Here is a 60,652-nt window from a genome sequence, read left to right as displayed (position 1 = left end):
TCAAATAAGTCTAAAATTGCGATTAACGATGTGTCCAATATAGTGGACGTCATATTTCCAATACAAGTCATGTGGTTTATTCATCTTTTATTATGATTTATCTTGGTTATCTTATCTTGAAATTCAGTTCATTTTTGGTGTATTTATGTTAGTTTTAAAAATCTGTCAATTTTTGTGCAGATTAGATGTAGTTCATGTTAGTAAAAAAAATCATTTTATCATATTTTTAGAACACAAGCGCAGGAAAGAATAGGGAAGACTATAGAATGGTCCAGGAAATGCCCTTGATATTTTGAAAGCTTAGATGGAAGCTTTACAGTTGCGAGCGCTATTTGCTTTCTTATTTCGGCCTAAATAATAGGTCTATAGAACGTTGAAGTGTGTGAAAGTATAGTTAAATGCTTTTCAAAGCATAAAATGAAATAACTGTTCATGGATTTATGATAAAATTCAATTTGATTCATTCTTCCATTAAGTTTATTCTGTTTATGTTGAGTGTTTAAGCGCATGTAGTCCATTGTAGTGGACATGTCTGTAACTTTCTGAAAGAATCATATTTTTTAAAAAAAAGTGAATATTTGTTTTTTTCATGCTCTAAGAAGAGTAAAAACACATTTAAAAAAAATTGACTCAGGCTTTCATAATTCATGCATCAGAGGGTTAAGTATGGTTACACTGTGTTTAAGGTATGATTACAAGTTTAGGTTTTGGGGCTTTGGTGTAAGCATACATTTTTAGTCTAAGCGGTTCCCAAACTTTTTTTCCCGTGGACCACCTTCTACAGTAGGCTACATCCTGACTCGGCTCGCGTACCCCCACCATCCGACACATAAAAAAGTAACATTCTTATGACACATTCCAGGCATCATGTTTAATTAGCCACCCTACATGATAAATGTATGATAAACATGAACTGGTCTATGAGCTCTCACAGTGTGGAGAACAACATTAGACTGGTTAGATAGCATCCCACAGTAAACCACACACTGTGGCTTTAAGCAGTCGGTCTCCCAAATAACGTGAAGCCTAGGCCTATATGCCTCATCATACTTTCGTTTTCTTCGCGCAGTCTTTTCTGTCTCGTCCTTTCTTTTATCACCCTGCGCTTCACCTCCACCCTCATCTTTCTGCCCCCCCATCGTTACCTCCTTCTCTGTTTCTCTCGCTTCTCCTCTTCAATCGCTTTAATTAGGCCTTTTGGACAGTGTCCCTGTTTTCCATGTTTGCGTAGCCTTATACCTATCCTACACTTCCACGAAAGTAACGCCAGATACTGGCTGCCCAAAGGAAATCACGTGCATGTGGGTAGCCTATTTATTAATGAAAACATGGCCTAGCCTACTATAGAGTTTACAAATTATTTCCTTTAATTTCACGTTTCCATATCAGTATAACCCAATTCGAAAGTATTAGTTATTTATGAATTAATTAGATTATTAATTAATTAATCATTTTTAGACATTGCCCTTTTCATCTCGTGTACCCGCTAGTGGCAGCTCGCGTAGCCTACCACTACAGTTTGGGAATCCCTAAGCAATGAGCAAAAACTGTATTCACTTCCCCTCCTTTACAGCAGGGCGGTGCTAGTGAGCCATGAGGCCAGCAATGCTGTCCACAGAGTTGCTGTTACGCTAACAGCAGAACTGTGGAAGGTCTTGTCATGGACGTAGGTGATGATGGAGCGAGCTCCCTCATAGGCCTCCTCACAGGTGGGCTGAATCTGGTTCTCTGGGAGTTCAAAGGCGTGCTCACCCTTATCCCTCAGCTCGAAGGCGAAGGAGTAGGGGATACCGATGAAGCGAGCCCAGTCCATGGACAAGCCTCCGGTTGGGTCTGGGGAAAATCCAGATTCCATCACAAGGCATTTGTTTCACATAATTCTTCCTAGATCAGTCTCCCTGCATGCCTAATATTGTGTGTGTGAGTGTATGTACATCACACATATTTACAGTTTTTGCTGATTGCACACATACATACATACATACATACATACATACATACATACACACACATACTGGTACATACACACATACATACCCAAACACATAGACACACATGTACACACACACACACACACACACACACGTACACACACACACATGTGTGCATAGGCTACATAGAGTAATGAGGCATAAATCCTCATAATGATTGACATAACCCTTTAGCACAATGCATTTTAAACTTCTTTTAAAGGGACACCAGGCAAGCCTGATGCTTTTTCTCTACGAAGCTCCCCCTAGCGTCTGTACGTGTCGATACGTGTCGATACGTGTCGATACGTGTGCGAGCCCTCGCTCGGTCTGAAGTTTTTTTCCTTTTCTTTGCATCTACAGTCAAGGATTTTCGCTGCTTCTTCGCCGCCTTTGCCATATTACACGTTTGCAACACTCACTAGTGTTTCATTAGCCTGCCTCTGTGCTGGGGATGCAGGATGTAAACTCATCCTGTTTCTCGCAATGTCTGAGACTTTGTAAGACTGAAGGTCGGCGGGTCAGATACACCGAACTTGCAAGCGGGATATTCTTCCTACAGGCAGTAGGGGCGGGCAAGAGAGTCTTCATTCGCCCTGTAATGACTCATTTAACCATATACCGACTTACGAAGATGATTAATTAACACGAAAACATTGCCTGGTGTCCCTTTAACTCATAATGTCATTATTGATGCCATTACCGCATTATTCAGGGATAAAAGAAGCCGTATGCCACTCCAAGTTATAAGGGCTACATCATGACACTTTATACTGCACTTTGTAGCCCATACTGAGTTTACTGTAAGTGTAGTGTTAGAATACACTGTAGTAATTATACTCCACGGAGACCAAAAGTTATTGTCATCCTATTTATCACACTGATAATTAACGCTGGGTAACTGAGATTGTGATTGGTGGATGAATACATACATATTGTTTCTGTGACGGAACCCACTGTGTAGTTCATTCCATGGACTGACTTTATGGCTTTGGCTGCAGTGTTCACCAGCTCTGTCTGAGGAACACAGATGACAAAAGAAATGTAGACGCTACAGAGCTTCCAGTCAGTGGTCTCTGAGTTTCCACATCACTCTTATCTTACCAGCTCATCGTAGTTGGGGACCTTGATGTTGGGATGGCCGTAAGGGAAGAGGATCATCTGGCTAAACGAGTGGATGGTCAGGAAGCAAAGGATGTCTTTACTCCTTGCCCCCACAAAGTTCACCACAGCCCTGGTCTCATTCTCTGAATTGGCCTTGGGACCAGGGTAGATGATGGAGCAAGAGTCTGTAGACACACCAATGGCTGCGAACCCAACATCAGAGTCTCACATGTATTCCATAGAAGTTTCCAATTCTCACAAGAAGGTAATATCAATTCCATGCCTCCTTTTGAACACAGTAAAAATGATAAATATATATCTATATTTTTAGAACTGATCAGCTGTGCAATAGCCTGCTGTATGTGTAGAATGATACTCACTCCCCCACAGGAAATCATAGTTACGGTTGAGGTCTGTGCCAATACAACTGCCCGTGCCTGGTGATCTGTTTTTCCTCCACTGCCGAGTCTGGAGCAGTGGTCATTTATAAAGCCAAGGGAAATAAACATATAGTCAGGGATTATGTGATAGTTTTAGTATCCATCCTACTGTATCTAGTCTTCTATCTATCCCTCATTATCCATACCAGGACCTGTTCAAAAGTAGGTTTACATGAAAATATCAAAACAAGCTTGTCATCTTACAGTACTATCACCTTCTCTACCACTTCCCTCATACCATCTTTATATAATTTTTTTTTATTGGAAACCAAAATGTAAATGTTGGATTTCAACATGTTGTAGTTGTGATTGCTGAGACTCACCGTATTGTCTTTCCAAGTGTATGTGTAGCCATCCACATTCAGCACAGGGGTGATGTAGAAATCTAGGTTCTTGAGCATCTCCTCCACCTTGGCGTCAGTTTTGTAAGTGCGGAGTATCTGTGTTGGAGACAGAGAGTAAAGTAAGTCAGCGCATTTAAATATAAGGGATCTAAAAGAGCTGTAACAAGGCATTGAGTGCAATTAAACACCCCACCTCTTTGACAAAGTATTGGCAGAAAGCCGGAGAGATCCATTCTCTGGCGTGGATACCACAGTCCATCCAGATGGCCTTTTTGTTTTCAGTGGAATTCAGGCCAATCTATAGAAGTGATGAGATTTAAAGGAACATGTTACTCAATTTAATTTCCTAGATGGATTAAGTTTTAAAGAATCTGATACTTTAAAAAAACAAAAAACAATGTATCTTTGTAAAGCGGCAAAGTAGCAAAATAATTCCGTTTTAGCAGAAAGCATGACACTTTGCACAAAACATCAAATGGACAGGGTGTGCTGTGGTTAGGGTGACCACCAACCAGGTTACACTTGTATCTAAAAGTGAGGAATGTTCCATATTTCCGAATTGTTGCTTGATTGAGCCGCTTGACTTCCTGCCAGAGCGATAGTCAACAGGAAACCATTTACCGGCAGTTTATTTAAACAGAAATTATAGTCCTTGAGCCAGAGGGGTTGGTCTGTACAGAAGTACTTGCTTTTAAAAATACTTATTCAGAAGGAAGTATTTTTCCTTTTTAATGTAAAATTGATTTGGACATTAAAGCAACGGTTCAGAGTAATTTCACCCTATAGAGTCCTTTGCACCATGATCTCGAGCCAACCCCCCAGAAGGGGACACAATGAAAATAAATGAACACTCCCCTCAATGTCAACACTTATTTATTTGCATTGATGTGTGACTATACGTAGAGTTGATGAACTCCAGTGATATGCAACTTCCTTGCTGCAGACATTGCAGAGGACTTTATTTTCAACACTTTATTTTTTTATCAACACCATCAGGCAGTAAATGTTCCAATCAATAATAATAATAATAATAATAATAACTTCAATTTATATAGCGCCTTTCAAGATACCCAAGGTCGCTTTACAAGAGTGGGAGTAGGGGGGTAGGGGCAGGGTGGGGGTTTAGGGTGGGTAGGCAAGAGAGAGGAGGTGTGTTTTGAGGTGCTTTTGGAACTGTATCAGAGAAGTGGTGGAACGGATAGGAGGGGGCAGGGTGTTCCAAAGGGTAGGGGCAATTGCACAGAAAGCCCTGTCACCAAAGGTCTTGAGTCTGGTGCGGGGAGTGGAGAGTCCTTGCTGGTGGAGCGCAGGGACCGTGACTGGGTGTGCGGGTGGAGGAGGTCAGTGATGTACTTGGGTGCCAGTGAGTGAAGTGATTTGTAGGTGAGGAGGAGGATTTTGTAGCTGATGCGTTGTTTGATTGGCAGCCAGTGGAGTTTCTTGAGGATGGGGGTGATGTGCTGCCAGGGCTTGGTGTGGGTTAACACCCTGGCAGCTGAGTTCTGAACATACTGCAATCTGTTTAGGGCCTTGTTGGGCAGCCCAGACAGGACACCATTGCAGTAGTCCAGACGGGAGGTGGCAAATGCATGAATGAGAGTTTCGGTGACTGAGTCGGTGAGTGACGGCCGGAGTCTTGAAATGTTACGGAGGTGAAAGAAGGCAGATTTGGTGATGCTCTGGATGTGGAAACTGAATGAGAGTGTGGAGTCCAGAATGACGCCCAGGTTCCGCACTTTGGGAGATGGGGAGGTGGGACAACCGTCGATGACCAGGGTGAGGTCTCCAACCTTCCTGAGCAGTGGTGCTGGGGCCACCACCATGAGCTCTGTCTTGTTGGTGTTGAGTTTCAGAAGGTTGTTGGTCATCCAGGTTTTGATATCATGCAGACAGTTGTTGAGTTGTATTGGTGGGAGTTGTGAGGAAGGCTTGGTGCTGACATACAGTTGGGTGTCATCTGCATAACAGTGGAAACTGAGTCCATGGTTGCGGATGATCTGACCGAGGGGGAGCAGGTAGATGGTAAAGAGGAGGGGGCCAAGGACAGATCCCTGGGGGACACCATGGTTAACTGTTGCAGTGGTGGAGTAGGAGCCTTGCAGAGTGATATATTGTTTACGGTTGGAGAGGTAGGACTGGAACCAAGAGAGAGCAGTGTCGGTAAGGCCGATGAGCTCAGAGAGACGGGAGAGGAGGATGGAGTGGGAAATGGTATCGAAGGCAGCAGAGAGGTCAAGGAGGATGAGGATGGAAACAAGGCCGTTGTCTGCAGCAATCAGGAGGTCGTTTGTTATTTTGATGAGGGCGGTTTCGGTGCTATGATGGGGTCTGAAGCCCGACTGGAGAGGTTCAAAGAGCTCATGGTGGGACATGTGATGTTGTAGCTGGGCAGCCACTGCTCTTTCCAAGATCTTGCTCAGGAACGGAAGGTTGGAGATCGGACGGTAGTTGTTGGGGTCATCTGGGTCCAGGCCTGTCTTTTTGAGTGTTGGGGTCACGGCCGCCAACTTAAAGCTGGAGGGTACCACACCAGAGCCAAGTGAGGCGTTGATGATGTCAACCACCAGGGGGCAGACGGTGGGGAGACATGCCTTCACAAGGGTCATGGGTAGTGGATCCAGACTGCAGGATGACGTCCCGGCTTTGGTCACGAGGTCGAGGACTTGATCAGCATCAAGCAGGGAGAATGCGGAGAGGCGGCGCTGTGGTGGGCAGGCAGAAGGATGGTACATGTCCTGCCGAGGTAGTGTGGCTGGCGGGGAGGGTGTAGATGCCTGGAGCAGCTGGTGGATGGTGGCCACTTTCTGGTGGAAAAAGTCCAGGAACCTGGAGCAGAGGTCAGCGGCATCAGAGGGTTGCGGAGCGTCGGGAGGGTCAAGAAGGCGGTTGATGGTGGAGAAAAGCATTTTCTGATGCTTTTGTTGGCTGTTTATAAGTGTGGAGTAATGGAGTGTTTTTGCCTGGGTGAGAGCCTCTTTGTAGCACTTGATGTGGTCTCTGTAGGCTTCGAGGTGGACAGTGAGGCCGGATCTTTTGTGAAGCCTCTCAAGCCGGCACCCCATGGACTTAAGCCTCCGCAGCTCTGGGGTAAACCAGGGAGATGGGCGGGTGTAGGAGACCAGTTTGGTGGTGAGTGGAGCAACAGAGTCCAGGCTGAGGGCGAGGGCGCTGTTATAGTGTTCCACCAGGCCGTCAGCAGTGCGGTTAGAGGGGTGGATAGCCAGGTTGTCAGCTAGGGTGTTTGCCAGTGTAGGTATACACACACGCTTTGTGTTCCTGTATGTGATAGACCTTTTTGTAGGCTGCTTAGGGAGGGACACTGGGACAGAGAACAGGATGGCTTGGTGGTCGGAGACAGCCGGGTCCGTGCAGCAGAGATGGAAGGGGCTTAAGCCAACACAGCACACCAGGTCCAGGGTGTGCCCCTTGGCATGTGTAGGGCCCTGTACATGTTGTTTAATGTCAAAGCAGTCCAACAGTGAGAGGAAATCCACAGCGAAGGAACAGCTGCTGGAGTCTACATGGAGTCAATGATTCAGGCAGCACGTTTTCTTCTCTCTCCTTCATTTTACAGTCTAATTTTTGCTGATTAGAACGGCTCGGGGTCAAAGGTCATACGGAATCGATTAATCTGAACTAATTTTTTTAATCAGTTATTTTTTCTGAAATGAATTAATCAAAATTAATCAGTTATTTTGACAGCCCTACTTAAAAGGTTAAAATGCTACCAAGTATACATTTCTAAATAAGTCATCCATTTGGATTGTTTGTCTTTAAGTTATTGTCACTGATTCATAGTGGGCAATCTATTACACCAACTGGCTGGAAAGTGCAACAATTGTGGAGTCGGTACATCTCCAAACTCAAAAACAGTAGACTAACAGTCAATAAAAGTGGACTGTCAGAGCAGCACAAAATACTAAAAGCTAAAAGAGTGTCCTGTTCGCTCTTAAACTTTCCATCACATTTGGTGCCTCTGCCTAGCCACTTTGTAAATGGGCTAGAATTAGTTCTGTACTTTAAAGAACATTTCGAGCAATCGCATAGCCTACGTTCAATGTTGCAATATTATCAGGCCCTATGTGCAATTTGCTTTTGAGCAGGATCTTACAAGAACATTTCAAAATGAATGGAAAGACACAGTGATGATGAAATTTTGCACTCAGCTTTAGCCTAGGCTTATTGGCTATTGTAGCCTATACACCTATTCTATTAAACGCTGTGTGCTAGTCTATTAAACAGTAGAATATGACTGCTATGTTCTTGCACTATTTTCCCCCATGATCATATTGTTTCAGTTATCCAAAAGGCTCGAAGGATGCTCTTTATTATGGCAATTTTGGAAAAATAACTAATAAAAGTGAGGTGAGGTGCCCCCTTTTTGTCATGCCCCCCCCCACACACCGGTTGCTCGCTGGTGCCGACCCTGGTAGAGGTTTATATTGGGATGTCTAACATTAGGGGCATATCCAATCAGCATATCTAATCTGTTGACTGATTATGGAAGGAGTCTCTTGCTTTCAGATGTTTTTTCCAGGAAGTGTACAAGTGAAGGGATAGAAGAAAAAGGCTTTTAGAAAGAAAATACAAAAATACAGTATTTTATTTTGATACATTTTTTGGCTGCTGTATTTTGTAGCTTATTTTGATACATTTTTAAGGTGGGTATTTGGGGATATTTGGTTTATTTTATTTGGAAATACATTTTGATGCATTTGTGCCCATCCCTGCACCCACCCGGTAGTAGTGTCCCTGTGCAAAGTCATGCTTCTGCAAAACTGAATTATTCTGGTGAAAGCTCCTGCTGCACTATTTAACAACTTAACAGACATTTTCTCTCATGTACTTAGCATATACAGTCATATGGAACCTGTGAATACATGACAACTGTGATACAGTATGTTTAGCCTGGATTATATGACAGTATAAAAACAATATAGACTTATGGAACACTCCCTCTTAAGTTATTTTTACTCATGACTTTAAATTACATCATCACTTTTGGCTATATGTGGCCTTAAGCTTCGTCTCAAAGTGTTCTCTTTACTTGCCACTTGCTGTGGCCTTTTTTTTGCAGTTTCATTGTTACAGCAAGACCCCTTTACCTTGAGCAATGTAATGTCTCTGTTCTCATAGGACGTCCCATAGGTAATGGTGGACACTATCTCAGGGTTCTCAGTTTCAATCTTCCTCATCCAAGCCATGATCTATAGATAACCAGGCATCATTTGCAAGTTGTGAAATAAACAAATGGAATTTTGTTTTGAATACATTTGCATTGAATACCCACACTTCCTATTAGGCATGGTGTGTTGCCAGTGTTGTTTTACATGTGAGGAGGTCTACTGTTACTGTACAATTTGTAAAATCTTATTTTGATTATCCACTACAGTGGAGAGGTGTTACACAGTCAAAAGTTCTCCCACTTTAAGTAGGGGATGACAACATGAATACCAAACAATAGGATGATGATACAATGTGTCTCACTTCAGGCAGAGGGTGGTACATGGTATAGTCATAATTTCTTGGCTCCGTCTGTTTGAGAACTCTGTTCAGAAGAAGGAACAACACAATACTTCTATATTATGTTCATTTAAGACAAATACTATGGCAAGCGATTTTAACATTTACCCGCTAGACTGGATATGTATTGCAGATATCTGTAATTCAGTTTTGCCTAGTCAAAACGAACATTTTAGATATCCGCAATTGAATTCTTCCTATCCATAATTGTCATTTCAGATATCCACAAAGACATTCTTCCTAGGACAAATGACACCACATTTGCCATTCATTTCTATGGGGTTTATCATTACGGATATCTACAATTCAGTTGCAGATATCCACTATGTGAATTACGGATATCTGCAATTGAATTGTAGATATCTGTAATTCCAGTTAGAGATATCTACAATTTGATTCTGACTAGTCATAACTCCAGTTGAAGATATCTTTATTCACTTCAATTCAAGATATCTACATGTTCCTTTTCAGATATCTTGAATTAAGTTTTGACTAGGCGAAATGACATTGTAGATATCTGTAAATGGAATTTTGACTAGTCAAAATGACGTTGTAGATATCTCAAACTGGAGTTAGGGATAGTCATAATTTGATTGTAGATATCTATTATCAAGTTATAGATATCTTGAATGAGTTTTGATTAGAGATATCTGAAATTGGAGATATCTATAACTTTCATTCTGCCTAGTCAAAATGTAATTATAGATATCTTGAATTAGAGTTTTGACTAGGCGAAATTATGTTAGAGATATCTGTATTGCTATGCAAATTAGGCCCGCATCCCACTTTAGGCGGGAGAAGAGCATGTTGTTGTTCAAATCATCAAATCACATAGCACCTGTTAACTTTGTAATTAGCACTAATTAGCACCATGTCAGAGCAGCCAGAGGGCGAAGGAGTTTTTAATCGTCTTTTTAATGCTGCAGCCTATGCAAGACAGGAGCTGGCAGCAAGAATTGATGATTCAATGTTGCTTTGATTTTTTCGATTACAGCCAACACCATTTCCTGTAGATGGTGCTGGTGCATTTAGTAGCCTAGGCCTACTAATTTATGTAGGCTACGAAACAGAGATCAAGCCAGTTGATAACGTGAGAGTCTAATAAACCTGCACGGTATCCCTGAGTTTTAGTTATTTTAGATGTCAACAAGACATTACAGCCTGCATATTCTTCTTCCATTCATATAAATAAGGAAATAAGCCCACTTTTTCTTCGATTATGTTGGGGAGGGGAAATTAGCTGACAGAGAACGTCTAATAAGTAGATGGGCTCTGCTACGGAACTAAAGAGCAACGTCTTGCACAATAATTTGCACTAGTCATAATGACGTTTGAGATATCTTCACCTTTCATTTTGCCTAGTCAAAACTGAATTAAAGATATCTGCAATTGCCATTTAAGATGTGTGACGAGTTGAATGTTGTTTTCAATGACGTGATGACAAATATCTGTAATTCAGTTTTGCCTAGTCAAAACTAAATTACAGATATCTCTATCTGACGTTTCGACTAGTCACAATTACGTTACAGATATCTTGAATGACAATTCCAACTATCCAAAATGTAATTGCGACTAGTCAGAAAGACGTTGTTGATATCTACAATGTTAATTCCAGATAGTCAAACTTAGCGGGTAAATGATAAAATCGCTTGCCATACAAATACATAAACCAATAAACTCATAAAGTCAATGGTTACTTGTTAAACCATTATTCATAAAGTCAATGGTTACTTGTACTATGGTTACTTATGGAATATTATACCTAGAAAAGTTAGTTGTCAGTCAGCTTAAATTATCTCAAATTTCAGATTTTTGCACGTTTGGAAGCTAATATTCAGCCTGCACAAGTCGCATTTTTCTAAGTCTACCCTGAAGGAAAAAAATATATTGATCTTATCTCACTATCTACAACAGCTACTTGCAGCTGAAGCATTCTGTTGGCAGAGTGTAAAAATAGAAGAATAGAAGACTAATGTCCTAATGTCTAATTTGTTCAAATGTACAGATCACTATAACGTCTGGTAGCCAGTTCCATTGATTTTAGTGGAATACATTAGGTGCCTGGTGTAGCCTGCCTGTTAATGATTATGAAAGTTCACACAATGTTAATGCATCTTACCTTGCTGTGACTAACTGTCCATTTAGTAACAGCATCAGAACCACAGCCACTGGGCCCTTCATTACTCCACTGGTCCTCTGTCCAGCTGTCTGGCGGAGAATTCTGAATGAATGATCTCTCGGTTTGCAGCGATAATAGGAGTCTACCTAGACTAAAGGATGTGTGTGTGTGTGTGTGTATGTGTTTCATTAATAGGAACTTGAGGCTTCCTCTTTCTCTGTGTGTATGTGTGTGGGTTTGTGTTTGTGTTTGTGTCTGTAGGCTATACAGTATGTCTGTGTTGGCCTGAAACTGTGCGTAAAGACTTGAGATAAAGCCTCTAACCTGGAATTGCAAAACTTCGACATAGCAAGCATCTTTCAACATTCATCTTTCATGGGTGGTAAACGTCTTTCTGAAGAAAAAGGAAATATTGACCAGATACATTGTCAGTTTCAAGAAAAATCGGCCTTGATAAAGAAAGCCTTTGACATTCTTCATCATTCAGCATTCAAACATATTTCAGGGGAAGGACGACAGCATTATATGATAATTTCACTGAGCTATTTTAATCTGTGCAGGAGAATTCTGAGATCCTCAGGTCAGCAAGGTTAAGTAATGTTAATTTATAACTTAACATCTGTAGGCTGTATGACTGTACATGGCTCTGGACTGTACTGTTATGCATGACACAGTCTTGTGCTTTTCCCTAACAGATCTTTTCCAGGGTTTTTTTCGGGGAAGGGGCAAAAGGCGTTTCTCTGCCTGTGCCACATAAATCCCCAAAGATGTTCGATGTTACATTTTACCCTCTACCCTTGAGCGCACACCTAAAGAAGCACACCAGCTTGTTCACATGCATGCTGGGTTGGGTCACAGAACAACATCCATTGAGGAGAACGCAACTTATGAAGAAGTGAGTAGTGTTAATTTGCCCTATTGCAAGGGCGCAATCCACATACTCAGCGTTACTGCTCATCCCACAAATACATGTTCCTTATCAATGGGGCACCATTTGAAAGGGAGCTAAACAGGCTTTCCAATAGTATAAGATGTATTGCCAAAAAGCATTGTTACCACAGAGAAAAAAATCTATTATGTTTGTCCAGTAACAACAATGTTGTGTTTTTTTTAGATATCCACAAAACTTAAGGATTTATATCCCAAATTTGAGGAAATATCAGGAGGTTGGCTTTTGTATAAAGCAGGTACTCATCAGGAACCCTTTCAGATAGGGATTTTGCAGTATACGGTTTGTATTGGTCTTCAAATATTATAATAAAAAATTGAGACATTGATAGACTTATTTTTCAGGAGGTTGGGGATCGCATAAATTGACTCTCATTGCAACCGATGATGCTGGATAGTGAATGTGTGGAGATAGGTTTTAGTGTCATTTCTGTACTTTTTATGATCATTTTGTATGTTTTTTTAGTAATTTCGTGTTTTTTTTGGCCGGGGTGGGGGCTTGTGTGTGTGTGTATGTGTGTGTGTGTGTGTACAGGGGTGGGTGTGTGTGGTGTGTGTGTGTGTGTGTGTACATGGGTGTGTGTTATGAGGTGATCATTGGAGTGTTATGCCTAGACAATTATCAAAAATCAAAAATCCGAATGGGTGCTAGAAGCCATGAGTCTGGTCAAAATGTCTGTATAAAAAAAGGTTGGCATCAACAGAGTTTTAAATTCAAATTCATCAAGATTTTCATCAAGTCATTGAAAAGAATAAAATGCATCCGACAGCAGAACGGTGGAGAGAGGGTAGGGGCTAGGCCAAAGGTCTGTGTATGCGTGTGGGTGTGTGTGTGTCTGACAGAGGGGGAGAGAAAGAGAGAGGAGGGGGTTTGTATGACTGTATATATGCTTAAAGTTTTAGTGATATGAACCTGAATAAAAGAATCAAGGATGTGATGATGCCAAGAGCCTAAAAATGTTTCAGCCATGTGTCTGTGAACTAAAATAAAAAAATAAATCCTACATTTAAGCTGAACCTTAAAGGAACCGTCACTGGAAAAATACAAATTAAAGTCGCGTGATGCCGCGTGATCCCGCGCGCGGACCACGAGGAAAGCTGGCCAAGTCGAAGCACTGCCCACTGTATGTAAGAAATGTATTTCAATTAATCATAAAATGGCCCTGATATGTCACTAGACATTAAGAAATCATGTTCATTTCAAATACTTATATCACTGACAACAGTAGTCTGACCAGGATATTGTCATTTAAAAAGTGAAGTTGCAGCCCTCAACTGATGTTGATGTTGTGTTTTGTCATGTCATGTTGTGTTTTGGCCTGATGCGCCACCCTCTACCTATCTACTAATCACAAAGAGCTATATTTTGGGGCACCAGCGCATGGCGTACAGTTCGTTTTTCAGTCGCGCGAAGTTGAATTCGGTATTTTGCACCTTTATTTTTTAAGCATTGCGCCCAGGGGTGTGGCAATTAACAACCTAGGGCGGGCCCTGGCGCGTTGTCTAAAAATCGCTATCATACACCACCTAAACCTGGTCAGAAGTCAATGGCGAGTTGTTCATATGCTATTTTAAGAGCGCATGTCAACAGTCATATTGGCAGGTGCACGCACCATCCTTCTATCATTCATGAACGCACACCAGCGCACGTCCATGCAAAGCATTACAAATTGCACGATTACAATGGTAAACATAATTAGAATAAAGATATTACGAAATACTGTACATCTCATGATGAGTAGTTATTCACCATCATTTGCAAATTGGTAATGACGGTTAAAAGTGATTAGGGGAGAGGCGAGAGACACGTATGGTTGGACGCACTGTCACGAGATATAAGCAACTCCTCTGCAGGATAAATGTTGTTTTATTCAGTCATTTGAGCAACATTAGGGTAAGTGTTGCTTTTTCCAGCCTATGTTTTCGATGGTAACCCATTGTCAGTCAATAGTGAAAGTAACTGCATATAACTGTCTTGTCGTTGACTGACTCCTTGGTGAAGTTAGTTTCACTTTGCCAATGAGTTCAAATAATAGACGAGTGCAAATGCGTGAAGGCTATGCTAGGTTTTAGTAAAGCATGGTTTAAGAATGACTATTCCATACGGTCTCGCAAGCAGCCTCCTTCAAATGTGCCGTTGAATGCCAAAATACCGATGCATTTATTTGACATATCGCGCATTGCGCAGTTAAAGGGAATGACAGATGTCATTCTCATTGGTTTAAAATGATGTTACGCCCCAAACACACCCATATGACTGATTAAAAGACCTAGGAACACCTTGTTACGCCATGCGCTCCACTTTTGAGAACGAAACCCCTCCCAATGTGAACTGGACATCCTACTAAATTTGAATAGACTTTTGACGAGTGACGATGCACTTTAGAATGTCATGATAGGGCCCAAAGTCAGTAGTGTTTCGGCATCTGGGTTGGCAACCTCGAGTCAGGAGGGAGGGGGTAAATAATAAAAAAAGTTTTCTGTCATATTTCTGTGAACTAGAATAAAAAATAAATCATAAATGTAATGTTCAGGGGTAAGCGTGTCTAACGCCATGGCTCCTGGACAGTCAATTATATCAACCACACCAAAGGCAAGTAAATTGAGGGTTTGCCTGTACTGGGTCAGATTATATTATTGTTATATGCAGATTTTTTCATAGTCAGATGGTGTCTCTAATAGGATAACATGAGATAAACTAAAAGTAACATTTTATAATCAATAATAACATTTAGGAGTTTGGAGTGAGTGAAATAATTAAAATTTTCCAGTTTCATCCGCACACTTCCTTCTGCTTCACACCCAATATATCCTTTTCAATATATTCTTCCCTTTTTCATGGCACGGACGTTTTTTTCCCCCACAGTAGGTATATCTAGCTACCGGTATATCTATTGCTTGAACACTAGCATCAAAAATATTCCACAGTTAGCAAAGCCTTAAACTCAAGGAGCAAAACATCAGCACATATTTGCACTACTATAACCACATTGTTAGCTTCGCTAAAAAATAGGATTTACTTAATTTTAAATCCCATGAAAATTAAGTTTATACTATATAGGCCTACTGAGGATAGACATTCAGGCAAACAAAGTTGTAATAGGGAATATTGTGCACTTAGCATAGAGGGCAGATTTGCGATTTGGCTGAAAAGTATTGAAAAGCCTTGAAAAGTATTTACTACGGCAAGGTAAAATATATGTTTTTCCGAGACAAAAGAGACAAAGACAAAACTGTCTTGAAGCCTTGACAAACCACATGAATAGGTCAGGCCTCAGCATTCACTTATTCACTTCCATTATCAGGGGCGTGCAGAGACCTTTGAAGGGGCAGGGGCTCAAATTTTAAAAAAGGGCACATGGAACAAAATTTTCTTGTCTACACAGAGATCATAGGCTATAAGGCTACATCTTATTTATTAAATTCAAAGCTAATTTTAATAGCCTAGAAATCTAGACGCACCCTAGCGGCAGCAAATATGTTATTGCCTAGTCTGGCTTGTCAGGCTATAATTTTAATGTTTATCACAGTGAACTACCACCATTAGCAAGCTGGTGTCTTGCAGATTCACGTGCTGTGCGTGTGGCCACGGAGTGAAATGACGCATAATGTAGCCTACTGTAAACAGAGAACGACGTGTGGAGTTGGGTTAGTTAAACAACTACAGTAGCCTATGTCGTCGGCTTATGACGATTTAGAAAAGGTTTGTCTACTAACCTAAGCTACTATAACATAGTAACCTAAACAGAATATGTTATGAACGTTCAGCCTTAGATTTTCGAAGCTGCCAGGTTATTGAAATGGATGGACCATGACATGGTTAAAACGGGTTTGATAACCTACTTCATTAAACATGAAACAACTTTTATTCTCTATCTCTAAGCTGAATACTATGTTCAGATAGGCTAACTGCCAAGCGACCTTATCGTGCTCCCAAACATCTCCTGCAGCACTGTGCATGCGTGCACCTTCTGAGAGTTCACTGCAGGGCTCGAATTATCTTTTTGTCTTTAAGGGGGTCTCTCTATCTCATAAAAAGTTGGCACACCCTGCGCATAGCCTAACAAGGCGATACAATGAAATAGCCTAGGCGCAAGTGGCGCTTTTGCGCAGTAGGCTACAGTATATGCGCACGGTAGGCCTAGGCTTTACCTTGACACACGCACACAACAGACATAGATTTTTCATAGAAATGGATTACTTTTAATTAATTTCAACATATTATTGATTGTAATAGTCCATTTCTCATTTCAATTTCACAATACAAAGAAATAGACTAAACGATTTAGTCATTCTAAAATTTCACAACGTAACTCATTTAAACCAGACCACCGTCTCAGATAGGCTATCCCAGAGACTTTCTAATGTGGAGACACAGCATTCGGAGGGTGTCATAATGATCCTACACTTTCAATTTCGTGCAGTTTTGACCATGTCAGCCAGAGATATTGTGATGAAAACACCTAATTTTTTGCTTTTTAATTTTTAACTAAGTGGCGCTATACATGAAAAAAGTGGTAATGGGATGGGTTGACATGGCCCCTTAAGACCAACATACAAAAAAAAGGTGGTCCTCCCAGGTCCTATGGTTCTTGAGATATTCACAGAAAACTGTCTCCGGCCACCTACAGGCCAGTTGGTGTATAGTAACATAAATTAATTTATTGTGTGGCCATATTGCAACATTTGAGTTTGCTATTTTCCTTTTTTTTTTCTGTTTTACAGTTTTTTTCTAGACTTTAAATTTGTCTATGTTCTCTGAGCTGTGAAATATTTCAGTGCTATGGTAACTTGACAAGATACCTCAAACAAGGACATTTCCAATTTTGCACATTTTAAATAAGAAATGATTGATAATGTAATAATTATTGGCTTCTAATTGGCTTAACTGATTGGATGGTATTAATGTGACGACCTGATTTTTTATTTTACTTTATTTATGTATTTACATTGATAGAGGTTGTGCACACACCAGTTTCAGGTGTATACAAAATTATTCAACTGTGATGAAACTCACTATAAGTGTGGTTGGCACTTAAAAGGTTAAAATGCTACCAAGTATACATTTTTAAATAAGTCATCCATTTGGATTGTTTGTCTTTGAGTTATTGTCACTGATTCAATCTATTACACCAACTGGCTGGAAAGTGCAACAATTGTGGAGTCTGTACATCTCCAAACTCAAAAACAGTAGACTAACAGTCAATAGGGGTGTGACTTTCGAAATCGACGTCTCGAATCAGTGTCGAGGCTTCGAAGCACAAGTGTTTCGAAACACTGCTTCGAAACGTGGTTCAAAACAGCCATGTCATGTGACCACTGCTTCGAAACATCGTTCAAAATCCCCATGTCATGTGACCAAAGTTAAGTGAACCTTCGGTGCATTTCACCGGTGTCGGCAGGCGTGCCCGCGCGTTCAATTAACAGTGTAGCTTTCTCTAAAGCAATAACCATGATGGTGTAGTGGTTACTGAGGGTGTTTTTTGCACGGTAGACCAGGCTGCTCAAATGTGGTTCGATCCCCGTTTGATTTAAGGTATTGTTTCAGATCGTATCTGTTTATGTTTTCTTACTTCACCATTAACCACACAGTTTCAACTAAACTCTCAGAATGGTAAAAAATCGAGAGTTTTTATAAGAAGAAAGTGATTTAGAGAACACACAGTGGCAGCAATAAGATTCTCTTTATTGTGACTTCATGTGGTCTCCCATCCAGTAATTGACCAAGGGCATGCTGCTTAGCTTTTGACAAAGACTGAACACAGGTAACACAGCGAGCCACGAACTTTAAAGACTACATCTCCAATAGGAAGCATTTGACAGATTTGTTTCACCCTAACAGCTCTGAGGTGTCGGAATTGTTTCAAAGCTTCGGAACAATTCAGCACAATTGCTTCGAACGTTTCAGTGTTTCATAAAGCCTCGCTTTGCCCATCCCTAACAGTCAATAAAAGTGGACTGTCAGAGCAGCACAAAATACTAAAAGCTTAAAAGAGTGTCCTGTTCGCTCTTAAACTTTCCATCACATTTGGTGCCTCTGCCTAGCCACTTTGTAAACGGGCTAGAATTAGTTCTGTACTTTAAAGAACATTTCGAGCAATCACATAGCCTACGTTCAATGTTGCAATATTGTCAGGCCCTATGAGCAATTTGCTTTTGAGCAGGATCTTACAAGAACATTTCAAAATGAATGGAAAGACAGTGATGATGAAATTTTGCACTCAGCTTTAGCCTAGGCTTATTGGCTATTGTAGCCTATACATCTATTCTATTAAACGCTGTGTGCTAGTCTATTAAACACTAGACTACCATGATCATATTGTTTCAGTTATCCAAAAGGCTCGAAGGATGCTCTTTATTATGGCAATTTTGGAAAAATAACTAATAAAAGTGAGGTGAGGAGCCCCCTTTTTGTCATGCCCCCCCCCCCCCCACACACACACACACACCGGTTGCTCGCTGGTGCCGACCCTGGTAGAGGTTTATATTGGGATGTCTAACATTAGGGGTCAGCATATCTAATCTGTTGACTGATTATGGAAGGAGTCTCTTGCTTTCAGATGTTTTTTCCAGGAAGTGTACAAGTGAAGGGATAGAAGAAAAAGGCTTTTAGAAAGAAGTATTTTGTAGTATTTTGAAAATACAAAAATACAGTATTTTATTTTGATAAATTTTTTGGCTGCTGTATTTTGTAGCTTATTTTGATACATTTTTAAGGTGGGTATTTGGTGATATTTGGTTTATTTTATTTTGAAATACATTTTGATGCATTTGTGCCCATCCCTGCACCCACCCGGTAGTAGTGTCCCTGTGCAAAGTCATGCTTCTGCAAAACTGAATTATTCTGGTGAAAGCTCCTGCTGCACTATTTAACAACTTAACAGACATTTTCTCTCATGTACTTAGCATATACAGTCATATGGAACCTGTGAATACATGACAACTGTGATACAGTATGTTTAGCCTGGATTATATGACAGTATAAAAACAATATAGACTTATGGAACACTCCCTCTTAAGTTATTTTTACTCATGACTTTAAATTACATCATCACTTTTGGCAATATGTGGCCTTAAGCTTCGTCTCAAAGTGTTCTCTTTACTTGCCACTTGCTGTGGCCTTTTTTTGCAGTTTCATTGTTACAGCAAGACCCCTTTACCTTGAGCAATGTAATGTCTCTGTTCTCATAGGACGTCCCATAGGTAATGGTGGACACTATCTCAGGGTTCTCAGTTTCAATCTTCCTCATCCAAGCCATGATCTATAGATAACCAGGCATCATTTGCAAGTTGTGAAATAAACAAATGGAATTTTGTTTTGAATACATTTGCATTGAATACCCACACTTCCTATTAGGCATGGTGTGTTGCCAGTGTTGTTTTACATGTGAGGAGGTCTACTGTTACTGTACAATTTGTAAAATCTTATTTTGATTATCCACTACAGTGGAGAGGTGTTACACAGTCAAAAGTTCTCCCACTTTAAGTAGGGGATGACAACATGAATACCAAACAATAGGATGATGATACAATGTGTCTCACTTCAGGCAGATTGATTTTTATTTCTCTGGCTGTTGCAATTGATATCAATGATTAGTATGAATGCCTTCAGTAAACAGCACACCAAACAGAAAGCAAACAGTTAAAAACAGGCACTTGGCTTTATAAGAGATTGCACGTGCCACCCCGCACGCACGCACGAATTCGCGATCGCGATGACCGCTGGAGAGTAAAATTAACGGGTGACAGCTGCGCACACGGCATCATGCCGGATTCGAACCGGCGATGCTACTGGACCAATCCTTCAAGTAGCCACGTTTTGTCAATTGAGCTACGGAAGCGCTTCTTAACGCAGTGCTCGGTGTTATGTACATTATTAGAGTCTTGTGACGCTGGCCATTGCGTGTAGCCTATAGGTCATATTTCATAAAATTGATTTTTATTTCTCTGGTTGTTGCAATTGATATCAATTATTAGTATGAATGCCATCAGTAAACAGCAGGGGCGTGCAGAGACCTTTGAAGGGGCAGGGGCTCAAATTTAAAAAAAGGGCACATGGAACAAAATTTTCAGAAAACGTGTTAACTTTATTTAAAGTGCCCATATTATGACTATTTTTCAACAAGTTAAAATAGGTCTTTGAGTTCCAGAAAACATGTTTCTGAAGTTGTTTGGTGGAAATAGCGTGTAGGAAACGATTGTTACCTACCTCTATTACCCTCTGTTTCAGCCCCTTTCAGAATGTGCTGTTTTCTGCTGCTCATTACATATTCATGATCTGCAGCTAATTTGGCCACGCCTAAAGCTTCTAGAATCTTTGCCCACGCCCCACTGACTCTTACCACTACTACTACGTTAACTTTCACACGGACATGGCGGCAGTAGTTCAACCATACATGTTCAAGCCAGAATCTGATCCTGAAGGAGGGGAGTCTCCTGCACTACCCGAGAGAATTCAGCAAGATGCTTCTGAATGGTTAGTGAAACTTTCTATTTTTTTTAAACTTAGATATTAGTCAGTGTTTAGCCCGTGAAAGCTAACGTTAGGCTAGTCTAGTTATCGATAGCTAACGTTAGTGCCTGGTCAGGCACTATTATGAATTATTATTCATTATTTATTAAACTTAATTAATTTGTATCTACACAGTAGTAAACTATATTGTGCTTCTTGTTCACTAAACGTGAAGTGATGTATTGTAAACACCTCGCTGCTTCAAGCTTCGCTCGGTTGACATTGGCCAAGGTGGTTGGCAGATCCTGTAACCTGCTCTAACATATAATAACGTTAGTTTTTCACAGTAAAATTATGGAGGGCTCCGACACCATTGTTCTACAGACTGAGTGTTCCTAAAGTACAGTAGTATTTTTCTGTCATACTGAAGAGACTTGCAAGTATGCGCTTGATATATTGGTGTATACTGGTGTGTTCGCATTGTAAACTTCAGAAAGTCTAGCCTAGCAATAGCACTACTTACCATTCACCTACTTACGTCAGGCTGAGAAAAAGTACTAGCTAGCTGGAGCACGCTCGTTCAAATGAAATCGTGGGTGCTATTATTGGATAAAAAATACCAGGTTTATTATTTCTTTAGCTTTATTCATGCATGACTCCTTTTGTATTTGTTTGTTTAGGTGCACATGTGGAAATTGTGCAACAATTCCGTCAGAGCCTGAGAACTTATGCTGCCAGGAGGTACCACAGGTGACATGATCTTGCCTATACTTATGTCAGCAATATGATTGCAGACAAGATGCCACTGCAGATACTTACCTTATGTTATGCATAATAGGTTACAAGACGGCTGCAGCAGCTGGATGAAAGGCCTCCATGTATGATAGACCATCCAGGCTTAGAACCTGTTTGCCTAAATGTGTTCTCACTGCAGAATGCATGCAACATTTACAGGGCTGACTATGGTCCTTTACAGTTATGGGGAATAGAGCAGTGAGTTATCTGTAATAACCTACTTCCATTCACTGTTCATACAACATAAAAGCAAATATAGTCTGCCAAAGCCTCTATTTCAGAATTTTTTCTTGAACTTATGGCCAAGTATTTCCTTAGCAAACTGTATATTACACATAAATTCACATGAAGCATTTTACACATACAATAAACATTTATTTACCGTTGTCATTGTACATAAAAATACAGTATTGAAGGATTCACTGAATCCAAATTATACATACATTATAAAACCTGTTGACTAGCAATGTTTCATTTTTCTCAGTCGTTACAGGTATCTATTAAGTTTTGTGAGCTGGTGCTGGGGCTTCCTTGGTAGAGAGATACGGGTAGTGATCCCCTCATGTGTCGTGACGGGAGTTTCCTGACGCCCAGGGAAGATATGTAGGCTTCAAACTCCCGCCCCTTGATCGAATCTTGAGACATAGCTGGCGATGACCTCCTCCTTGTCTGGATGCTCATATTGTGAAGACAGGTCCGGCGGGATGTTTTCTTCAGAATCTCGTCTCCATACGATGATAGGTCAACAAAGACTTTCTCCATGATCATGTCCATCAAATCTTCAACATACCCTGTGCAATACACATACACACAAAAAAGTGAATCACTAGTATAATTTACTACATTATTCAACAACTGATGAACAGTTGTTGAATAATATAGTAAATTATACTAGTGATTCACTTTTTTGTGTGTATGTGTATTGCACAGGGTATGTTGACATTTTGCATGTGAAATTGTGTAGTTTCTCAAGTATTTAAAGGAACACGCCACCAAAAATCAGTAGTGATATATGTTCTTACCGTAACTTTCACGAGTTGAGTCGTACCTCTCCCGCGTCGGTAGGTGCACTCAAACGCTCTGTCGCGCGGCGCGAATGTGTTAGCATGTTGCTATGCTAGCGGGCTCTGCCGTGGCCGTAGAGAGAGGCACATAGCAGTATTCAAACACCTCCACGTTTTACCTACTTAAATACAGTTGCACGAGTAGTTGATGAAAAATGTTAGGGCACACAACATGAAACGTGACGATTTTCCAAGCGAATAAACATGACAACTACAATGTGTGGCGCAATAGCACTTGGGAGTACTTCGACCTAGCGTGGTAATATTATTAACACCTAATTGTAGATCCTATCCACCACAGAGTTTAGAATCCATGCTTGATCGATCGACCCTCAGCCTCTCCCTCCCCTCTGAGCGAGAGAGGCACACACACTAGAGATGCGCTGATGGGCTATTATTTCAACCATAACTGCATAGCAAAACTTATCATCCATCAGCCATCCATCAGCACCAAAGTTTGTTGACCAATTTTCAAAAATGCACCTGCCCACCATCCGCTGGTTGTTTTAATGTAGGCTATATGGGTGATGCAGCGCTGCTGACGTGAGGCTAGAAAGCCCTTGCCTGTTCTAGAAAGACTGATCTAATGCAGCAAATATATTAAAAGGCAAAAGTCGTACATTGGCTAGGCCTATCCCCAGAATATCAGCAGCAAACTCAGTCTCTGTCGCGCAAAACAGTCTCCAAATAAAACGCACATCGGCCTGTTGCCTATTCTGCCAGCTTGTGACAATATATCGTCCAAAATGCTTGATTGCATTGCATTCTCCACATTTTTAGCTACATTTTCATGTACCACATCAGCATTTTTGTTCAGTGAATCTTTTGTAAATTGCTTTACAATTACCGTCGGGCCTATAGGCCTATTGCCTGGCTTGCCTCAGCTTCGGTCACGTCCTTTTACAATTTTATCATTGTAATAAAAAACGCAATTTGCCACATAATTTCAGCATGCTCCTGGCCTACTAATTAATGCCTATTGTACTTTATTTTTTGCAAAAAGAAAGAAATCCTTGATAAAATAACAAGTCATTCACATTATAGGCTACTTTACTGTTATGTCAGGTTGACTGACAAGCCTGTTCTGAAGACTCCCATTCATTTTGACTGCACGAGCGCGTCTTTTTCAGACAGACATCGCAATTCATTTTATAGCAGGCCATCGGACAAATATGACGCCTCGATATTAAAGAAACTCCGACTCATTCTGAAAGTCCACCGCACAACAATGCAACGTGCATGTTCACATTTTTAGTAACAACCGCCAAACTTGCTTGCTTGCCTTACACATCTAAGTTTTCCGACTATTTTTCTTACCTTCTTTTTCCGCTGTGGATGTTAGTGAGTTTGTAGAAGTTTTAGCTCTTACGTCTCGCACTGCCATCGCCCGATGTCATTTCTTAGTCATATCACTCTCTGTCTCTCTTTTAAATGCCTATTCCCTGAATGGTAGGCTACAATTATGTGTTTTATATATAGGCTAATATCTAAACAAAATAACCCAGGCAGTCTCATCTAGGATATAACACAGGTTGAAGTTGGTTCTATTTAGGGAGGTGAACATCTGTAGATGACTCAGAAATGACATCGGAAGACAAGGAGTGGCAAGAGGCAAGCCGAAGTCTGCTGACAAGGGCCCGACGGTAATTGTAAAGCAATTTACAAAAGATTCACTGAACAAAAATGCTGATGTGGTACATGAAAATGTAGCTAAAAATGTGGAGAATGCAATGCAATCAAGCATTTTGGACGATATATTGTCACAAGCTGGCAGAATAGGCAACAGGCCGATGTGCGTTTTATTTGGAGACTGTTTTGCGCGACAGAGACTGAGTTTGCTGCTGATATTCTGGGGATAGGCCTAGCCAATGTACGACTTTTGCCTTTTAATATATTTGCTGCATTAGATCAGTCTTTCTAGAACAGGCAAGGGCTTTCTAGCCTCACGTCAGCAGCGCTGCATCACCCATATAGCCTACATTAAAACAACCAGCGGATGGTGGGCAGGTGCATTTTTGAAAATTGGTCAACAAACTTTGGTGCTGATGGATGGCTGATGGATGATAAGTTTTGCTATGCAGTTATGGTTGAAATAATAGCCCATCAGCGCATCTCTAGTGTGTGTGCCTCTCTCGCTCAGAGGGGAGGGAGAGGCTGAGGGTCGATCAAGCATGGATTCTAAACGCTGTGGTGGATAGGATCTACAATTAGGTGTTAATAATATTACCACGCTAGGTCGAAGTACTCCCAAGTGCTATTGCGCCACACATTGTAGTTGTCATGTTTATTCGCTTGGAAAATCGTCACGTTTCAAGTTGTGTGCCCTAACATTTTTCATCAACTACTCGTGCAACTGTATTTAAGTAGGTAAAACGTGGAGGTGTTTGAATACTGCTATGTGCCTCTCTCTACGGCCACGGCAGAGCCCGCTAGCATAGCAACATGCTAACACATTCGCGCCGCGCGACAGAGCGTTTGAGTGCACCTACCGACGCGGGCGAGGTACGACTCAACTCGTGAAAGTTACGGTAAGAACATATATCACTACTGATTTTGGGTGGCGTGTTCCTTTAAGTAAGTTTGTTTGGTTTTATTTATTGTGTTGAAAGCACTGTAGCAGTAGTTTGTCATGTACAATGTAAGTGTTTGTTTTTGTGTAAATAAAAAAACTTACGGAACGTAGCGTCTGTCTTCACTGGTCTGCTCCTTTTTCTAGATTGTAGAATGCAGGAGTTCCTGCAAGACAAAAATATATATATATATAGTACATATCATATTTTTGGTAATGACCATAATTGCAGAGTCCTAGAAGACAGTTGTGTGCCAACACTCTTTCTTTCAGGGGGTTCAGTCTGGCAACCAATATCTTTTGTAGCTGGTCTTTCTTCTGTATGTAATGTTAATGCTTAAGTTGATGTCATTTCTTTTTTTGTATAGGCCAGTTCATCTTACATGTATGTCAACAGCTACATCAAGTAAAAAAAGAGATCACTAATAAATACTATACAAGAGAAGAAACTAATTACAAATAATGGTTGGCTTTGAGTGTAAATTGTCCAGTGATGTAGCAATTTCAACTACACACTCGTTCTACCCTGGACAACACTACCATATTCCAGTTCAGAAAACATTTCCAAACGCATTATTTTAGCAAATTCCCGAAACCGCCAGGGATGTGTACTGCATGACCGATTTGGTCACAGGGTTTGAATGTCGAGACAATGCTGATTGCTAGAAGCTAGCGGTTAGCTAGTTAGTTGGTTAGTTTAGCAAAACACTGCTTGGTTAGTTCGTATAGAATTGCTAAATAAACACAGGTAAATACGTGCACAATTTGTCATCTCCCTTGTACATGAATTAGCTGCTAAAAAGATCAGAAACATAATGTGTTTGGATTAGGGGCGAGCTAGTAGACCTAGCTACTGTATCTTCTGATGTGGTGGGCAAAAATCTACTGTAGATTGACAACTAAACTTGTAATCTCGCCCACACACACACTTGTTTTAAACTGACTATTTGTTGCGCAACCCATTACAGCATAGAAATCTTTTACAAATGCACAACTTTCGAAAGTTTCTGTCGCTGGACAATGGCTTTGCAGGAGAAACCAAGCAGACTTGTAAACTAACTAATGTTAGAAGCTAGCGCTAGCGGTTAGCCGCCTCGGTGTCAATGGCAAAACACTGCTACAACACACACTAGTTCACCCTAATTTACAAATTAAATTGTATAAAACTACTTACATGCTCCTCGTCTGCAGGTATTTCGCGCAAAGTTGGATCTGCGCCGTCGTTTAAGATGAGTTTCCCGGCTAATCCTGCCTTGTACTGACCGTAGTTTGAAACAGTCAGTCTCGAAATGATTGGCATACACCGACAGTTTCTTGCCAACTGTAGCAGGGATATTGCCGCTCTTCTGTCCTCTTCGGCTGGGACACGATGAAGTGTTTTGTGCTCTTTTGTACAGCCAACAACATAGGATTTTGCATGGTACTTCGGCATGGTGTCTTCTAATCTGAACCAGTGCTTCCAAATCGGTAACAAAATGGCTGCTATCTGAGAAGTCTGACTGCTGTGCCTGGTGGGTGGAGACACCGTACGTATGCTCTGAGGGGGTGGGAATATTCAAATATTTCGGCTTGTGACGTGTGAAGCCTTGGCGATTTTGAACAGCTCACCCAGAGGCTGAAGGCAGGATCAATTCACAAACCCGTATCTCACTCAAAACAGCATGGATGGTTTTTCTTCCAAGTTTGTATGCGTGTGAAAGCACCAGAGACACACAATAACACCCCAAATCCCAGAAAAAGTGATTTTTCCATAATATGGGCACTTTAATACTTGTCTTTAGTGGGCATCTTTGCACTGCAGAATATAATATCATGTTTTATAGAACATAATGCATATGAAAGCTAGAAAAGATACACACAATTTGAATGGTGTAAACTGTAACTTAAGTTTTACATTCCCTAGCCTATAAAGCTTTAATCATCTGAACCTGAACTGGTTTTGCATTTAAATTCTAGCATTATGCTATTTCAATGATGATGGTGGGACAGGTTATTATATGGTTTAGCAATTTGCAAAGTAGTCTAATGTACTGATAAACATTTTATACATTTTCATATTTATTCATTATGTATCAAGAAGAATGGGTGTAAATAGCAGACAGAGCTGTGACACATTTTTCTCATTTCTCTTGGTTCTGAAAATTCAATAGGAGTGCATGTACTGTAGGCCTACTGTAGCCAGGGCACAGACGGATAGGTCATTTCAGTTTTCATTAGGCTATTGTCTACAGGCTACATCTTATTGATTAAATTCAAAGCTAATTTGAATAGCCTAGACATCTAGACGCACCCTAGCGGCAGCAAATATGTTATTGCCTAGTCTGGCTTGTCAGGCTATAATTTTAATCACAGTGAACTACCACCATTAGCAAGCTGGTGTCTTGCAGATTCACGTGCTGTGTGTGTGGCCACTGAGTCAAATGGCGCGTAATGTAGCCTACTGTAAACAGAGAACGACGTGTGGAGTTGGGTTAGTTAAACAACTACAGTAGCCTATGTCGTCGGCTTTTTGACGATTTAGAAAAGGTTTGCCTACTCTGTTTTATGAACTAGGTCTAACCTAAGCTACTATAACATAGTAACCTAAACAGAATATGTTATGAACGTTCAGCCTTAGATTTTCGAAGCTGCCAGGAAAAGGTTAAAACGGGTTTGATAGCCTACTTCATTAAACATGAAACAACTTTAAACATTTTATTCTCTATCTCTAAGCTGAATACTATTGCATGTTCAGATAGGCTAACTGCCAAGTGACCTTACCGTGCTCCCAAACGTCTCCTGCAGCACTGTGCCTGCGTGCACCTTCTGAGAGTTCACTGAATGTATGACGTCACGGATTGGTGGCCGCAAGGCATTTCAATTAACACAGAAAATTTTTATTTTTGTAAAATTCTAATTTCACAAACTATTTATGAGACATTTTAGCGAATATTCACGTTGGAACTAGCGGAAGTATTACAAATTTTAAAAAGTAAAAAACGGGTCTTGCATAGGTGCCAACTCTCACGCATTGGCCGTGAGACACACGCATTTGATTAGTTTCACACGCTCACACGCCACACCACCGATTTCTCACGCTGAAGTGTCAACCCGGTCGGTCAGATGCCTGAAAAATGAGTTTAGCCTATCTATAGATCTACCTGTTGAGCCACGGTTATGCTTTCAGAGACGGTGAGAGGGTTCAAGAGCACCCCCTGTCTGTGGAATTTTCAAAATGTTCTCTCATTTGCGATGCTACTTCAGAAGCCATCCCAGGCGCATCCCCCCCGCATTTCCCCGGCTTCAGGTATGCTTTGAGTATTATTGAGTATTTTTCACGCTGTGTCAACCTGGTAGGTCATATGTATAGGTAAACCTATACATATGATATCACACATCATGTGAACGTTCGGAATCTAAGCTTTCCAATGATATTAGCGCCAAGTTTCTGTGATAAATGGTTCGCGAGAGAATTAACATTGAACCGACGTGCAATTTAGGCTAATCATATTTGCATTTACCCATTACTCTCGGTTTAATATTTCACTAACCCTTCACACAACACGTGGAAAACCCTATTTCACAATAAACAGCAAACCTACCGAATACGAGGATATAAAGCATGCCTCTGTGCAATAAGTGGTTCCTGAGTAATCCGGTTTTGAAATTGCAACACATTTCTACATAGCCTCATTGGGGCGAAATTATAATGTATTCTAATGTAAACTATTTGTCAGTAGGCTTACATACATTTTTGTAAATTGCTCAGCCATAGATTATCCCACTATCATGGTTCTTATATTGTCAGGTTCCAGCCAATCCCATTACAGATAAATGAATATATTTATATTGGCATGCTTCCTAGTGACATTAATACAAAAATATGAAGAAAATCAAATAACGAGACACAAATATTGATATAAAGCCTGACATAAGCCATATGCAAACATTCACATCATGCAGATATGGGTACATCCTGAAAAAGGAATAGCATAGGCTATAGGCTATGGCCATTACAATGACCAATATATTATCTTAAATAAACTAGCTGAATAACACAGGTGACCACTTCTGCATAATTTCATGGAGTGCTGAAATGTACACACATTTTTGAAAATTTCTGAACTGTGAAATGTAGCATATGTTTTTGTGGTTGTGAACTTATTACAATATCACTATAACTATTCCACCTGTGTGTGCATGGTTATAATTCTGAAGTGCAAAATAGCTTAGGCTACAGCACAAATATTTCCATAAAAATAAGCAAGTCTGACGTCTGAATTTATTTTGAAAGTGCACCTGATTGATGCATTTAAAAGTTAAAATATACAAACATTTCTTAAATTCTTACAAAACACCCACCCACTTTTTGAAATTGTTAGTTTGGACCCCCCCCCCCCCCCCCCCACACTTTTTAAAATTGTTAGTTTGGACCCCCCCCCCACACTTTTTCTCCCATTTGCGCGTAAATCGCTCATAAACTTTTTTTTTTTTTGTTACACGCATTCTCCCATTCCGCTTCGGTCACACACACACAGTGACAAGCGCCAAATCCCCCGCAGTGTTGAAGAGATCAGTCGTCCCCCTCACTTTTGATAAGGTAAAAAGCCTTATAGGTACGCCAAATAAATAATAACCTATAGGTTTACGCTAGGCTATGTAAAACTCCCGCTTAACAGCATCACGTCACTAACCATAGTTAAGACTGCACAATCTCTATTCACTCTGTTGGATATCTGAAGCCAGTTTGTCTACTTAGATACAGTAAATCCTCAAATTATGGCCGGGGTCTTAAGACAAAGTACAGGCCTTTAGGGGCAGGGTTGTATTCGAGACAGCCCTTTATTTCTTATGCGAGTTTTATTTTGAGACATGCGTTTCTTGGAGCGGCATACTGGTAGGCCTTCAAAAGCATGACATTTTCGGTTTAGTTTGATATTTAATTTACTTTTGGACTGTTTGATTATATTGTTAAATGTTGGGACTGATGGGCACTGAAATCTGGGGAGGTATTTGATGATCACTATTACGTTCCATGTAGTTGAAAGAGTGTCGGGATTTCAAACAAACCATCCGCTTTCATGCGTTCATTGAACGTCCGCGGTGCTGTAATGGAAACCTTATTGCGTAGCCAAGTAGCCTATTGAGTTATTTTTAAATTATGCATGATTTACTTTTTATTAATTTCGTAGGCTGGCTTTATTTTGTTATATAGAAGTATCTAAATAACCTGTTAAAATGTACCAGAATTCAGGAAAATGCATCTAGTCCAAAATAAAATTTCTGGGGGAGGACCCCCATACCCCCCGCTGAAATATCCAACCCACTTTCACAATGCCTCCGACGCCCATGGTCCTAGTAGTAGGCTAGATCCCTTTGATACCAATGTTCATATAACTCTGGGACCCTGGTCCCAGGGATGGATTACTGCACGGGCCTTCCGGGCCCAGACCCAGGGGCCCAAGGTGTCAGGGGGGCCTGAAGCCCAAGCCTTTGCATGGAATCATTGCCTCAATATCAACACATCAGGATGTAGGCTATGAATCTGATTGAATTTAGTATTGCCCATCCCCAAAATGCACCAGAATACAGGAAATCACATTAAACAAATTAAAAAAAATCTGGGGGAGTACCCCCAAACCCCCCTTCCACATATGCGACAATTAGTGGGGAGCCCTTAATACATCTGGGCCCAGGGGCCCGAAAGCTCATAATCCGCCCATGCCTGGTCCCTACACCTGAGAACCACTGATGTACGTTTTTTTACTGTACGGTATAATGCTGAATGAGCCAAACAAAAATGTACGCAGCAAAATTTTGGTTGGCCCCACCAAATCTCACTCCAAGGTTTTTTGAAAAGTTGGCAGCCCTGGGCATAGATGGTAAGTGCTGCACATGGTTGTAGTGGTGTAAGTGTAGGAATGGTCAGATATTAGAGCCGGCAGACTAGCAGGTCAATTACAACATGAAATGGACTTTATGAAGTGGAGAAGATAAGATAGTACTTTATTCATCCCTTAGGAAATTCAAGCATCCTGTAACATCCATTACAAGATACACATACAGTACACATGATCAAAATGATCACAATACACATACACACTACAGTATACTGTTACAGATAAGAAAGACAGTTCTGAACAATCCGTTAAATTAACAATGTTGTGAAGTGTGGAGGTGGTGTTACTGTATAGAAGTGTGCAGAGAGACGCTATGGAGACCATAGAATTGTCTGTTGAAATGTGCAGAGGGATGCTATGGAGGCCATAGTGCAAAAAGTGTCATTGTCATTCTCAGTGTCAGCGCAAGCACTTTGTCAGTGCAGAAACTGTAATAAGTGTAGGGTGACTGTAGCAAACTGTAGCAGAAACTGTCCATGTGTTTATTTTAATGAATGTGTTGAGTGAGTTTTGTTTTTATTCTATTGCATTAGGCTGGCTGACAGTTAGTGAGCCTACCGAGGCCATTAGTGAGAGTGCAGAGTGTTTTCTAAACATGCATGCAATGCAATCTCACATTGTTACAGTAAAAAAAAAAAACATTTGTCTGATATTGAGTATTTTCTTTCACATTCACTCTGAAAACATCTGTCGTCACAGGAGATGCAGCGAGTGGACTGGGTGTAACCCATTTCTTTTTCTCCATTTGTATATATGGAAAAGCTCACATCTGGGTTTTGCTTGAATTTTGGTGTGTAATTTCATTATACATGGGTATTCTGACAGTAATGTTGTTATGATAATAGTGTGTAAGGAAGCTTATTATGCTTTGCTGCTTTTATTTTATTATTTATTTATTTATTTATTGTCTTTCTTAACAGTGAATGCCCAGATCATGCCACTTTTTGAAGGAGAACCAGGTCATTTGGTCCCTTCAGTCTCACCCTTTCTCCTGAACAGTGACATGTTTATTGTAGCTGGGAGAATTGCTGGCCATTCATTTCTTCATGGTGGACCCTGCCTCTTTTAGGACTGAGCAAAGCTGTTGTCCATGTGTTGCTTGGTGGAAGTCTAGAGACATTAGCCCATTTGTCACTGTAAGGGCTAGCGACACAGCTACCTCTCATACTCTACAGTAGGATAGCATTGGCCCACTCCTTTTCCCTGATTATTTCTCCACATCAACAACCCTTTACCCTAGACCTACTCTAAACCCTTTAGGCTGCCAAATCTCATGACTGATACCTAGCTATCAGTCCATTAAGCAACTAATAGCTAGCCCAGATTTTAAGGTTAGCATTCTATTTTTAGTATTATTTTCCTCGGTTGTCTAACATTCAGGGCTCTACACTAACATTTTTTTCCAGGAGCACTTGTGCGCCCAAGTAAAAAAATGTAGGAGCACAGACAAAAATTTGGGCGCACAGTCAGTTCTGTACTTAATTTACACATAATCTAACATTACACTCCAGCTAACAGTTAAACATGCCAGTGCACCAATTGCGAATATTAAGAATGACTGACAACATTTAGGCTACAGGAAACAGGATTTTAAAGATCAGTGCCTACTTCATTTTCAGTCTGTTCTATTTTCCTACATTTTGTTAATGTAAAATAATATAATACATTGCCAGATTTGCATTTAGCCTGTATATCAATGTAACGGATGCCAGCTAGCTTAGCTGTGCTTGTGGAACGTTGGTAAACCTCACTCCCCGACGCCTCAAGAGTGCTTCTGGCATGCGAGCCAGTAGCCTGGGCTTTTAGCTCAGTGGTTAGAGTGTTCGACTCCCATGCCGGTGTGTGTCGAGGTGGCGGGTTCGAGGGCCGTGAGCGGCGAACGAACCGACCTTGTTACATTGGTGCCGTGACCCGGATCGGGAGTGAGGTTTAGGGGGGTGAGTGTAACGGATGCCAGCTAGCTTAGCTGTGCTTGTGGAACGTTGGTAAACCTCACTCCCCGACGCCTCAAGAGTGCTGCTGGCATGCGAGCCAGTAGCCTGGGCTATTGGCTCAATTGTTAGCGCGCTCGCCTCCCGGTCCGAGGTGCTGCTGTTCGTGGGTTCGAGTCCGGGCGAGTGCAGGGCTGAATCGCGCAGGTTCAACACAACGCAGGTTACATCAAGTATCCTGCCAAATGTAGGCTAATTTATTTATTTGTGAATCCATCTGTAGCTAATCCAAATATGCCCATGGTGACCAATCTGACTGCATACTGCCTAATACTACTACTAAAACAGTCCATTTGATCATACCTGTCATCATTTAGCTTTCCAAAAACGGGAGATTTTTTTGGGGGGGGCGGGGGGGGGCAGTGTTTATACTGGATCTGTGTTTACATTGTTTAATACGTTTCATACACGTGTTTCAACACTGCATTTCGGTCATTGCTTTTACCTTACCATTACCTTACGCATGCCAGTTATGTAGCCTATCCACCAGCTGCCTGCCTGCAGCCTACTTCCAAAACTCCAAAGCTGCTTGCTGTCAGATTTGGTTCCGAGGGCACAAGTTCAGTGTATCAACAACACTCAATAACTGAGTCAGGATCCACCAACCCCACCACGACAAACAAATTGCAATCTTTCTGGTCAGATCCTGTCCAGGTCAGCCAACAGCTCGGGCCCACCACATTCAGGCTCACAGATGACACTCGCTGGCATGCCAGCTGTCTGCGCAAAGTGCACACTCTTAAAAACGAATGTGTTGAAAACAACACAACTTGCGTTGTTTTTAACTCATCTCTGTGTCCAGATAGGGACAACAAAGTTTGTGTTGTTTCCTTTTTTATTGTTACACAATATGTGTTGAAAATAACACAACTTGCGTTTTTTAACACATCATCATTTTTTTAAGAATGCAGGTTCCTTCTGGGCTAGGTCTGAGTACGAGCCCGTTCAGCAGCCCCAGCTCTTTCACAACTCCACACCTCAGTGCCTCCTGTCCAGCTAGGATCCATGGGGCAACCCCTGAGACCTGTGACGACCCCAAGCCTCACCAAGCCTGTGCGCATACAGTACCCGGCCTGAACACTTGAATGATTTTGTAACTGAGTATCACATTTAGATTCTCGTGTGTGTGTGAGGCTTTTATTCTTTCAATGATGGGCCAGTGCCCACCAAGGGATGGACGGATGTTTGTGTCACCCAAGCAAGGGTTTCAACAGCATCTCTAAATCACAGAGAAATGTCCTAAGGGGGGAGTGACCTCTAGTTTCTACCCAGGATGAAAATGCAATAGAAAAGGTTGGTGTGTGGGTACAGTATGTGGCCTATTCTGTACCTGCAAAGTAAGTTTACTAAATACATTTATTTTTTAGACTTTAATTTTCCACTGTTTTGATAGTAGGAGGCAGAGCAGAGCATTACCAATTGTTATCTTTCATAAATTAGGCTTTAGAACATTACTTTATTTTAGAACGTTCAGTGTATGCTGAATCTTGAATACTGATTTTTATACTGCTGCCAGGTATTCACCTAATATGGACCAATTCGCCTTATTCACCCGGCGGCCAGAACGAGGCTAAAGGGTACACTTGCCATTACACCTCAGTCCAGCAGATGGTGGTGGTAATGCACTCCGTTTGCAAATTGCTAAAAAAAACCTCACTGAAGAAGAACAGGCCAGTGAACCCTTCTTCTTTTTCTTTGAGCTTTTTTTTGGCAGTTGAATGTAATGTTTTTTACAGTCCAAAATGTGATAATATTACATTTCTATAAATAATTACATTTCTAAAAATAACATGGATACTTTCTGCACATGGTTACAAGAAGCTTTTTTAGTGTGCAAGCAATGAGAAAAAACTGTGTTCACTTAAAGCGATGGTTCGGAGTAATTTCACCCTAGGGTCCTTTGCACCATGACCCCGAGCCAAACACCCTCCCAGAACCTTTTTTCCCTTGGTCGAACCCTGGTCGAGTAGCGCTATCAAAAACGAATGACGTTCTGCAGTCTTGATGGAACCAACTTTTATCTCGTAAATTACCCCACTAATAATGCCCTGAATGGTACGAAACTTCTGCAGTAGTACAACTACGACCTTTAGTCCAATAACGAGGCATTAGAAAGTTTGTAAGTGCACCAGGAGTTTATTTAAATAAGACTTGCCTGATTATCTGCTACTATACCGCTGCATCGACGTTTCTTCCGTGATTTGGGAAAAGCCTGTAAAAGTCCTGGCAGGAAGCATGCATAAGGATGTAGATCGATCCAGGAATGCACTAATATTTTGTTCGTAGTCCAGTTTGCAACAATTATTAGTTATTACTAAGTTGTAAACACTTCGGAAAAAAAATAAAAACTGGATATACCAAAAAACGTTGATGTAATCTCTTCCTGCAAGGACTTTTACAGGCTTTTCCCAAATCACGGAAGAAACGTTGACGCAGCGGTATAGTAGCAGATAATCAGGCAAGTCTTATTTAAATAAACTCCTGGTGCACTTACAAACGTTCTAATGCCTCGTTATTGGACTAAATGTCGTAGTTGTACTACTGCAGAAGTTTCGTACCATTCAGGGCATTATTAGTGGGGTAATTTACGAGATAAAAGTTGGTTCCATCATGACTGCAGAACGTCATTCGTTTCTGACGGCGCTACTCGACCAGGGCTCGACCAAGGGAAAAAAGGTTCTGGGAGGGTGTTTGGCTCGGGGTCATGGTGCAAAGAACCCTAGGGTAAAATTACTCCGAACCATCGCTTTAAGTTCCCCTCCTTTACAGCAAGGCGGTGCTAGTGAGCCATGAGGCCAGCAATGCTGTCCACAGAGTTGCTGTTACGCTAACAGCAGAACTGTGGAAGGTCTTGTCATGGACGTAGGTGATGATGGAGCGAGCTCCCTCATAGGCCTCCTCACAGGTGGGCTGAATCTGGTTCTCTGGGAGTTCAAAGGCGTGCTCACCCTTATCCCTCAGCTCGAAGGTGAAGGAGTAGGGGATACCGATGAGGCGGGCCCAGTCCATGGAGGTGCCTCCAGCTGGGTCTGAGGAAGGTTCATAAGATCACATTTTACTCACAAGACTCTGTCGTGGTATCAGCCTACCAGCATCTCATTACAATACCCCACTGCTGAGGTAACCAAACCTGGATACTGTGTCCATTTGTCATCACATGTACAAAGAAATCTGATGTTTAATCTGTAATCCTGATCAAATGTTGAGGCAACCCACTTTGAGGAATCCAAGCTTTCATTCATTCATTCATTCAACCTTTATTTTTTTCTCAGAGGTTCATTGAGGGTAGTCCTCATTCTCAGTGACGCCGAGAAGCTCTGATGGGTCAGCTTAAGCTCTAGCTAAAGGTTTAGCACCTAGAGAATGAAGGACTGGTTGAAAAAGGTCACACCTTCTTAAAGGGGAAATCCAGTGTAAAATAGATTTTGGATATGCTTAGCATGATAACGAGTTCGACCGTTAGCTAGGGAGCAAAAAACGCTAATCCGATGAACTAGCCTGTTTTTAGCCGATGCTTCCAAAATGTTAACACTGGTAGTGATTGGGCATCTCTCATGGTAAAAAGATCGCTAATTTTAAACCATTTACGAGGCTCAAAGTAGCCCGACACTTTGTTGGTAGTATAATGAGGGTCCAAACTAGGGGTGTGAATCTCTCATGTTAAAGACGATACGATTCACATCTAGATACATGGGGACGATTCGATACAAGAAAAGATACATGTTCATAAAAAACGATTCAGTACGATTCGATGCGATGCAGTTCGATGCAGTTGAAGAATGGAAAGCATTCTGAAAGATTTTTTATCATTTGCTCAAGGTGCACATTCATTTTATATTATCAATTATCATGGTCATGTCAATTAGGCAAAAACAAATGTGTGAATATGATTATCTAAACTGAGGTTTGTATCATATGCTGTATTGAAACGAAAAAAAGAATAGTCTACATTTCAGTCAAACACAGCAGCCAAATACAACATAAAAATACATTTTTATAGACTTTTATAGATTTTAGTTATATCTGATTGTTTTCAAGGAGCTGTAGCCTATTGTTGAGGTAAGACAATACCGAAATAAAATAAAACTGTGCTTAAAACAATCTTGGCCTTTTCTCATATAGCCTACAAGAATAAAATAGGCCTATGAACTGGGCCTATTTTGTTCCAAGTCTGAGTGAATATGAACAAAATAATAATAATTTGTGAATCGTTTTAGCAGCAAGGGCCAAATTATTCTTTAACATTAAGGAAATCCCTTCATCAAGTGTAAGGCTACTCTACAGACTATCGTTGCCGTTTATAAAATGCTATAGTAAGTGTTTAATTTTGCGCTGGATTTTGAAAAACAAAAGAGTAAAAACTGTCAAACAAATGACCGAGTGCGAGTTGTCACGTGCTTAAGTTGCAGTAGATGTATGGGTAATGAAGTCCTTTGACAACTTTGGGCAATAAATGTAGCCCAAAACGAACTGCATTACCCACAAATCCGTGCCACGTGTAGTTTCAAAACAGGAAGTGGGATGAACGCGCTGCTTGCATCGTAAATGAGAGTCTGAGCGAGCAGAAAAGATTGTGAACCGATTCATAACAAGTAAATCGATATAACGACCGGTTCATTTCAGTTTTATTCCGATAAGGGGCTTCACATATCGATGTAGCCGTATCTTACACGTTAAAAACGGATACCGATACGTATCGGTTCATCTTTACACCCCTAGTCCTAACATAAAACGAGGCATTGACAACTTTGTAAATAGTTTATTAAAAAGGACTATACAGACAATATCTTGAGTCGTATCTTGAAATTAAGTCCCTTGAGTCGTATCTTGAAATTACGTTTTTGAAAGAAGTAGCTACTTCCCATTTACTTCCGTCAAAAACATGCGAGATCTGTGTTATAGGGACTTAATTAGCGACCTTTTTACCATGAGAGATGCCCAATAGCTACCAGTGTTAGCATTTTGGAAGCTTCGGCTAAAAACAGGCTAGTTTAGATTGTATCGGATTAGCGTGTCTTAGCTCTCCAACGAATGTTCGAACTTGTTTCATGTTAAGCATCCAAAATCGATTTTACACCAGATTTCCCCTTTAAGTTGTTCATAAGGGATCTTTGGTATTGCTATACATAGTAAAATCTTTGCACTGAAAGCAGGGTTATTTCAATGTTGGAGTCGCTGAGGTGTGTGTATGGTAAATATACATACACAAGGCTTCTGCGAGGGCACCCACTATGTAGTCCATTCCATGAACTGCCTTTATGGCTTGGCCTGCATTGTTCACCACCGCTGTCTGAGGAACACAGGTTTCAGGTGCAAATTAGTGAAAGTCCTTACCATTGGTCTGTCTCTGTGTCTGTTTCCACTTGACTTAACATACCAGCTCATCATGGTTGGGGTCCTTGATGTGCGGGTGGCCATATGGGAAGAGGATCATCTGGCCATAGGAGTGGATGGTCAGGAAGCAGAGGATGTCTTTACTCCTTGCCCCCACAAAGTCCACCACAGCCCTGGTCTCATGCTCTGAATTGGCCTTGGGTCCAGGGTAGAGGATGGAGCAACAGTTTGTAGACACACCAAACGCTGCAAACCCAACATCAGCATTCAGTCTCAAAGCAAGTGATTTAGAAAACAGCAGAAAACATTCCAGCTCTGACATTAAGTTAGTATTCATTTATGGCAACATATCATACTTAAACTATGAAAAAGAAGCAATTGACTGGATACTTAAAGGGAAACTAAAGGGAAAATAGACTACAACCTATAGTCTATTTGTGAATGATAACAAGTGTAAGTTTTCATTTGAGACCAAAACAACATTAATCTATACAGTTTTGAGTAAGACCGGACTAGCATTTACAACTGAATAGCATGTAGCACAGCTTTTGGGGGCAACTTTGCTTTGTCAAAATAAATCTGTAGTGGTGTCCCCAGGTAATTTTGCCAGGGCTTCACTCCCGAATATAATAATACTCACTTCCCCACACAGCATCATAGTTGCGATTGAGATCTATGCCTGTACAGTTGCAAGTGGCTGTGCTTGGTGGCGATCTGTTTTTCCTCCACAATCGAGTCTAGAAATGTAGTCATTGATACATTTAGTTATTTATAAGACCAAGGAAAGAGACTAGAGACATACAATGTAGTGTACACTACATCTTCTTGTTTGTATGATCTGTGTTTAGAAAAGACTGATTGCAGTAAGTATTGCCTGAGATTTCCTAGATGTATGAAACCATGTGAACCTCTTGTTATCTCCAGAACTCCTGAACACTTGTCCACCAATGGCAGTGATTTTATTGAGAAAGACTTTTCATAAAAGTGAATATAAAGATTTTATGACGAATCCAATAGTTCAACAAAGTTAGACAAATGGGCTATGTACTGACCGTATTGTCTTTCCAAGTGTATGTGTAGCCATCCACATTCAGCACAGGGGTGATGTAGAAATCCAGGTTCTTGAGCATCTCCTCCACCTTGGCGTCGGTTTTGTATGTGCGGAGTATCTGTGTTGGAGACAGAGTAAAGTGAGTCAGGGCATTTAAATATAAGGGATCTAAAAGAGCTGTAACAAGGCAATGAGTGCAATTAAACACCCCACCTCTTTGACAAAGTACTGGCAGAAAGCTGGGGAGATCCATTCTCTGGCGTGGATACCACAGTCCATCCAGATGGCCTTTTTGTTCTCAGCAGAGTTCAGGCCAATCTGGAGAAGGGATGAGATGTTAAGTAAGCCAGTATAAGGGGTTCAAGGCAGATGATGGGTTTACTGACTGCAGCACGCATGGAGGTAAAAATAATTGCCTTCCTGGACTATAACTAAAGAAATCGGTTACTGTTACTGTAATAAGATGCTCAACCCTCTGTATTGTTTACATATTTTCTCATACTCCATCACAGGTGTTGAATACACCATTTTTTTTTTTTATCACTGATGATCTGTGTTAGTATACATAGAAAATAATGTTACCAGAGAATCACTTTTAAGTGCCTTTTTTTAAAACTTTTACTAAGTTTGTGTGTGTGTGTTTGTGTGTGGGTACCACAGCTGTGCTTATAGTGGCCAGTAGGGGGATGACAAGCTGTAGTAATAGCTAAAGTTGCAGGAGCCAAAAGGTTGAAAGTGGGTAACATACTCTGGCAGATCAGCTGTTATAGCTGGACTGACAGCAGGCTGCAGGATGTGGGTTGTTCAAGTACTTTATGAAAATATCTCCATTTAACTCTCTGGTTTGGATGGAACTTTCCATCCATCCATACTCTTTTATAATTTATGTTCTTAGCTTATTAACAACATTTCATGCCATGCATTTATCCCTGGTTGCAGTGGTTCTGTTTATAGAACATTGATGTGCCAAACCTGCATGCAGCACATCATAGTTATGGCAGTCTTGTGCCAGAGGCACATACTTAACTGTACTGATGGCACTGCCTCCCATTACGTACTCTGCTTCATTCTAACTCTGAATTCTAACTTATACATCACCTACATCCTGACACACGTGCCCCTACATAGGCTTCATTCATGAGATATGGCCAAGCTTTTTTACCTTGAGGAATGCAATGTCTCTGTTTTCATAGGACTTCCCATAGATGGTGGTAGATACCACTCCCGGGTTCTCTGTTTCAATCTGCTTCATCCAAGCTGTGATCTATAGATCATCACATGGCATTAGTAAAGAGGATAGCGCAGCACTAATTACCACACAACAAATGTTGAAAAGCCTTTTAATTTACTGCTGTAGATGTTACACAGAAAATTGTTGTCTCACCTCAGACAGAGGGTGATACTTGGTGTAGTCATAATTTCTTGGCTCAAGAATTTGTTCGAGAACTCTGATGAAAACAAGAACAAAGAGATCTGTAGATAACATGTACTTGCTGAGCTGACATGTATTTCCACTGTGATAAACAGTTTATAAACAGACTAATTTAGCAGGGAGTTATCCATCTATAAAGGATATAGGCTAACCTTTTTATTGATACTTCAAGACTGCTGTATTCTATCAGTGCAAGGAAAGATTAAATATTAACTATAGATAAAAGATGAAAAGAGCAATTTACAGACTTGTGATAAAGCTAAAAGATATCCAAGAAATGTAATGGGACCAACGGTCCTGTGAAAATCCGCTATCACAACAATGGTTAACCTAACAGTTGAAGTACACCATCCTAGCACTTATTGCCTGACTAGAACTGACACTCGACTGTTTAAAAACAGCACTCACTGATACACTTATTCTTATTGTACTCTGCCTTTTTTAAATTGTCCTAGAATTGTTGAGAGAATTGCTTAAAAAGCTTAAACTGTTTACCATGTTGTTAGTTGCTTTGGTTAAAAATGCAACAGCCAAATGTAATGGAATGTAACATCACGTTTTTGAGTTTGTAACCTTAAAAAAGAGTCAAAATTCAGAGCTGAAATTTTGAAAAAGGCCGAGATTGCTGGAAAGAAAAAGACTGAGATTACCATATATTAGTTATTGGTTTATCAGCTAAAAAATTGTTGTACCATGTGAGCAGGTAAAGATAGGCTCACACTTTATTTGGATGGTCCCTGATAGACATTGCAAGTTGCAACATAGACTATCTACAGACTATCTGTTGAAACTCTTAACTACATGGTTACAGTAGGTTAGGGTAACGGGGCTTGGGTTAGAAAAACCTCAAGATGAATTTCAACAAACCACACGTAAAAGCTCTGCTGGGTGACTTACAGCATGAAATAAAAGGCCCTATCTTACACCCGACGGAAAGCGCGACACAAGGCTTATTCTTATGTTACACTCAACAAAGTGATGCATTTTTCGCCATGTGCTCCACTTTTATTAAACCTTACGCCCAGGGGTGTGGCAATTAACCACATAAGATGTGGTCTGGCGCATGATCCAAAAATCGCTATCTTACATCCTCTAAAAATCATTAGGCCACTGACCAAGAAAAACCTGGTCTATAGTGAAAGGTGAGGGAGTAGAATTACGCTTATGTAATTCTACTTTTATTATTTTTGAGTTATTTCACATTGCTTGGGCCAATGGTTGAATATTCTAAAAGTTACATGGGAATGTTGATATTTTATGAAGCCATGAATGAATTTTGGGCAGCCGTGGCCTACTGGTTAGCGCTTCGGATTTGTAACCGGATGGTTGCCGGTTCGAACCCCGACCAGTAGGCACGGCTGAAGTGCCCTTGAGCAAGCCCTCACTGCTCCCCGAGTGCCGCTGTTGTTGCAGGCAGCTCACTGCGCCGGGATTAGTGTGTGCTTCACTTCACTGTGTGCTGAGTGTGTTTCACTAATTCACGGATTGGGATAAATGCAGAGACCAAATTTCCCTCACGGGATCAAAAGAGTATATATACTTATATATATATATGAACAAGAGTTTATACAGGTCATATGCCTATGATCCAAACACACATGATCAAATAGTTAGGCCTACTTAAACTATCTGGTATGAAGTTGTCAATCAAATTACCAAATCAGCATGCTCTCTCCACTTTGTTTTTAGCTAACATTTATTGGTATAATGTTGGAAAATGCAAGGAAACACTTGCAATGACTTTACAAGTTAACAGAACACATGGTAAAGACGAAAGAAATGAACAGACAATTACAATGATTTGCAACTTACTTTGCCCTTATAGGCCTATTCAACTATTAGTGTTTTACATTTTAACAATATTTAAATATATTGAATTAATTAAAATATGTATAAAAAGTATTTAAAATGTCTGTCAAATATTGAAACAAACATAATATCTAGGCTACATCACTTAAGGCAAATGCAAAACTGTCTGTTTGATTTTACAGTAGGCTTAATCATTTCCCCATTCAAAAATAGGCTATAGCCATGCTGTCATGCTATCTGACATATGCATACAGTATATGCATGCAACAATTGAACAATTAAACAGTTCAACTCAATAATTAAAGATTACAATACCTCATTACTTTGTGCATTATTACGCCTCTTGTTCTGGTATTCAGACCCTTTCATTAGTGCAGTTATTAACAATTGTACAGTAATGATAGCTTATGTCGAACATTGTAAATCACAAGTTATAATTCCCTTTTTGATTTAATTTTTATTTAGTTAAAGTTAGGGTAAGCAATGCTAAGCTATTTCTAACACACCACACTTTTTCTAACATTCAGTGAATATCTCCTCACAATCTGCTAACTCTGCTGTCTGAGACACTGTAAAAAAAACAACAACAAAAAAACAGTCTTCTTCTTACACAACCCTGGCTGTGTAAACTGGACACAAACAACAAGACTGCCCCTACAACAAAGTGGGGGCAGCCTGTCTCCCAAATAATAACAAAACACTGGAGTTTCTTGGGGAACACTAAAGGGAAGGATGACCTATCTCTCTGTGCTTTGTTTGCTCTTTGGTTCATGTAATATAATGTAGCTTTGGATAAAATAAGTGTCTGCTAAGAAACATAAACATAGCCTAAGCCAACGCTACCTCATCCGGCATCATTTACCCTACCTTTAGGCTTTAAGGTTAATCATAAAATGGTTAAAATGCTGAAAAACTTGTAATTAATCTTAATGACCAATCTATTTCATCTCTATTTTACACCAGGGTTTTGTAGGCTTACATTTGGTAGTGATTTGGTAAGCCACTAGCCAATTCATTACCATAAGTATTGCACGCTCAGTGTTCTTTTCGTTGCATTGAAATACATGTTTGCATGTAAATATAATGCAATTGTCCAAGTCTTACCTTCCTGTGACTGACTGTCCACTCAGTAACACCAGTATCAACACCACAACCACTGGGCTCTCCATTATTCTTTTGGTCACCTGTCCAGCAGTATGTAGCAGATGTCCACCTGTGTCCCCGTACAAGACCCAGGCGCCAGGCGTTGTCCATCTAGCATTTATAGGGATCATTATCCGAAGATACAAGAGAAAAAAACACTAAATGTAGTTTCCTATTGTGGGCTTGGTTTAATGAGCAGTGATAAGATAAGATAAGATAATACAAGATCCAAAACTTAACTCGCTGATATAAATTGGTCCCCTTGGCTTTGTCATGATAGGTGCAAATACAATACTGCTGCAGCCATGAAAACCACTGTATGTTTCTATTGTTCTACTATTTTGTAATAACGTGTATTTTATCTAAGTTGTGTAGAATTAGGATTGAATGGAGGATTTGCTGTGTATCCCTGCAGCCTCCCAGGTGTGCTTTTGTCTACAAGGACAAGGTGTCCCTGGCCTTGCCCTAACATGACAAGCCTGGATGACTAGTCCTTGTGACCTCCCTTGTACATCTATTAACCTAGTCATTGTGTAGAGTTGGGACTAGAGATGAAACTCACCCTTTGTGTATAAAATACTTAGGGCCCTATCATGACATTCTAAAGCGCATCGTCACTCGTCAAAAGTCTATTCAAATTTAGTAGGATGTCCAGTTCACATTGGGAGGGGTTTCGTTGTCAAAAGTGAAGCGCATGGCGCAACAAGGTGTTCCTAGGTTTTTTAATCAGTCATATGGGTGTGTTTGGGGCGTAACATCATTTTAAACCAATGAGAATGACATCTGTCATTCCCTTTAACGGCGCAAAGCGCAATATGTCAAATAAATGCATCGGTATTTTGGCATTCAAAGGCGCATTTGAAGGAGGCTGCTTTCGAGACCGTATGGAATAGTCATTCTTAAACCATGCTTTACTGAAACCTAGCATAGCCTTCACGCATTTCCACTCGTCTATTATTTGAACTCATTGGCAAAGTGAAACTAACTTCACCAAGGAGTCAGTCAACGACAAGACAGTTATATGCAGTTACTTTAACTATTGACTGACAATGGGTTACCACCGAAAACATAGGCTGGAAAAAGCAACACTTACCCTAATATTGCTCAAATGACTGAATAAAACAACATTTATCTTGCAGAGGAGTTGCTTATATCTCGTGACAGTGCGTCTTCAGCTGTGCTCCATACGTGTCTCTCGCCTCTCCCCTAATCACTTTTAACCGTCATTACCAATTTGCAAATGATGGTGAATAACTACTTATCATGAGATGTACAGTATTTCGTAATATCTTTATTCTAATTATGTTTCCCATTGTAATCGTGCAATTTGTAATGCTTTGCATGGACGTGCGCTGGTATGCGTTCATGAATGATAGAAGGATGGTGCGTGCACCTGTCAATATGACTGTTGACATGCGCTCTTAAAATAGCATACGAACAACTCGCCATTGACTTCTGACCAGGTTTAGGTGGTGTATGATAGCGATTTTTAGACAACGCGCTAGGACCCTCCCTAGGTTGTTAATTGCCACACCCCTGGGCGCAATGCTTAAAAAATAAACATGCAAAATACCGAATTCAACTTTGTGCGGGTGAAAAACGAACTTTACGCCATGCGCTGGTGCCCAAAATACAGCCCTTAGGCTTAGGTTATCTCTCTGTTTAGGGCGAATCTTCTCTGTGATGCCTGCCTCTCTCCCTTGATGTGCATCACTGAACGAATAAAGCCTGTTAATCATCCTCCTGACTGAGTGGACCATCTTTCAACATGTCCTAAGATAAGAACTGGTGAATTAAAAAAATGCCCATTTAGAACATGTTCTGACAATTCATGATGACAGGTGTCCTCAAACTGTGAGCAAGGAAATTGGCTCAGTTTTTTATGTGATGTTGCAGCTCTCTGCGCTCTCATGTTGGAGTTCTTGGTCCCATTTTTTATATTACATGCATGCCTGACAAAGCCATCCAAAATGAATTCCGAAAAAGTTGGAACGCTTTGTAAAATGTGAATAAAGAAGAATGCTATTACAAATCATGACATCCCTAATTGAGAATAATGCCAGCAACATGTCTCAAAAGAGTTGGGACGAACATTTTTACCGTTGCTTCACCTCTTCATTTAACAACATTCTGTAAATGTTTAGGAACTAAGAAGACCAGTTGCTAGATTTTTGACAATGAAATGTGGTCCCATTCCTGCCCTATATAGGATTTCAGCTGCTCAACAGTCCGGGGACTTCTCAATCATGTTTTTCATTCCATGATGCACCCAACTAGACAGGTCTGGACTGCAGACAGGCCATTTTAACACCTGGACTAAATACTGTTTAAATATGGGCAGAATTAATTTTGCCATTGTTTCCCTGAAATATTCGAGGTCTTCACTAAAAAGACATTGTCTGTGTACATCATACAGAATTCATTGTGCCTTGCCAGATTCCCATGCCATAGGCACCAATCCACCTCCATACTGTCACAGATGCTGGATTTTGAACTTTGCACTGTAACAAGTTGAATAGTCCCTAACCACAGGACCTTTTTCCTCAGTCGAGTTTTACCTCAGTCGATTTTAGATGAGCTCAGGCTAAGATAAGATATGGTTGCATTTCTGTATCATTCATGTCTATAAAATGTCCACACAATAATTTTCTTTACAGAAAAAGGTCTGGTTTTAATGCAGTGCCATCTGAGGTCCAAAAGACCACCATCCAATATTTGTTTTAGCCCTGTTCCTTGTTTTAAATATGTATCTGGATTATCTGAATATTTTAATGATATTATTTACTGTAGATGATGAAATCCTCAAATCCTTTGCAATTTCATGTTAAGAAACATTATTCTTATTGTTTCATTATTTGCCCACACATGCCTAATGAATGTCTACTTAAAGCCAAAAGACCATGTGTACAATTCTGAAGGATTTGAGTTGCCTTGGGCTAACCAGGGTCGAAAGCTAGCTGCAATGTCAGACAGTGTTTGACAATGTAGTTTTTGTTGCTATTTCAAGCTCATTTATGTTAAAGTAGCCTACAAAATATGATGTACATGTCAAATTAGTAAATAGGTACAGTCTTATGACAGACACGCAACATGAAATATGTCAATTTACCACCATACATAATTTAATGATCATCAAATGGCCATCACCAAGACATCAATGACTAATTTATTGAAAATGAATTCTGTAAATATGTACACAATTGTGGATTACATCTGAACATACGGTACCCAATATGAGAACTATCATGTTCAAAGAAGCACAAATTTAGTCAGTGACATTTCCTGACAGAAAATACTCTCAGTCCAATTACATTAAGAAGGTGTAGGCCTATGACTATAGATGTTCGCAGTTAGATTTTGCACTGACTTCTTACACCCCCTAATACCAATATAAAAATGTAGTTGTTGTACTACACATATTTAGCTGTCCATGAAATACTCGTATGGCTCATATTGGGCGCATAATAATTTTTTTCCCATTTAAGACTGAGTCAGTCTGAGGCTGGTCCACCATAAAGCACCCCAGCCTAGGCCTACTGTTGAAGAATTGTGAAAATAGCTGTTACATAGCATTTTACAAGTGATTACATTTGTGATAGTGGTAGTTCATTGTAATAGGACAGGAGACATAGTGATCATAGTGATAACAGCTGTAGTTATAGTTATAGTAGCATTAGCATTAGCAGTAGGCTAACAGGGGTGCTACACTGGGCGCATAACTGAAGCATTCTGTTTGCGACGTGTATGCTGCAGCACTTAGCTTCCACAATGGAAGTAGCTACACCAGACATGATAGCGTCGTGTACATTCGGAAAAAATAGACCAGTCTTCTAAAATAGTTTTTACATGACACGAATGGAGCGCCTTAGTTACGCGCCCCCCATTGATGTATCAGTTAGTAATTGTAATAGTAATAGCTGTCATATGCCAGGATTACATGTAATCCTCTAATAGTATCTTCAAGCTAGCCCATAAGAGTATGAAACTTTAGCAAGGAGGTGCTGAAACAACCGTTTTAGTAGTGAAAATTAAGTCATAAGCAATAAGGGAGGGCATCTCATCTTGCCTGTAAATATGGAGATAGAGTTGTTGGCAATGTTTTACAGCAAGGGGGCGCTAGTGAGGCATAAAGTGAGCAAGACCATCCATATTGTAGCTATTAGAGTGGAGGCAGCATTTGGAATGTTGAAGGTTTTGTCGTGAACGTAGGTGATGATGGAGCGAGCTCCCTCATAGGCCTCCTCACAGGTGGGCTGAATCTGGTCCTCTGGGAGTTTGAAGCCGTGCTCACCCTTATCCCTCAGCTCGAAGGTGAAGGAGTAGGGAATGCCAATAAGGCGAGCCCAGTCTCGAGAGGAGCCAGAGTTTGGATCTGTGGTAAAAACAAGGGATAGAAAGACAGAGAGAGAGAGAGAGAGAGCGAGAGAGTCACTTATCCAGTCTGTGGAAAACATTTAGAAACAGGAAAAACTTGTGAGAGGTATGGATACTCACAGAGAACATTAGGGGAGGTGCCCACTGTGTAGCTCATGCCGTGGACATTTTTGATGGCTTCGGCAGCAGCAACTCCCACAGACATCTACCACAGCACATACAGCAGGCATCATCATCAAAGTACTGATGAAGCTATCTTTAGTCTGCCTGTATGACAACATCTTGTTGTGTGAAATGGCTTTCACATTTTATTTTTTTGTTCATCTTGGTTGTCTCTAAACCATTACCTTTTTTGCCTTTTTGGTTCTCTTTCATGTCCCTCCCTTCCTTTTCCTATCTGTCACTCACACCTGTTATCATTCCCCTTCTCACTCTGCAGACTCACCAGTTCATCGATGTTGGGGGCGGAGACGTTGGGGTGTCCATAGGGTAGCAGAATCAGCTGGCCATAGGAGTGGATGGTGAGGAAGCACAGGATCTCGTTTCTTTTTCCCAGCACAAAGCTTGTGACGGCCTGTGCTTCTGTCTCGGAAAGCTCTTTGGCACCATTGTACACTTCTGAGCAGCAGTTTCTAGAGACACCCACCGCTGTAAGGCAGAGGACAGAGTTTGTTTCTCTGCTGATTACATTGAGGAATTTAGCCATTCCAAATATAAATGTCTTAGCACACTATTAAAAAAGATTTGGTACTATACTGCTGCTGCTACTGCTACTACTACTACAAACACTACCACTACTAAATAGGCCTACTAATATCAATACTATTACAAACGGCTAAAATAAAAGGTTTACTTAAAGAAGAAATGCTGCTAGTGTTTTTATTTATCATCTGTCTTCAATGTTTATCATGCTGTCATGAAACGTGTGTGTCTGAATTAATTTTACAGTACGGGACGATAAATACTTACTCCCCCAATTTGCATCAAAGTTGCGGTTCAGATCAGTGCCCATACAGGAGTCTCCACAGTTGCCTGGTGATCTAGATTTCCTCCACAGTCGGGTCTGGAAATGTATTAAATTACATTCACTGCCAATAGATTCATCTTTGTCCTTCTGAATGGTGCCATAAAACTAGCATATTATCCATCCATAATGACAGCACTTGGACCTATTTTCCAGTTGGTAGGGTGTGTTGGTATCAGTGTTGACTGATGATCTAAGCAATATTAGAGACACCAAATGGCCATCAACTTCAACTCAACCAACTGTGAATGGTGATATAAAGCAATATGTACTTACAGTTATATTCTGCCACGTGTAGACATAGCCATCCATGTTTAAGACAGGTGTGATGTAGAAGTCCATGTTACTGAGCATCTGCTTCATTTTCTCATCTGTCTGGTATGTGTCCAGAATCTGTTCCAAAAAATGGATATGAGTGTCATGTGAAACCAGACTAGAATAATCAGATGACCTTGTCATCATAGGAAGCTACAGATGAATATTTTACATTAATATTTTTTCTTTTTACTTGTTGATCCCCACCTGTTTGACAAAGTACTGACAGAAAGCCGGGGAGATCCATTCTCTGGAGTGGATACCACAGTCCATCCAGATGGCCTTTTTCTTCTCAGATCCCACGCTAATCTACAAGAAATCATGAATCACATATGGGAGCAGCTGCCTCACAAACGGATACCCTGTCTCTGCTGAATTTACTGGATAAGAGAACACCTGGATAACTAAATTGCTGCTGCAAGTGGTGTTGGTGGGTGGCTAGTAGGTTTCAATCTTCCCTCTAGCCAAAATAATCAGTCCCAGTGCCCGGTGCAGTGACTGGGACACTGTACTGTACTGTAATGCTGTCCTTCGGATGAGACGTTAAACTGAGGTCCTGACCTGACTCACTGTTCCCCAGTTTCCTGGCTAAATTCCCAACTTGGTTCATTCAATCTGGCCTCCTAATTATCCCCCGGTGTAATTGGCTGATTCATTCATTCCCCTGACTCTCCACCTCAAGCTGGTGTGTATAAGTATACTCTTTTGATCCCGTGAGGGAAATTTGGTCTCTGCATTTATCCCAATCCGTGAATTAGTGAAACACACTCAGCACACAGGTGGTGAAGCACACATTAATCCCGACGCAGTGAGCTGCCTGCTACAGTGGCGCTCGGGGAGCAGTAAGGGGTTAGGTGCCTTGCTCAAGGGCACTTCAGCTGTTCCTACTGGTCGGGGTTTTGAACCGGCAACCCTCCGGTTACAAGTCTGAAGCCCTAACCAGCTAGGCCACGGCTGCCCCGAGCATTCTGTGGTGAGCATTCTGCCACAGGTTGGTGCTACACATTGGTGGAGGTTAGTGAGGGTCCCCATCTCTATAAAGCGCTAGTGCAATGTATTGTCGTTGTAGTGCAGCTGACACAGTTGACAATGGTGTGTCTGTCATGGTATCAATCTAACATAAGCTCATATAAACCACTATACTTTCAGATCTTCTTCAGAATCTCTGTGGTTTGTTGTTGATAATCAGGCTCATGTATAGACCTACACTGATTATACAGTACCCTTAAATATTGGGTGAAATTCAGCTAGACCAATGAAATACTTAAATAGTCCAGCAGCATCATGAGTGCCGTGGGAATTTTGGCAAGCCACTATGCTAGATGCCTGAAGGGGACCCTGATGGTTCATAAAAAGATGAACACTGGCACTCTGGGAAATGGTGCAGTCATATAGTTTTGACATATTTAGTGCTTTCGTCCGAACTGACATTTCCGTGACACTTTAAAATCGATGTTGTCATTCTCTATACTTAATTATGCTCCAACAGGGTTATGTTTGGTATCATACTGACCAGTATGAGACCTCCTGCATCACTAGCATGCTTATTTGGCAATATATCAGCTACTTCTTGAGTGAATAGCCAACAAGTGATTTTTTTAGCCAAGTTTGATATGCGGTTAAACACCCCCTTACAGGTTTCCCAGAAGCCATATTTCATTACGCCAGCCACCATTGGCTGGACGACTGACATATGCAATGCGGAGGAGGTACTTTCTTCTCCCTTATAATCCACAGCACAACATCATTGTTTCAGTCTAGCTCAGTGATTTTCAACCACTGTTAGTTGCACAAAACTACCTTTTGGGAACGTTCTGGGAACATTCCTTAATGGATAGAAAAAGTATCCTTAATATGACCATCTAGGAACGTTCGCCGAACCGAACATTGTTTGCTGGGTATAGCTTAAATATATATTATTTACCATATAGGCTACTCTTTTAATCCAGTGAGATGTGTAAAATAGAAACACTGGGAAAGAACACAAAGTAGCCCAGATAGCAAAATCAGATTGGCTGATAGCGGACCGCTGGTGGTATGTCACTTGTGGTCCGCCTTTGGACCAGCATCTCTTTAAATTTAACTTGTCATGAATATTAAGAAAAGTTAATAAAATATATAACTGTAGTACTGAGTATAACTAAACAAATGAAAAAGATTTTAGACCAATAGTGACAAAATATTGGGCAAATTGTCTGCCACCCGCCAGCGGACCACCAGAGAACCGATGATCAAAATGCCAGCGGACCGCCAGATCTGCCCCCAGTGGGCCGACAGTGCTCAGCCCTTTGCTATCTGGGAGCCTACACCGTATCAGTGTTAGTGAAGTTAACTTCATCACTGTTATCTAAACATGACTGCAAACACAGTAAAATTACCTTCAGAAGTTTAATGGTTTGATTCTCATATGTCTGTCCATAGTGAACGATGGTGACGACACCCTGGTGTTCTTTCTCCAGCTGCTCCATCCATCCAGTGATCTGTTTGGGTAAATGCAGACATGAGGACTTCCTCAGGGCTCCTTTAGTGGGGAGTTCATACGTGTGAAGCACTACTTCTGAGACCTGCAGGGGTCCTGGGAGAGGTACTAAGAGCTGTTATAGGTTTATTTGCTGAATTAATTTTTACAGTTACAATCACACCAACGATTTAAGATTCTCATTCAGCGGGGTTGTAAACAGAAAGCATAGGATTTGCTACCCGAAATTTAAACCCAGCTTCACATTTAAAAGGTTATGAAAAGTCAACACGGGTTGAAAAAATGTGATTCATTTGTAATGTAGTCCTATTAAACTGAGCTGATTCATCATACTTCTGTACTGTGGGAGAGTCTTGTGAAGGCCACAATTGATTATTACATTTTCTTACTGAAAATAAAATGTTTGATGGTGTGTCCTATGAGAGAGGAAATCTCACCTCTGCCATCGTGTGGTATTTAAAGTAGTCATAATTCACTCTGTGTTCAGCACCCTCTCCAACTCTGTGACAACGAAAGAAACATTCTCAGAATCTAGTAAGTTATAATCAAAGCACAGATGTTCTGTTAAAAAACAAGCAAAATTTCCACATTTTTGCTGACACCTCATATAATTCTAATGCACTTAATTAGTGTTACATCTGTATGCAGACAAGGCACTTACCTCCCCAGACTTCCTAATCCTGCTAAAACTAAAAGCACTAAAATCCCTCTGATGGATTGAGACATGATGGCAGTCTTTCTCTACTTCTAAACACAAACTCTTCTCTCAACTCAACTCAAGTTTATAAGGTGTCTTATCAGATAACAGTAAAGCGACTAATGTAATTCTGTGACTATATAATCCAGAACCTTATCTCTCAAGGCAAACCTTATCTCTGTCATGACTTGCAAAGGTGTGCATAAAATCTCTGACTCATTTTTTATCTTCACAAAAACTAGCATTTTGATGTTATTGTACAACATTCTCTTGCATACTGATAATAATTAAATTAATATCAAGCCTTCTGATGAGCATCTGTTATGTCGACCAGTCATAAAAACTAGGTCTAATTCATGACTCTATTCCTCAGTGGTTCCATGTTGGTGGAATGAGTTGCCCAGTGCTCTCCGTTCCTGTGGTAGTTTTGGGTAGTTTAAGAGGGGTCTAAAGACATTCCTGTTCAACATGTACTTAGTTGTTTAAGCGCTTCTTATGTGTTATTGTTTGTATTATTTTCATGGTGTTGTTTTATTTTTATTAGGCTGTTGATTAATTTGACATTATTGTTTATTATTGATATTCTCCTTAATGTAGTCTTACCATGTCATTGTGTTTATATTATTGATTGCTATTCCCCTCATTTTCATTGCTTATTTTATTAGGCTATTGATTGAATTGATATTGTTGTTTATTACTATTCTCCTTATTATAGTTTGACCAACATTCTAATCAGTTCCCTGTTCAATTTTAAATATTATGTTGTTTTGTTTTTGTGTGTCGCTTTGGACAAAGGCGTCTGCCAAAATCCATAACCATAACCATAACCTCACTCTTAGCTCACAACATAGTGTAGGGACTATGTTCTATGTATAGGCTTAGAATATGAGATGTCTTCAATGCAGCGGCACTCTTCCATTGACCAGCATGTATGACACTGAGGTACAACACTTTGGTCAACTCAACTGCCATTGTTTTTAAATGTGCTCCATAAATAAATTACAGTGTGGTACAGCCTTATACCACAGAGTAGGGTCTAAAGTATAAATGAAGCTAGCTGGTTAGCATGCTAATTTTAGGGGATCGGGGCAACTCAAGTAGCCTGGTTAGCACCAGATCATATCTCAATTGAAATTGAGATTAGGTCTGAACAAGGTTCATTCACCTCCCGTTTCCAGGAGGCGCCACCAACGGGCGCCAATCAAAATGCCTCCAAAACCGAAACAAATCAGAGCAATGAAGGAGATGGCATATGCAGAGCAACAAAAAATACCTCAACAAATGAGCATTTTTCAAAAACTGTTTCAATTTCATGTTAAGCCAACGGTTATGTCAAAGATTATGATTGGCGCCTGGGTTTTTGGAATATTGGAAATGGGAGTGAATGGCTTCTTTGCTAGATGGACCTTCAGAGCAAATTTAAATTTACTAAAGTTTTGTCTGGGTTCTCCCAGGCTAAAACTCAAGAGTTAGCACGCTCCATACATTTGACATTATGTCCAAATAATTATTTTGTTCACATTCTGTTGTTATTTGTAGGTTACTACATACTGTTGTTATGTAGGATCATTGATGAGCTGTGGAGCTTGTTGTAGTCCTACATGTGACACTGCAGCCTCAGAAGTCTCATTTTCCACTGGCAATATTCAATCTACGGACAATTAATGATTTAGATAGATAGATAGATAGATAGATAGATAGATACTTTATTGATCCCCAAGGGGAAATTTATTTATTTATTTATTATTATTTATTAAGGGTTGTAAAGGGATATTATTTTCCACCTCTGATCTTTTGTTATCCCTAAGCCCTAAGGGATTTTGTTATCCCTGGAGCAGCTATGGGGATCTGACCTTGAATCCCTAATCACAGTATTCTATATTATCAGCAAATAATAGGGCTGTAACGATTTACAATTCGAAACCGAGACATTCATATCCACGATACTGTGTCGCGGTGTGAAAAGGCAGAATCGCGACACACCCTTTCTAGTGTTTCACGGAGTGCTTTGCAGCTTATGCGGCCGCAAAAGCAACCCACAACTCCCGCTTTACTTATCGGTAGCCTACGTTGTCCAAAAACAAACAAATAAATAAATAATAATTTCATACCTCTCCTTGCTTTCATTGTAGACTATGTGTGCAACTTTACCAAACAGTATAGAAGTAAACCCCCTCTCTTTGCCCCGCTCTCTCTCGCGCTCCCTCCCTTTCACTCTCCCTCAGTCTCCTGCTCAATGAACACGCGCGACTTAAATAAAACATTCACAATCGTGACAGCAAGGACGCATAGACGACTAGCTAAATTACTATTAAATCCGCTTAGCATCATTAGCATGCTGCACATATTTGTTTTCTCTTGCATTGAAGTTGACTGATCATCTCAATACCAACGTTTCCCAAAAGGGCCTGTCCCAAGGAGAACAAGTATTACCTTGAAACTTAAACACACATGGGGAAACTGAACAGTCCAATCAGTAGACTATGATTATATGCTACTTTGTTTACAATATTTCCAGGCTTCAACCAGACAGCTGAATTAAAGAGGTAGAGTTGTAATAAAAAATAGTAGGCCTAGGCTATAGGCTAATCTGCATAAAGTGTGCTGTCATAAATATCAGTCATTCAGAAAAATATTTTTATATCAGGATATAAAATAATAGATATATTATATTGTAATCCTCTGGTGTTCTAAGGGAGGCTATTAAAATGTTATTTAATAAAATGTCTACCCCCCCCCCCCCAAAAAAAAAAGAAGAAAAATCGAGATTTGTATCAAACCGTGGGTCAAAAATAGTGATACAAACCGAATCGTGAGGTTAGTGTATCGTTACAGCCCTAGCAAATAAGTAGTATAATCAGTTATAGTTAAGAAGTTCAGAATAGTGCTCTTTAATGATTGAAGTTAGTATTTTATGTAATATTAGAGTCTTTATCTGTGGCTTTATGAGTGGCTTGGGACAGTGACATGGTAGGCCTACAGTATTCGAGTGGTATGGGACAATGGTGCAGGTCAGGACAGTAGGCAAGTGGCGCAGGACAGTAGGCAAGTAGCGCAGGACGGTAGTGAGTGGCGTGTGGGACAGTAGGCAAGTGGCACAAGACAGTAGGTGAGCATGCACCAACAACACAGTACAGTTTTTGCTCGTACTGCTACTGATTTTGCCAGAGGCAGCTGTATCACAGATACTCAACTACTGCTTTGAGAGCACCAGTTGGAGTCTTTTTCCTGCAAACAACTCTGTTATTAAAGGAACCATATAAGATTGTGGCCAAAACTGGTATTACAATCACTTTCAAATTACTGTAGAGCGGTGTATCCCCTCCCCCTCCCCCCTGACTCGAGGTTGCCAACCCAGATGCTGAAATACTACTGACTTTGTGATTAGTAGATAGGTGGAGGGTGGCGCATCAGGCCAAAACACAACATGACAACATCAACATCAGTTGAGGGCTGCAACTTCACTTTTTAAATGACAATATCCTGGCCAGACTACTTTTGTCAGTGATATAAGTATTTGAAATGAACATGATTTTTTAATGTCTAGTAGTGACATATCAGGGCCATTTTATGATTAATTGAAATACATTTCTTACATACGGTTCCTTTAACTTAGAACAGTAGGCTACATCAGTACTGTCCTAAATTAACTTTTGCACAGAAGATGTAACTATACTGAAGGGATCCGTGTGTTCCCTAACCAAAGTGGAACAAAATGGTTAGCGCTACAGATGACAAGAGCAGTCAGATGACTGCTAAACCTAGCCCACATAACTCAGTGAAGAAAAATCCAACATCCTGAATTCTGAATTCTGAGACATGATGGCAGTCTTACCTCTAAACACAAAGTTTTCCCTGTGACCTCAACTCATAATTACCTAGTCTTATCAGGTAACAGTAAAGTGACTAATGCTTGTGACTATATAATCTAGCTCAGTGGCCCCCCAAAACATGTCTGTGGTATAGCAACCGGCCTGCACGGGAGTACGACATCGTCAAACTATAACCTCCGCAATATTATCCCCATATTCATTCTCTATGGCGAGTCTTAACAGTACACATGAAATACTCTTTTTTGTCCACTGGTGGTTATTTTGGCGCTGTTTCGCGTTTGCCATCAAAAACGGAATGAAATGTAGGCCTACCTGCAAAAAATGTAAGAGGCCTATGCTGACTGCATCAGTGCTCAAAGTATTGTACAAGTTTATCAATGAATTGTTAATAACTAACTAACTTCTATTCAAGTCATATTTCTGGGACTTTCTGGGATAATTATTTTTATTTTGTATTCACTCGTTCAAATGTTCATATAGGCCTACAAAGAGGTCACAAGTAGAAGAGTGAAAGTTAGAATGGTGGTCATTTCAGACCACTTCAGCGCTTAATACAATTCTCATAGTTTGAGAACTTTACATTTTCAGAGTTCAGAGTTCACACATTTTTAATAAAATATACTTTTGGGAATGCAAAATTAGTATATTTTAATTTGAGTTACATTTTACACTGATATGGCATGATGGCAATATAAACACAGCTAACGGTCCGTGTAACGCTTTGCAGTGCTATGTTCTATTTGCAGAATTCACATGAAAAAATATAAAAATAGGCTTAAAAATCCGTTATCCATTCTTTAGGACGGCACAGTAAATGGGATTGTTGCATATTTTGATTTTCAATTGAGCACAGTTACGGTTTTCTGTTGAGAAGTTAAACATTTTTTAATTTTCCTTTTTTGAGCTTTTGGTTCGACTGAACCACGAGCACCGGGGGGAGAACAACATCTAGCTGGGCCAGGCTAGATGGTGGAAGAGAGCGGCGCCTGAAGTTGTGTGTGATTTTGACTCATTACTTTAGAGATTAATAACTAAAACTTCGCCGATTTTGGGAGATGGCACGTCAAACGTAACTTTCAGCCTATGTTGAACATATCTACAGTATAGCCCTTTTTGAATACCATGGCCATGCCATACCATAGCAAATAATTCCCCAAAGCAGAAAACGTCAGTCTACAGGCTACCCCAAGCACTGTTTGACGTGGGACATTTTTGCTTATTTAACACTTTACGCTAGACCAGGTTTCATTAGGCTAAACGAAGACACAACAGTGAGTATGCCTAATTTATCAGTTTATCCATTTATTAATTTCAACAGCAAATAGCCTACATTGCTATAGGCTACTACGGCTCAAGTCCATTGGATCATGTAGGCAAAGATCCTTGATTACTCCGCTTGAACCCTCTCTGATGTAGGTCTCCAAAGCCTCCTAGAACATGAACATTCTACACACGTATATCAGGATGCAGCAATGTCTCCCTCTGCATCTGAAGTTCTGGGGCCATATTCACAAAGAATTTTAAGGCTAAAAGTAGCTCCTAAGTGGCGAATTTAGGAGAAACTCCTAAAAATAATGGGCGTGTCACTCCTAACTTTAGGACTCCTAATTTTTTTCAGTAGGCAAAAAGTAATTGACGAAGCATTTTAGACTTAAAAGCAGCACCTAAGTCTGGGACAGCTTAAAAAAAGTCAAGAGGACTCCTAACTCACTAAGACCTATTCACAAACAGCTTTTTGCGGCATTTCACGTCGCGATGTTTTGAAATGCGTATGCGGCAACAGGAGCTTTCAATCGCGAGGGAACCATTTTGCATTGTAGGCATAGAAGGGATGCAATAACACCACCAACAAAAACTACTCATTGTCAACATGTAAATTAAATGTAACGTTTAATTGTGAATCAAATGTATAACATAAAATGTTCTCCTCTTTACAAACGTAGGCATGGTGACAGATTAATTTAATAATGTTGCAAAGATAGGCTACTGCATCAATCCGTAGGCCTATGTTTCATTAGGCTACTAGGCTATTTGTTTTGCCTTACTCTTTATTCATTTAGGCTAGGCCTTTTTATTCAGTTATTCATCATCTTCCGTCCTTCGCACTACTTGTGTAGCGAACGCATTCTCAGACCTGTCACCTGTCACTCATTATCGTAAGGGAGGTGTTTGGAATTATTCCCGCGTTACAATCATCAGCCAATCAAGGTGGTCACTCTCAAGGCAAACCTTATCTCTGTCATGACTTGAAAAGGTGGGCATAAAATCACTACTAAAATCAAACTACAGTTTTTTACAATTGTTTACTCACGTTTTCAAAACTCTGTGTCTATTTTTCAAAACTCCACACACAAAACCCACAATTGCTCACACAAAATGCAAAATGCCTCAAATCTCCAGCAAAATGACACACAACATTCAAAATGTCAAAAACACATCTTTAAAGCAAACATTCTCACATTACAAACACTTTTGTCATAATATGACATTTTGGATACATCATGTACACACTGTTGCTAAAACCTAAAGCTCTTCTGTCTTATGAGTGAAAGTTATGGTATCAACAAAGAAAAGTTGAAATACACAGTAAAAATGCAAGCAATATTGAAACCAAAAATAGTGATTTTTCCCAAATAATTTGCTGTTGCGAATACAGTATTTTACAGCAAACAAGAAAAAAAGCAAAGAAGAATACAGTGACCACCAGATGTACATGGAGTTTTGAAAACACTGATTTTGTTTTTTTCCAAAGACAAGTGTGTGTTGGTGTGTGTGTGTGTGTGTGTGTGTGTGTGTGGGGGGGGGGGGGGGTCGTGTATTCATAGGCCCATAGACCCTTTCAACTGCAGAAACAAACAATTCTACAGTAAGCGTTCCTAAGGCATTTCTGGAGGCGTTGTGAATGATTCTGGAGGCGATCTGAAATTGTGTGTGTTTTAGTCAATTGAAAACTGAGTCAAACACTGAGAATTAGTGTATGGTTTTGCAGATTTGGTGTCGGCCGTCGGGTTATGATGTTTGGAGGACATGTTTAGAAAATTGTGTGACAAGCAAAGATTTAGTGTGTAAGCAGTTGAAAAAAACTGTAATACACCTCACTCTTAACTCACACCGTAGTATAGGGACTATGTGTAGGCCTAGGATTTGAGATGCCTTGAACGCAATGGCACTCTTCCACAGATGACTGCTAAACCTCTTAGTTATTGGGGAGTGGAACTAAATACAATATTATTTGGTACATCATTACTGACTCTGATTTTGTAATTGTGCATTACAATCTATGCCCTACTGTAACATTTGTTCTCTTACCAGCAGAGGGAGACACATATCAACACACTGTAAATGGGAGCCAACGCTACTCAGTCGCCAAGGAAAAAAGAGGACATGATGAGAGCACAGCTATTGAGGAGGCCCCAGGAACACAACACACACACACACACACACACACACACAAACACACAAACACACAGGCAGTGATCTACAGTGTATACTCCTGTTTTTAAGCTCCCAAGCATCAAGGCACAGCAGCCCAAAGAGGTGACCTCCATTCAAAACTTATGGTCTCTCTCTCTCTCTCTCTCTGGCCAGAATCTCTTTTTTTTAGTCTGTTTATCAGTAGGAACATCATCTCTACACTGGCCTGGAATCAGTCTCATAACAAATAACCCTGAGGACAAAGTGCTAGGAAGGATGGTGCCAGAGCACGAGAGGTCAGTTGCCAGACAACTCACCTTTGGTCTCATCACTCATCCTGTACTCTGCTCTATGCTATAACCCAGCATCACCACAGGGGATGCTCTATGACTACGACATGCGTAAATGTGACGGAGGAGTATACCATTTCCGGCTTTTACCCTGAGCCAATAGTGCCATACGTGAAACACTTCAAACAGTGTAATTCAAAAGACAAAACAATTCTAAACAGCACCAATAAACAGTGGCGGACATTACTTGAGTACATTT

At 40.5% G+C, this 60,652-nt stretch overlaps 3 protein-coding genes across 3 annotated transcripts; all 3 read right to left on the bottom strand.

Moving 5' to 3' along the window:
- Positions 1 to 641: 641 nt before the first annotated feature.
- On the bottom strand, positions 642 to 11,640 carry LOC143142608 (carboxypeptidase O-like). The gene is made up of 9 exons (XM_076303617.1): positions 11,501 to 11,640; positions 9,346 to 9,406; positions 8,964 to 9,065; positions 4,052 to 4,156; positions 3,838 to 3,954; positions 3,455 to 3,542; positions 3,075 to 3,277; positions 2,903 to 2,987; positions 642 to 1,833 (listed from the first exon to the last, which is right to left on the bottom strand). Exons 1-9 carry the CDS (start codon positions 11,560 to 11,562, stop codon positions 1,568 to 1,570), a joined length of 1,089 nt encoding a protein of 362 aa, XP_076159732.1. The 5' UTR covers positions 11,563 to 11,640; the 3' UTR covers positions 642 to 1,567.
- A 24,312-nt stretch (positions 11,641 to 35,952) lies between these two features.
- On the bottom strand, positions 35,953 to 43,993 carry LOC143141831 (carboxypeptidase O-like). Its single transcript, XM_076302536.1, has 9 exons — positions 43,929 to 43,993; positions 40,968 to 41,031; positions 40,746 to 40,847; positions 39,797 to 39,901; positions 39,585 to 39,701; positions 39,173 to 39,269; positions 38,576 to 38,778; positions 38,404 to 38,488; positions 35,953 to 36,227 (listed from the first exon to the last, which is right to left on the bottom strand). Exons 1-9 carry the CDS (start codon positions 43,991 to 43,993, stop codon positions 35,962 to 35,964), a joined length of 1,104 nt encoding a protein of 367 aa, XP_076158651.1. The 3' UTR covers positions 35,953 to 35,961.
- Positions 43,994 to 48,058: 4,065 nt separating this feature from the next.
- cpo (carboxypeptidase O) lies at positions 48,059 to 52,654 on the bottom strand. Its single transcript, XM_076302722.1, has 8 exons — positions 52,597 to 52,654; positions 52,059 to 52,160; positions 49,888 to 49,989; positions 49,642 to 49,758; positions 49,311 to 49,404; positions 48,787 to 48,989; positions 48,462 to 48,546; positions 48,059 to 48,339 (listed from the first exon to the last, which is right to left on the bottom strand). Exons 1-8 carry the CDS (start codon positions 52,603 to 52,605, stop codon positions 48,068 to 48,070), a joined length of 984 nt encoding a protein of 327 aa, XP_076158837.1. The 5' UTR covers positions 52,606 to 52,654; the 3' UTR covers positions 48,059 to 48,067.
- Positions 52,655 to 60,652: the final 7,998 nt, after the last annotated feature.

This window comes from Alosa pseudoharengus, unplaced genomic scaffold (genome assembly GCF_046254945.1).
Source record: "Alosa pseudoharengus isolate Yale_2024_CS ecotype anadromous, Long Island Sound unplaced genomic scaffold, YU_APseudo_1.1 YU_APseudo_1.1_scf_24, whole genome shotgun sequence".
Taxonomy (NCBI): domain Eukaryota; kingdom Metazoa; phylum Chordata; class Actinopteri; order Clupeiformes; family Clupeidae; genus Alosa; species Alosa pseudoharengus.
The sequence above is the reverse complement of the archived record's forward strand: the minus strand, read 5'-3'. Positions and strand labels throughout refer to the sequence as shown.

Bases quoted from the DNA above. Each gene is read 5' to 3' on its own strand.
- cpo (XM_076302722.1), bottom strand. The intron at 49,405-49,641 runs GTAAGTACATAT...ATACATTTCCAG, and splicing joins ACACGTGGCAGAATATAACT to ACCCGACTGTGGAGGAAATC. The intron at 48,547-48,786 runs GTGAGTCTGCAG...GTGCTGTGGTAG, and splicing joins CCCCCAACATCGATGAACTG to ATGTCTGTGGGAGTTGCTGC.
- LOC143141831 (XM_076302536.1), bottom strand. From the start codon at position 43,993: ATGGAGAGCCCAGTGGTTGTGGTGTTGATACTGGTGTTACTGAGTGGA. The intron at 40,848-40,967 runs GTGAGACAACAA...GATGATCTATAG, and splicing joins AGTATCACCCTCTGTCTGAG to ATCACAGCTTGGATGAAGCA. The intron at 39,270-39,584 runs GTCAGTACATAG...CTACATTTCTAG, and splicing joins ACACTTGGAAAGACAATACG to ACTCGATTGTGGAGGAAAAA.
- LOC143142608 (XM_076303617.1), bottom strand. From the start codon at position 11,562: ATGAAGGGCCCAGTGGCTGTGGTTCTGATGCTGTTACTAAATGGACAG. The intron at 9,066-9,345 runs GTGAGACACATT...GGTTATCTATAG, and splicing joins TGTACCACCCTCTGCCTGAA to ATCATGGCTTGGATGAGGAA. The intron at 2,988-3,074 runs GTAAGATAAGAG...TGTGTTCCTCAG, and splicing joins TCCCCAACTACGATGAGCTG to ACAGAGCTGGTGAACACTGC.